This window comes from Lathyrus oleraceus, chromosome 5 (assembly GCF_024323335.1).
Source record: "Lathyrus oleraceus cultivar Zhongwan6 chromosome 5, CAAS_Psat_ZW6_1.0, whole genome shotgun sequence".
In the NCBI taxonomy this organism is placed as follows: Eukaryota; Viridiplantae; Streptophyta; class Magnoliopsida; order Fabales; family Fabaceae; genus Lathyrus; species Lathyrus oleraceus.
Window position 1 is genome coordinate 99,335,718 of NC_066583.1, and position 72,089 is coordinate 99,407,806.

The following is a 72,089-nucleotide window of genomic DNA, read 5'->3' on the forward strand; positions in this document are numbered from 1 at the left end:
AAATTGTCATTGCGTGAGTTTTGAACTTCACTAATATCAATTCCAATCCAAATTAGCATGTGTTTTGGACCTAAACATGCTTAACAACGTCTCCAGGGGTTAATTGACCCTTAAAACACATCATTTGACTAAGTTTGGATGAGTTTTCAAGTTACACTTTTCACACACTCGAATCAAATTCATTTTGCATGAATTTTATATCATTTCACACATATTTGGATCCAATCATATTCCTTATAAATAGAGTAATCTATTGTATTCATTTCCAAGCTTTTGAGAGCCAAGAAATCCCTGCTGCAACTTGAAATTTTTTCAGAAAATTCAATTATCGTGTTTTGAGTTTCCGGTTTTTACAATCCAATTTCTTGATTCCATTATCACCTTCGGCATCCTATGAAACTTTTGCAATAATTCCCAAGCTCTGAGACCTTTTTAAGTGCTCTAACAAGATCGAGCTTCATTAACTTCTGATCATCATTTGAACTTAAACAAGTTACCACAATGTAGTCCTTCACACTCTAATGCTTTTCCCTAACTTAGCTGATGTTGATTGATCGTGTTCATCATTTAATTATATTTTTCATGGCTTGCTTATTTTTGAAGCTTCTCTGAAATTTCCTTTGCTCAGTTCACATAAATGAATTTGGAGCATAAGGTTGAATTCAGGATAAGAAGAGGATCACAATGGTGGTGGTATCATGTCTTGAATTTACCAAACAATGAAACTACGGTGAGAGCTTACTGGAGAAGACGATCAGAGCTTTCTCAGGTTGTCTGAGTTTGATCAGACACGTTGGAAGAATGAAATGTTTTGATTGGTTGGATTTAAATTGGATCATGTGTTTGGCTTGCAGCGCGTTCCATCGTGTTCTCTAACCTTCGGAGTATTGGATCTTCCACGTCAATCGATGAGGCGTGATCCAACGCTCTGTGTTTTTTCTGATTTTAATCATTTTTCTTTAATTATTTTAAATTTCTTTTTCTTTAAAAATTCATAGTAATTCCATTTTCAATCCAAAAATTTCCAAAATAATTTCTAAAATTCTATTTTATTTTTCTTCACTTGATTTTTATTTTTCCACATTTTATTTCCCTAATTTTCTATTTTTTTATGAATTTTCTATTTTCTCCTTTGTTTTAATTAGTTTAAAAATACTTTTCTATATTTTAAAATTCTGAAAAAATATTATATACTTCTTTTTTTATTTTCAACCTTCCATAATTTTCTTGGCCATTTATTTAGTGTTTTGAAGGACTTTATGGATTTTCCATTTTATTTCTATTTTAAAATTCATTTAAAAATACATTTGATGCATTTTTATTGCATTTAATTGCATTTTTATTTTTGGTGACCATTGTCATCTTCTGTTGGCCTTGGGTCATGATGGTTTGGACTTCAAGTCTCAAAAAACTCAATGGATCTTGGGTGTTGATGGGGTGAAAACTCTAATCCACCAAAATGGATGATTGATTTTGATGATGACTTGATCAAACTTTTGGTCCAATTGGGGGGTGACTTCTCTTGTGTATCTCTTCTTTATCTCCTTCTTTTCCCTTTGATCAATTGGATGACTTGTGTCCATCTTGTTCATGATGTATGGATTGGTACTTGATGAACTTTCATCACTTCAAAATTACCTCCTAATTGATCATGGATCATTTAAGGTACTTTGGATTTATGTATAAGTTCATCCTAGGTATCGTGAAGTGCGGATTGAAGTAATGGACCATCCTCCTAACTTTTGTGCTTGATCATCCCCCTTTTTTTGTGGCATATAATTAGGAGAGTGGCTTACATACCATCTCTCTAGCATGTATTAACACAAACATTATTGTTGATTGCCCTCAGATAGTTGTGAATTCTGCATAAGTCCAATTAAGATTGCTTAATATAGCGTTAAATTTGTCCCAAAGAAAACAAAGGAATTTTGATAAGTGAAATTGTAAGTCTCCTATTACTCATGGTATTGTGTGAAAATGTTGCTCTTTTTCCATTTGTGAGAGCTACTGGCATACTTATTGATTTTATCCAAGTTGGAGCCCTTCTCATGAATGGTGTATAAGTTCATATTTTCATGCTTGTGAGTGGATAGTTGAGTGTTCTCCAAAAAGTGACCAAAACATCTTTTTATTGTTTACTAACATCCTTTACTAACACTTTACTTGTATGAACCTTTTACCTCAAAGTCATTTACTTTATGCTCTTCTATTTTATGCAATTTACTTTATACTTTATGTAACATTTCATATCATATTGTTTGTGATTATGTCATTTGTTCTTTGGAATTTACTTTCATATCTTTGTAAAGAAAACATTAACAAAAGAAAAACCTAAAAAGAAACTTGGTTATCCTGATTCATGGACCTGTTGTTACTATCCTTGGCATCATTATTGAGTTATGGACTTAGAATTAGGACATTGGCTTATGCTTTGGACTTGTGATTTGAAATCTTGGGATTCATCTGATACCTTTAACTTTGGACTTCCTCTGGAGACTTGGTTGAGTTAATTTGGTTTCACTTGATGCATGGATTATTATTTGCTTATTGTGGCTTACTTGAGGTTTAATCCAAAGGAGGGAATTCTTGCTTGACTTATATCATAAAGCTTGTTATTTCTTGGTTAGATCTTTTCTCCCTAGCTTTTACATTATTCTTTAGTATAGTCTCTTCTTGTCCTCCCCCCTTCTTTAATTTTCAAAATCTTCTCTCTTTTTAAAACCTTCTTGATTTTTAACTTGAACTACTTTCTCAATAAAGCCTGGCTTTTGTCAAGAGATTTTTAAAACCTTTTTCTTAATAAATGCTAATCCATCTTAAGCATATACAAACCAATTTCAAGAGATTAAAAAATGCATAACTCATCCAAATCATTTTGTGCACTTGTGCACTTTTCCTTTTTAAAACTTTTCCATAGTTGAGATATAATTCTCCGATCCCTATATTATTGATGACAGTTCTTTTCCATCTGTGAGAGCTAGTGGCATACTTATTGATCTGTATCCAAGTTGGAGCCCTTCTCATGATGATGCAAAGTACTCATACTTGTGAGTGACTAGTTGAGTATTCTCCTTAAAATGACAAAATGTATTTTTCTCTAAAATGAATCAAAACAAACTGCTTTTGTTATTTTTACCATGAACTACGAGGTTTTGACCCTCCATTGCACTTTGTTGGTACGTAGGAACGCGATTTCAAAAGTCTTGGCAAACACCAAAATCATAAAATATATTTCTTTTCCCATCTCTCCAATCTTTTTACAAACAACACCTGTTTTTTTCAAACCAAAAGGCACATTTTTAAAGAGCTTCCCGTGGAGTACCATGGATGTTTAGGGTGCTAATATTTCCCCTTTGCATAACTAACTCGTGGACCCTTGTTCTCTTTTAATTAGTTTTATTTTAAAACTTCTTCGGGTTTTGTTCGTACTTTTTCCCTTTTCCTTTGGAAAAAGTAAAAGCGTGATGGCGACTCTTGCTTTATGAGTTAAGATAATCAATAGCTTAATCTCAAAAAAATTACCGCTACACTTATTTCTCTTATTTTCCTTGCTTTTGACATTTTGTAGTGACAATGCCATTTTGGCTCCCTTTAATATCATTTTGAAGCTTTTGTTTTCCTACTGAATATAATTCTTTAGCAATTCGAATTTCTTGTAGCATAGGCTTATACCTCTTAAGTTATTTACCATTTACTCTTAAACATCGTTTATCAACCGCCAATTATTTAATTTCATAAGCATTATTCAAAAATTCTTAAATAACCTGAAATGAACCTTCCCAATTAGGAGACCACTTGCCTAGAGCTCTATATCTTCGATCCATAGGAAATATAACCTTCCAAACGTATTCTCCAATCAAAAACGCTTTCAACTTTACTTTTTTATTATAAGGGATGACTACTCTCTCATTTTGTCTTATTAAGGCATCTAACGTTGTCAACCTTTCTTCATCTAAATCGACCATTTTATCCAACTTTATGCTCCAATAATGATCAGATGGAATTTCTCCATGCCTCTAAATTTGAGCCGAATGTAAATAGATTTCGACCGGAAAGACAGCTTCATGTCCATAAGTCAATCAAAATGGAGTCGTGTTTATTTCCTCTTTGGGAGAGGTTCGATATTTCCCATAAGACCTGATCTAACATTTTATGCCAATTGTTTGGTTTCTTCCTAACATGCTTCTTGATCAAACTAATGGAAATCTCATTAGCTGCTTCGCCCTGACCACTTGCTTGAGCATAATAAGGTGTTGAAGTAAATAACTTAATCCCCATTTCAGAGGCAAATTCCTACATCTTCCGACCAGTGAAGACCGACCGTTGATCTGTCGTAATGGTCTCAAAAATTCCAAACCTATAGACAATATTTCTCTGGATAAATTCTATTATATCATCTTGGTCATTATTGACTAAAGTAACTTCTTCGATCCATTTTTTAAAAAATTTAATGCCTATTAAAATATATTTCTGATCTTTAGAGAACGCTGGTCGAATTTCCCCAATCAAATCCAAAGCATATCCTTTGAATGGTCGTGGCTTTATGGACACGTGTAGTTCACATGCAGGAACATGTTGAATACCTAAATGGGCCTGGAACTCTTGAACCCCCTTAGCAAAGTCGATACAATCTTTAAGCATCGTAGGCCAATAAACACCTTGGCGATACAACAACCGTCTCATCTTGTACCCTACCTGATGAGCACCACATGCCCCACTGTGGACATTCGACATAACCATATATGCCTCGCTTTCACCAAGGAATTTAAATAAAATCCCCTCATGCGTTTTCTTAAACAATTCATTTCCTATGACCACATAGTTCAGAGATCTATATTTAACTTTTTGATCAGTCTAACCAACTAGATTTTCTAAGTAACTGACTATTGGATTTCTCCAATCAATTTCAACCAAATTTTCAATAGTCAGGATCTCAAACTTATCTGGATCTATTGACCCTAACTTGGTCGTTGCTAAATCCGATGGGGATAATCTTGTAGACTTAACTCTCCCTCGAACATCAATCAAATCCTTTAGTTTCTCTTTAGACACTTTATACCCTGAGGCAGCTTACGCCAGTTCATTCGCCTCTTGATTTTCAAGTCTAGGGACATGTTGGATGCCCACAAAATCGAAACACCTAATGAGCCTATTCACTATAACAAAATACATGATTAAGTTTTCCTTAATATATATGTATTCCTTTTTTATTTGCTTCACTACCAATTCAGAGTCTCCTCTTATTTCGACCCGCTTTCCCCTCAAATCTAACAAGATCTCAAGCCTAGCTATCAAAGCCTCATGCTCAACTTCTTTATTTGAGCAAGGTCCCTTAATTTTATATTTTAACTTGGTCGGAATCTTGTTTAGAGAAACAATCAAAATCCCGACACTAGTCCTATTCTTATGACTGGAACCATCGAAGTATATCTTCCAAGGTTCCGTTTAGAAATAGTTCAAATACGTCTCTACTATCGCATCATATCTCCATATTGATATCCCTTGATTCAATGGTGAAGGCGTCGCTCCCACTCCGTGTATCAATTCTCACCCAGGTGCAAAATCTAGCTAGCCCTCGAAGTTATGACCATGCAAACTGTTGTCCGATTTATAGACCCCACGGTTACATCCAATTGTATAACTTTCATAGTTTGACCTGTATTTCCATTGTATTTTGAAAGCACCATGTTATGGGACCTTAAGTCTGTATCAAATTTCCCAATTTTTTCCAACAAGAAGTGGGGCATCAAATTCATAACGGCCCCATCATCCACTAAAATCTTGTTCACCTTAGCCCTTATAAATAGGGGCTTCAAATGGCTCATCATCCCCTCATAAGGCCTCTCAAAAAACATGTTTTTCTTTTCTATACAAATTTTATTCATCAAGAATTAACATATTGGCTTGTATCTCCCCATCTCTTCTTCCTCACAATCTTCAGGCTCAGTAACCTCTGTCACACAATTGTACTCCATAGGAAGCACAGAGACCACATTGCACGGCACATCAAAATCATCTTCCGACCCAGATTCGAAACGGTATGTTACTAATTCGTCCTCTTTCAATGGTACCTTCTCTTTCACCTTTTCTTTCGATTGACTTGTCTTAGGAGAAAAAAATCTCCTCCCTACTAGTTTCTTCATGTTCATTTGTTCGATTTTAATGTTTTTTATTGTGGCTTGATTCTTCCACCATTCGAATTTGATGTTGTTTATTGTTGCTTGATTCTTCTGTCTCTCTCTCAACTTTCTTCTTTGTCTGGAACCTCCTCCATTATGACCTTGACATAGGGTTTTTGCCTTTGTACTTACTAGGCTCATATGAGCGTCTTTCCAACATCTAGATGTTCTCTCGATAAGTCAATGAGGAACCTTGACCCATCTCAAAGTTTCTCCAATTAGAATTTCTAGTCTGCTCCTTGCCAGCATGTTTGTCCACCTTTCTAGGGAAGCCTTAGATGTAGGTACATAAGTGTTAGGTCTAGTTTTCTGCTGAGCAGGGGCTTGTTCCTTATTCTGGGGAACCCCTCTCTTATCGAAATAAAATTAGGGCCTATTATTCCTCCAATTCTCCCTTTTCTTTGCCTGTTGGGCGCTTTTGACCTTAGTTGCAGTTACATATCAAATACAGCATTGCGTCGATGACACAACATCACCTCTGAATCTTCATCTTTTTACCTGTAGAGGAATTCCACAAGCCCTTCACCAGCCTTTGGGTACACAACTTCAATCTGATTTTCACTATCCTTGAGTTCTTCCATTTCTAAACCCTCAGTAATTTTGACCATATTGATCACCACAGGCTCCACATAGATAATGTCTCCGACTTGTAACAGATCAGAGTCGATCTTCATTTGGTTTTTCCCTTGGAAAACTTCAACCCGCCTTCATTAAGTGCATTCTGAACAAGATCCCTAAAAAGAAAGCATTATGAGATTTTAGGCCCTAAAAATTATGGTATTTACAGAAACCTTATTTCTTCCTTTGTTCTAATGGTGGTACTTTTGCGCCCGATGACACTAATACTTGACCATCTATAACCAACAAGTCAAAGATTTCACCGCATTTGGTTACGTCGAAGGTATAGGTCCTCTTGGGGAATTTATCATTTTTCTCAAGCTCAAAAGGGTTTTTCCCATTTGTAGGTGTAAGCATCTTACACATATATGGGGCCCCAGGTTTTAACTTAGCCACTTCAACCTCAATATCTTTGACATGGTTGAATTTGACATTTGATGCCAAGTCAGTTCATTTTTACCCTTGTTCGCTCTGGTTTTCTCAGCCTTCAGTCTTTCGACCTGTCACACCCTATTTACCAACTGGGCCATATCTCTAAGATATTGTGATCTAGCTTCTTCCTAATAGAGTAATCTAATCCCTCAGTGTCCATATCAACTAACTCATGTTCAGGCACTTGGGTAAAGCACCTCGTTTTCAATAGACGGAGTCGATTCAAGTAATCATCGATTGATTCAGTGAACTTTCGTTTCACGCTCGACAACTCCTTAAGACTAATCTTGGATTGCCCCATATAAAATTTCTCATGGAACAACCTTTCTAATCGATTTCAGGCTTTGATTGAATGGGGAAGAAGAGGTGTAAACCATGTAAAGGAATTCTTTGTGAGAGAACTAAGAAATTATCTCATCCTCAAATTCTCATTGTTAGCTATGTCTCCTGCCTCGATCAGATAACTGTAAATAGCTATATCTCTAGCTTTGTTAACTTAGAGACTTTCTCTCATTGGCAATTCAGTATGCAACACGTATTCTGATAGATGAGATGTGTAATTCAGCCTCTGCAGGCCCATGTTGACCCCATTTTAAGCCATTATTCTTTCGACAATGGTTTCTAGGTTATTCTCTCCTAAGAGATTCTCTTGTCGAACCTGATGAACGACCTGCTCAGTTTCCTGGTTTCTATTAACCGCTATGACATATGGACACTCTAATTCCCTAGGTATCTCTTGTTCGACCATTTGGGGAACAACTTGTTGCCCCTGATTTATAGTATTTTCCTCTAAAACCTCCCCTTCGTTTCGAACCTGCCTAACAATTTGGGGTTGTATAATAGGTCGAACTTGCATTGGGGAGTGCTCCAAAAATCATAAATTCGACTCATTTGAGTTTCCAACTGTTGGTAACTCTGATTCATATTTTGAATCAATGGGTTGAGTATCGTACCCATCTATTGGGTAAGAGTAGTTACCATATCATGGTTACTCTCATCCATCAATTGTCTCATTGCTATTACGGAATTCGTCGTGAACGTTGGCATTCCCTGGGAACCAAATCCCATTCCAAACTAAGGTGGCATTATTCAACCGTGGTTACCTATAGCCGATCCAGACGCCAAGATTGATGAATACGTATTTGCAGCATTATCAGCAAATGTCACATGATTAATATGTAGGTTTTCCATCGTTGATGTTGGCATCCCATAAGGTTGTTCACGTCCTAACATGGGAATTGTGAAACTTGTGGCGAAATGCCTAGCCTCTGTCGCCATAATTGGTCTAGGAGTTGTTGGGTGACTCTGAGCTACTAGAGATAAAATTGTTTCTTCTGGTAGAGTTGATAGTGCAACTGTCATCGACGGTATGAATATCGTGCTAGCACTTGAAGGAATTGGTCCAATATACATTGTAGCGATTGTGCCAGCCTCGGTGCTATTAGAGGGTTCTTCTCCATTGTTATTTTTGGGAGTACCCATCCTCCTGGCATATCTCCTTATAGGATTCCCAACTTATGTCTTTGTTATTTTACCACTTCTGAGTCTCATGCACACTCAGAAATGAGAAGTTAATGAAAATGAAGAACTTGTAAATGATATTTTTGTTTTCGGGATAAAATCAACAATTCACACAAAAGTGTCCCACTGGGCGTGCCAATTTGTTTACTGGTAAATTTGGTAAATAAAACAAGTTTCTATTAATACTTAAGGGATCAAACTCGAAAATCTCCCAGAACATATTTGTGTGAATTTAAACCTTTGAACATCATTTTATGATTGAAATCGAAACACAATATGAAGACAACAATGTAAAATTTTGACAAGACTTGGAATGTAAAAGATTTTTAAATAAAGATAAATTGAAATCGGAATGTAAACTGAAGATAAAATGATAAGAATCAAAACGTAATTGAATCAAGAGAAATGATTGAATGTAAAAGTGCTTGAAATTTATAAATGTGGAACGCATACATGCGTTTTCTTCACTCATTTGTCAATTATGCATATACTTTGAGTATGTAGAAACACGAGTCCAAATGCGGACCTCTATAATGTAAACAGGCGCCCCCTTATATACTGATCTAAAATAACCACCTACAAATGGTCGACTAAACAAATCACGACACATTTTACTTCCATGCGGTTGTTATCTTCGACGAGCCTCTGTGTGTCTTCTAGTAATCATCTATTCTAATCCAATTCCCGCTCTTTCAACCAGGTCAAATAACCAACTAAAAAATTTGAAATTTCCACTAAGCCCACAAACTCTACCAACGCTCCTCGACCTTCAGCTGCTTCGACCAGACTTTCTAGATATATAATCTTTCAACATGTTCAAATCATATTAACTCAACTTTGATTTAATACATTTGATTTTTTAGCTTTCATCATGGCACACTTATTCTCACTTTCAATGTATAATCGGATCGAAAAATCTAAGGTAACACCACCCAATCCTAACGAGCTTTTCATGGCCACCCAACAAAAGAAGGATGGTAGTGGGTTAATTGTCTTGCCCAGAAAACTTTCTTGTTTTAAGCACCACTCACTAGTAAAGATATCATATGATAGACCAATTTATATGGTATTTTCCATTTACTTCAAAATTTACAAAGTTAAGCACGTGATTATTTAGTTTTTTCATATATTTTTTAGAAATAGTTTTGAAGGCCTTTTTTTTTGTTGTTTCCTTTCCAATTATAGCATTACTATATCTCTGATGTTAGCTGCTTTTGTTTCTTCACATATATGACAAAGTGTATGAATAATAGAAATGAAATCAAGAAAACATCTTATGCCTACAATTATTTTAAACCCCCTTCATGATGAGTGCTAAATTGTTTCAAGATCTATGTTAGCTTTACATTTAATATATGCAGTTACTAGTGAATTGTCTCTTTGGATTGGCTGCATTTAACAAAATAAAAACATGAAGAAGTATCCAAGTATTTAAGATTGATCTAGTTTTAAAAAGGATACATGATGGGCGTGACGCTCTAACATGTGGGTGTGAATTCTCTCATATGAGAATTTCACTAGATAATATAAAGTTCCAATCTCCATAATTAATATTTCATTTAAATGACTTAATTAATATAAAGTGAAAAAAATAAACGGTCCACATTCCACTGTATTAGAAATTCACGGGAGAGAATCCCTGTCCCTAGCATGTTGGTAAGATATTTTGGCCTTGCTCAACAGGTGCCATAATGTTGTGTTTTGGATGAATCTTTGAAAAAAATTCATTTCTATTTTATTGTTTTTATTTAGTAATATGATTAGGTGATTTGTTTGACAATTGGATTAAGATTAATTCAGATTTAAATGAAAGATATTATCCAAGGAGAAAGGTCCAGAATTATTATGCTATATAAGGAGCTCAAAACCTACATTGAAAGCCAAGCAATACATTGAAGATTTAGAGTACTATGGTTTATTTCGAGTCCTTATTATTGATGTATGTACACCTCTATTTTTTAGTAATTTAGCGTATAAGGTTTGTCTAGAGTCCAGTGGTAGTATTCAACATTGATTATCGAGTTGTAATCTTCAATCACGAGTTCTGTGATTGAGAAGAAAGTGAGTAGGTTCTCATATTTAGGAGGGACTCTAAATAGAAAGTCATTGGACAGTGTTAGGAAGAGACATTGAACAACATAGGGTTTGTTATTTCTTATAAGACTAATTGTATTAAGCTACTAATAATGAATTTACTTTCTTGAGTTATGGATTTCGCTCCCTAGACGTAGATGTGGTTTCACTGAACCGAGTAAACAACTATCGTGTTATTTACTAATTTTCTGATCCATCGTTTAGTATTAGATATTATGTTATTTCTGGTATAACTTGTCGAACTTGTTGGTGAAGTATAACATTTGCCATCTTTCCCTGAGAAACGGAATTTCAATTGGCTGCATGCAGGATAGATTAATTGCGGTGAATTTAGGTATACTTATGAGCACTAGAAGTATATGTAACATAATATTAGTTTTTGAATTGTGTTGAATAAATAAAGAAACAAATAACTATCATATCTTGGTGAATATTTGTTGGTCCATTATTTTCTGGTATAGAAAGGGACTCTTTGTAAATGGAGAACTGAAATTTATACATTTTGAGGTGTTGACTTTGCAATATGTTTTTAGCTAAATTGTTTTGATGAAAACTGTAGCATTCTATATTTTAGGTTCAACTTCTTTGGATTGCTTTGAGAATAAGGAAGCCTTTGAGCCTAAGCATGTGGTGTCATGGTTGCCCCATCCCAGATTCTAAGATATTGGTAACATGGATTGTTGGAGGTTTATATGTGTTATGTTTCCTAAAACAATGATTTGTGCAAGCCTGTGGTGTAAATCCAACCTAGATTACCTTATATTTTCATATTGATATACAAACAAGTGTTTTCCACTTATATATATATATATTTATTTGAATTAAGACATACATGTTTTATTTTTATTTTTGTTTAGTTTCATACAATAATGAATTATTTTTTTAAGTTAGCTCTACTGGAATTGTAACTAGTCATTTGTGATTTTCGTTAACTCTAAAATTAATTATGCCAGCTTAATTTAATTATGTATGTTTTGGGTGAGCTTCTGATTAAAATAACAAATTTGATTATAGTCAGTTCTTCAATAAGAGTCCTACAAATATATTAGAAAATCAATGCAGTTAAACTCAATTCTTCAATTATAGTCACTATTGTGATAAAATTTAGACATTTCAGGATGATCTTATTTATTTATTTAATTGTATTGAGGATTTTGTCGCTAAGATTAGTCTATATTTGGTTGTGTGAGTTTGTTATGGTATACACACTGATTTCTATTTTGTATGGTTGAAATCCTAGAACTGCAACTAATTCTACTCTTTTTTATGCTTAGTGATCTATTTATAACAAGGTCTACATGATTTTTAGATGATATTTTGCATTGTGTTTTGACAGATTTCGCAATGTCGGGTTTTAGTTTTTCAAAATTATTGATTCCTTTAGTCTGTACAAGTTTTGCCTAATTTTTTGTAGCTTTGGAGAATGTTTGGTTGGTTATTCTCTTCTCTAATTTTATGGTTTTATTATTTAATTTAAAGTAGAAGTTGATGCTTTTTCATGCTTTGGGTTTTCGGTTGATTCAGATATGGCTTATGTTATGTAGGATAACGTTGATTTGAGTGTATATGTTATAGAATTGTATATTGAGTTTTGGGTTTGTCAATTGTTTGATATATGTCTTCAAAGAAGTTTAATATGTATAATTATGTTCAATTGAAATAGCTAGGCTTTAGATCTGCCAATTGTTTGATAAATGTCTTGAATAAAGTTTAGTATGTGTAATTGTGTTCAACTAATATAGCTGGGCTTTAGATCTGCCAATTGTTTGATAAATGTCTTTGAAGAAATTTGGTATGTGTAATTGTAGTCAAGTAATTTTTATTGTTCTCTCATATTTGTACATGACTAATTTTAGAAGAATTCTAATACTATCTTTTGAATTATAGATCTGGAGTTAGAGATTGAGATGGAGATGAAAACGAAGACAAAGGGAATTTGTAATTGAAGGAAGAAGATCAACTAAGTGACATTGATCTTTGGTTTGATGGACAAGAATTATCCATCAATTTGACTTTATTTGTACATCCAACCACAGCTTTTGTCATTTTAGTTTATTAGTTTACAATTTGGAACTTTAGTTTTATTGAAGTTGGTATAAGACATAAACTTATATACTATCTTATGCAAATTGTTGTCCATTTGCTCTATGAGTGTCAATTCAGTTGTTTATTTGAAAGACTCCTAATTTCCGTATATTATGTATTGATGATAGAGGTAAAAGTGTGGTTTTTATCATCTAGTATTGTTATTCCATTACGTTTTTGTATGTCCAGAAAAAATTATGAGTAGGTTTAGGTCAGTCCAAAATGCAGGTTTCATCCCAAATAGGTTTAAGTTGGTCCGATAAAAAAATTAAACTTAGTGTCGGCTTAAGTAGACGCTATTGAACACGAGCAAGATAGATAGTGTCACTTAAGACCGACGCTACATGGTTATATTTAGAAAGTTAGCATCGGCTCAATTCGATGATATTGAATGTGAGCAAGATTGATAGTGTCGCCTAAGAGCAACACTACATGGTTATATCTAGAAAGTTAGTGTCACGCTGGGCTGACGTTATGTTAACGAATACAACACGTTAGTGTCGCCCAAGACCGACTATATGTAAATGAATACAATACTCTAGTGTCACTAAGGACCGTCACTACATAATAATATATAGTAACTAGCGATGCAGCTGGCCAACTCTAATTACATACGCACAACACAATAATGTCAATAAAGGTTGACGTTAACACTAACCATGTATGTACTCTAGCGTCGTCTTTTATGTATTAGCATCTCTTAAGTGCTTCGTTGAACTGACTCTAATGTCAGCGTCGAATGAATGCTATGCATTTCTTCCAGTTTTGTGGTGTCTGCCCCGACCTCGACGCTAACACCTTTTGGCGTCGATTTTTTTACCATTTAGCAATGGATTTTGACCGACACTAAAACACATTTTTCTTATAGTGTCTTTAGGTATCTCAATATTCTGATAGTTACTTGAAGAAGGGATTCACTTTAGTATATATAAATACTGACTTAACCTGCATACAGCAAAACTGTTACCACAATGAGAATGATTTAAATACACTACTACAAAGTCTTTATCACCTAAGTTGGATAAAGGGTTTCACCATGATTGGTTGTCTGTGGTAACGAAGGGTGTGATATAAAGTGTGTTACTTTTCACCTGGACTAATGGTCGATGCGAAAACTAGAAAACATGTTACTACTACCCCCACGATTGGGCCTACCAACAATGGCGAAAAGTGATTTAGTCATGGATTTGATTTCCAACAAAATCATTTTGGTATTTTAGCACTTGGACTTTTCCCCGCACTTGTTACGTCTAAACGAGGGATGTGTGTGTGTGTGTGTGTTGGGGGGGGGGGGGGGGGGGGGGGTAACATTTCACCACGTTTGAGAGATCCAACCATGGGGGATTCCTATTTTTTTTTTTTTTTTTTTTACATGTTATTTCATTATAACATGTATTACGTATACCACATTTTTACCAGAACATAATAACACCAAACTATGCACTAAAATGGCACACATCTTGTATCAAAATGTGAAACAAAACTATACATTATTTACATAAAAAACAACATTTCACACATATTACAAAACCAATGTCAACATGGCTTATAAATCTTATGGAAACAAGATACCCAACATGAATAGACGTCTTTTAAGTCTTCTTTGTGAATGGTGTCTTGTCGTTAAACATCTATAAGTTGAACAAAATGTAAGAACACTTAATTAGAAATAATAATAAACTATTATGTGATAAAATGGTAATGTGTAATTTGACATGCTCCAATAATCAACAATGCCGACAAAGACAATGTTCATCATGTGCTTTATGACATACATTCAATCGTGTATCTTTTTGAATGTTTCCTCTTCTACAAATAAAGTTTATATATTGAGTAATAATACACACAAAAATCACTTGTAATTATAAATAAATGAATGTTATAAATAATACACTTACTAAAATGGTATAAAATTTGAGTTTTTTTAAGTCCTTTCAACATATTGGATCCCTACACAAATCTATATATTGAAAACAATTTAAATATTACACGCTAATTACAAAGTTACATAAAATATATATTATTAAATCACATAAAATATGAACTTACGTGACAACCATACGTTTCATCTATGAATCAAGTTGTTTGCCTAAGGTAGATAACACAATTTGTAATGGGTAAAAAAATTAAATACTAAATAAGAAAAAACATAAATGCATATTAATTTTTTTTACATGATCTTCATGAGGACTTGGCATCTCATTTTGGTTATGGGCGGCTGAATCATTTTCTTTTGTGTTTGCACCACTTAAAACAACTTTTTAAGACAACACTACTAGATTTTTATTCGGTTGGACAATTACACTCATCACTGCCAATTTATACATCAAAAAAATAGTAGCAACACACAATAAAATAATGTTATAAGAGAACAAACAAATGCAACAGACAAATCATAATTTTAAGTAGACAAATAACAAAACAAAACTTATACACGCGGCACAGAGCTCGTCCAACTCTTTCTTGCACGAATTCCACTCATGTGCTAATTTTTCTTCTAACTTCTTATCATAGAGTATGCCCATCTCTTTCTTTCATGATTTCTTTTTTTATGCATATTTTTCTTCTAACTTCTTATCAACAAGCTCGTCCATATCTTTCTTGCACAATTCTTCACTCTTTCTTGATGATCTAAAGTATAATCTCAAGTTGATGCCTTATCCAACACCATAAACATGCCCATCGTGCTCCTTTGTTTCAATTGATTCTTTTAATATATCATGTCATACTTGTGGAACAAAGGAACCTTCACTGGCCATTTCAACCAACAAATCCTATAACATAAATTAAAGTTCATAACCAAAGTAACTTAGCCTACAATTATTATTCTTGAAAAGAGAACCTACTTACAATCTTCTGAGCAACCCCTCACTGAATATATAACCTTTCAAATTGAATTATAAAATAATAATATGAAAAATTAATTTATATTATAAAACAACTTACATTGATCAATGTCTTTCGTGTTTTTTGCAACCCATTTTCTGTATCTCGCCCTTTGATGGTTAAAATTTGATTTAATACTTCTAGTACTTCAGTCATCACTTCCTTCCCTACTTGTTATGTCTACAAAGTAATTAATACTTTCCATAATGAAATAGTAGATAAGGAAGTATTGGTTGAAGAATTAGAAGTATTAAAATAAATTATAATCCTTAAAGAGCGAGATACAGATAATGGGTTGTAGAAAGCTCAAAAAAATTGATTAGTGTAACTTGTTCTTGTAATATAGATTAATTTATCATATTATTAATTTCTAAATTAGATTGAAAGATTATATGTTTAGTGAGCAGTTGGTGAAATAAACACTACACGTAGGTTATAATAAACTCAAGTGAACATATCACCACGGTAGGAAGCTATAATTGTGGTGAAATATTGTGCGCTAAGTCTTTCACAATGGTTGGAACTTAAAACCATGGTGAGATGTTGAAAAAGCTCCTAAAATATTGGCGTTGAGTATTGAACACATGACCTCTATCTTTTACTACGGTTGGTTTCTACGACTGTGGTGATATGTTATGCGCTAATGTGTTTTTACCATAGTACCAGCACATAGTGGTAAAGAAGGCACACACTTATGGATGTAAATGGATATCCATGGGGGCGAATAATATGATATTCATGTTCACCCCGTTAGATAAATATGATATCCATATCTCTCACATATCCGTGCAGATATCCTTTAAGTTGGTAATCCGCGGGTTTTAAAATTCTCGCAAATATTTACATATATCCATGGATAAAAAAAATTCTAAAATTAATTTTTGAAAAAAATATATTTTTCAGCTTCTTCTAAATATACAAAAAGATATTATCACATAACTTCCATAGAATTCTCTCCTAATTTAATAACAAATTTCATCACATTAATTTCCTTCTTTTTCACCAAAACTTAAAAACACTCAAACATAAATGAAAGATATTGTGACTGTGAGTTATGGTGGAAGAGTGGACGACGAAGGAGTAGGAAGTAAGGCACTAGTTGGACGATGGAATTGTTGAAGTGATGTATGAAGTATAGAAGAAGCTTAAATATGAAATGACCAAATAAGATTTGTATGGAATGTGAAATGTTTTCTTCAAAGAAAATTTCAAAAAAAGAAATACGAGAATACTGATTTTTAGAAGATAAAAAGATAATGTATAAAAAGAAAATAATATTTAAATGATTTTTATGATTTATTAACAGATACGGATATCCATGGGCACATGTATATTAAACATGCATTTCCATAAAAAAATGGATATTTAAATATCCATTCATTTTATTCGTGAACATTCATTAAGCTACCCTCTCTTTGTCCGTGACAAATTTTATCTGCAGATACCCACGAATACCAGTTTTTTTGTCATCCCTACACATACTACCACACTCTTCGTTACCACAAACCTCCAACCATGGTAATATCCTTCTCCCACTTATGGTAAAATATGCTTTTTGTAGTAGTGTATGTTTCACAGCTGGATGCTCAAAATCAAGTTTGGACTTTGTAATGTAATCATGTGTGAGTTGTAACATAAAGTCCCTCCAATGCTCACCAACATAAGAAATCCATATATTCTTCAACTTATCACTACTTTCTTGAAACTCAAAAATTGACTACACTTACATTAACAAGTAGATATCAGTGTTTAACAAAAAAAACATACTATCAAATTATGTAAATTAATATTAATACCTTAATATTTGTTCATATACTTCCTTTCAAATCATTTAGTACCTAGCATCAATATTCTATCAAAATACTCGCTCTGCTATGACTAAAATATGCCATATAACTCCTAAATAGGGAAGCATTCTTACCATAACAAGTCTCAATATTATGATCAAACTCGATGGGCAACTTAACTCATGTGTTATAGATTTTTATTAACTAGCCATCATTATGGCACCTCTAGTTTTTATTTATCTTTTATTCTAGATAGAAGAATATTCATTTGTATGAGTGGTGTTGAATGAATGGTCCATCTAATTTCAAAACAACAATGGAAAAACATCAATTTGAATCTAAAAACAAAACAACATTAAACCTATAGGGTTTAGGCTCTTTACAATAACAAAAAAATAATAACAACATTTAACCTAACATATCTCAACAAACTCAACAACATTAGTGTTAAAATCATATCAAAATATCATACTTAATCTACATACATTTCCTTAAACCAAGTTAGAAATTAGGTTCAATAGATTTTAAATAGATGGTTTCCATTATGTATATCTAAATTGAACTTTTGATAATATTATATTTTTATAAGCATTCACTACGCCAAAAAGGTTTTTTAACAGCGCTTTTAAAAGAAAGCGCTGTCTAAGGTTAAAATAAAAATAAAACACGGAAAATGTTCTAAAAAAATAATGAAAGCGCTGTCTAAGGGGGGGTCTTAGACAGCGCTTTTAGAAAGCGCTGTCTAAGACCCCCCCTTAGAGAGCGCTTTTAGAAAGCGCTTTTAAATATAGACCTTAGTCAGCACTTTTGAGAAAGCGCTGTTTAAAGTCTTTCAATTAAAAAAATCTGTTCATTTCTTCATTTAGTTGCGGCTGCTTCTTCATTTCGCCGTGTGAAACCCTATTTCCCCTAAAACCTCTCCACAATGCCTCCCAAGCTCGACCCATCCCAAGTCGTCGAAGTTTACGTCCGCGTCACCGGAGGTGAAGTCGGAGCGGCGAGTTCCCTCGCTCCCAAGATCGGTCCCCTCGGTCTCTCCCCGAAAAAGATCGGAAATTGCCTATGGCGGAGGCGGGAGAGCCAAACAATATAAAACCTATATCATTTGTCTTGTTCCAAAGTCCTCTATCCGACTTCACCATCAATTTCATCTAATTCCTAACCAATCAACCAAATCGAGCCTAATGTCACAAGAACCCTAAATCAATCTTCCAGAAATTAAACGCAAGAGAAAGGAAGTTGATGCCAACTCATTTAGGGATTCAATTCCCTAGGCTAAGGTCTACATCTTGGCACAGGTTGAAGATGAACTGAAGGAGAAATGCAAAAGAGCTTATTGGCCGGAGTAGCTCTGACGTCTCTTCAAAGCGATTGACAATAAGCTCGAATATTCAAACTCCTATGTTACTTCAGGTAACTTCTACCAAAAACATCTCTTCAAGATTAAATTAATATCCTTATTCTTCTTCACTATGATCTCTTCTTCTACTATGAACTCTTGTTGTTGCTTTGAGAGGATTGAGAGGCTCTGCTTGAAGGAGATAGAGTGATTGAGAGAGAACTATGAGTTGGGAGAGAACTGTGAGGGATTGAATCTTCGCGTGAATGAATTGGAGAGGGAAGGTGTTTGTGTGTGAGGTTAAGAGGGAAACAAATAAGAGAGGTTGAGAGTATTTCTGGAAAAACGTGAACCCCCTTAAATGTGAAGTGTGAAGATGAATTTAAAGGGCTTTGAATCTGTTACGAAATGATACGTGAATTCAAATGAAATTCCATTTTCAGTTAGAAATGAAATGGTTTGTTAGTCACCAAATTCAAATTCAAATTCAAGTGAAATGTGAACGAAGATACATATACTGTTAGTTTGAAAATGAGTTGTTAAGTGTTAATTACGTTATGATGTTGCCCTGCTATATTCTGTTACAAACTGTTAGTTAACTTTGGATGGGTTCTTGTTAGTTTAGTGTTTTTATGTTGAATGATAGCTCTTTTATGATTGTTACTTCTATGAATAGATGTATTTATTGTTGTTATTGTTTTATCCATGACTGCCAAATGATTCTTGATATTGCACTATTGTTTTCTAATTTGCTCGGTTATGTTGATGCACTGTTGATGAATGGAATGTTGAGCTTGCTGCAATTGTTGAATGATATGGTTGTTGCTTGAGGTGGGACTATTATGATGTATCGATGAATGCTTGATGTTTATTTGCAGGCCCAAAGGGAATTTAACATGGCATGGCAAGTGGATAGGTGGAGCATGGAAGAATCATTAGGTTAAGGCTGCCATTCAAAGCGAGATACCCTTTTTTATCTTTTGATCAAAACCATGTAACCATGTAACCATGTGATGGGATAGGATGTAGCATGGTGCTATGATGTAATAACATTTATGGATGGATTAGTTAATTTATAAATGATCCATGCACCATTAATAACATTGTTTTTCATGGATATGTGTTAATGAAAAACAATGTTTATGGATTTACTTATCTAATATGCGTGTGTCTCGGTTGGATGCACTGTTGATGGAAAGGATCCGAAGGATTTGCAGCAGGAAATCAATGATGGGGAAGAGGTGCAGCTCAAAATATAATTCCAAGTTCTAGCGGTGCTGCAAAGGTAAGAGATGGATGGCCATAAGAGTTTCTGTGCTTACCAATTACATTTATTAAATTAGTTTTGCACTTTGTGAAATTCCAGGCTGTTGGAAAAGTTCTTCCCGAGCTAAATGGAAAACTCACTGGAATGGCCTTTCGTGTTCCTACTCCTAATGTTTCTGTTGTGGACTTAACCTGTCGGCTTCAAAAGAATGCCTCCTATGAAGATGTTAAAGCAGCAATAAAGTATGTCTCTTACTTTTCTGACCCGGCTTATATTCTCTCATGTCGAGTTGTTTTGTACTAACCATTCGTTGGTTTTCTATTACTTTGCTACTGAAAAAAAATGAAGGCACGCTTCAGAGGGACAATTGAAGGGAATTCTTGGATACACAGATGAGGATGTTGTCTCTAATGACTTTGTTGGTGATTCAAGGTAAAGTAAATGTTGCTGTATTTCAAATTTAGATCACTATCAGCATCTTTAAGAGGACAGACTCTTGTGCCTTTTATCTAGTATACATGCTAAAATCTGGTATTATGCACATTTTGAATTTTCATTTACATATGCTCAAAGCAGATTTTTATTTGTCTTAAAACTAAACTTTATTTATCTCGCTCTTTTATGATATTAGTCGCAGTTTTTTCTGTTGTGTTAGGATATGTTTGTTTGCCAAGTAAGCGTTTTAATTTAAATGTATTTCTTATTAACAGGTCGAGTATCTTTGATGCTAAGGCTGGGATTGGGCTTAGTAAGTCCTTTGTGAAGCTGGTCTCGTGGTATGACAATGAGTGGGGTTATAGGTATGTGTATATGTAATTACAACTAAAACTTTTACAGACTTGTGCATACAAATCTTAGTTTTAAATTGCACTCCACAACTATAATTGCGGATGTTGAAGTCTCAGCAACATTAAAACTACAATTTCCACAACTGCAATTTAAAACCATGCATGTAGGACATTTTTCAATACTCAACTTTTTGCTCATTTTTAAATTTTATCCATTGCAGCAACCGAGTGTTGGACCTTGTAGGGCACATGGCATTGGTGGGAGCCCACAATTGAACACCAATAGCGTCTCTTACTGTTGGTGTTGCCATTCTGATATTTCGTTTAGGTTAAAAATTAGTAGCTGCTTAGGTTCTCAGATTTTGATTTTTGATATTCATAAGATTGCAGACATATCTGATGCCCCTCCAACAGAGGAAGAAATAGATGACCATATCGTATGCATTGAGAATATAATAAAGAGGAATTGTCCTGGTTACCTGTTTTGAATTCATCTTCATATATAATTTAATATCTTTTAGAATGCTCGTGTGAGATGTGTCATTGACGTAGACAGTTAGTTATATGCATAACAGCACCTCTGAAGAACAATCCAGTAAAAAAAAAACAATTCAGTTCTTAATTATTTATAAAGTAATTACAGAACGATAGCAACCCCTGCCTTGTTTAGATATGCATGCATGCGATGGTTAGAATTAAATGATATAAACGAGGCAACCACAGCGCATCTAGTTACTGTAACTTTAGTAGTTTTGATTAGAGTTATTTTTGTAGTTTTAATATATTAGTAATTTTTGTATTGGTTTGAATTGGTATATATATATATATTTGTTAGCCAAAAATTGGTAGAAAAAAGGCCAAAATGGCATATATAAAATGTGATAATTGTCTGTCAAAATCTGGTTGAAAACAGGTAGAAATTCTGGTTTATAAACCTGGAAAAAATGTGGTTTAAAACAAAAGCTTCAAAAAATTTCGTATACCTTAGACAGCGCTTTTGTAAAAAGCGCTGTCTAAGGGGGGGATTAGAAAGCGCTTTAGGCAAAAGCGCTGTCTAAGGGGGGGGCTTAGACAGCGCTTTTTGAAAAGCGCTGTCTAAGGTATACCTAAAAAAATTAAAATAGGAAGGTCTTAGAAAGCGCTTTTGGCCAAAGCGCTGTCTAAGGGGTTGGGGCTTAGACAGCGCTTTTCAAAAGCGCTGTCTAAGGTATACCTAAAAAATTTAAAATAAGAGGGTCTTATAGAGCGCTTTTGGCCAAAGCGCTGTCTAGGGGGGGGGGGGGCTTAGACAGCGCTTTTAAGATTTAAAAAAGCGCTGTCTAAACCTTTAGCAGCGGAGGTTTAGACAGCGCTTTAAAGCGCTGTCTAAGGCTAAAAAAAGCGCTGTCTAAGGTCTTGTTTGTTGTAGTGATTAAATCTCTACATTGGTGAATGTTGATTTAGATTATACAATGTATATGAATAATTGAATTTCTGAACTTAATGAAATAAAATAAAATAAAATAGAGGTTGAATTATGTTAAAATATATTTTTAAACACACACAATTTATAAAAACTTTTTATAATCACTACAAAGCTCCAAAAACCTTTTCAAGAAAAATAAATATATAACAAAGTGGAAAAGATATTTGTATGTTAGAGTGCATTCATGCAATGAACGAGTTTTGCTTAAATCTCAATAACAACACTATACCTTCAAACTCAATAACAACAACAATAAAACATTTACTTATCTCAACAAAACAACAAAATAAAACCTTTAATAGCAATCGCAACAACAACAACAACAACAACAACAACAACAACAATAATAATAATAATAATAATAATAATAATAATAATAATAATAATAATAATAATAATAATAATAATAATAGATAGATAGATAGATAGATAGATAGATAGATAGATAGATAGATAGATAAACTTCGATCTCAATCTCAAAACAAAAAAAGACTATCATAAAAGAGGGCCTGTGATAGAATGAGTTTCAAAGCAACAACAAAAATGGATAAATCTTTGGTATTTAGGCTCTTAACAACAATAACAACAACAACAACAACAACAATATTAAATATAACATATCTTAACAACCCCAATAACATTACTCTTAAATGCACCCTAGAGATATTTTACATACCAAAAAAGTTGATGAGAAAGTCAAAGAACTAAATATTATTGAGAGCGTATCAAGTGTGAGTAGTGTGGGTAATAGTCCCACATTGATTGGGAATATGGAGACTTGAGCATTTATAAGTGAGAGAACTCACCCACCTATATCACCTTAAGATTTTGGGTGAATATGTGATGTGCCTCTCACAAAGGTGTTGCTCTAAAAGAAGAAGTCACACAATCTTCAATGCTCCCTAGTGAAAAACTCTCCCAATAAATGGTATCACGAACCTTTGGTTCAAGAAAGGGATCGGCTTACTTGTATCGAAAGTCAACGACGCCAGTGTGGTGAATAAGAAAAGTTCCGTTGAAGAATGTCAACAGTGCCAGTATGGTGAATAAGAAAAGTTTTATGCAGTACAAGAGTTTGTGGAAGTAAAAAAGAGCTTTCACTTAAGGGGGAGCATTGCGGTGTGTCTCTCAAAAAGGTGTTGCTCTAAAAGAAGAAGTCTCAGAATGTTCAATGCTCCCTAGTGAAAAAACTTCCCCAACAAATATCATTTGAGTTTCGTATTTCCTTCTTGCGAGTATTTACAAGTTCTTTTGTTGATTTCAATCTTCATCTTTCCTTGGTTCAAAAAGGTGTTGCTCTAAAAGAAGAAGTCTCAGAATGTTCAATGCTCCCTAGTGAAAAAACTTCCCCAACAAATATCATTTGAGTTTCGTATTTCCTTCTTGCGAGTATTTACAAGTTCTTTTGTTGATTTCAATCTTCATCTTTCCTTGGTTCATAGGAGTTGGAGAATATACAACGGAGTTCGACCTAATTTGCTGAAGAAGGGTTAGAAAAGATAAGATGGTGAAGAAATTAAGATGATACAATACTTTCGAGTTTAGTGTTTTAGTTATCTCTTTGTTAATGGAGATGATAAGTTTTGTTAGGGCTCAAATATGTTATTCATAAAGCCTGCATGTGATATTCGTAAGGAAAACTAAAAATACAAGGTAAAACTCTGTTTCTTGAAAAACGACAAAACATTTCTCTATGGTTGGAACATACAACCATGGTGAAATCCTATTTATTTTATTCTTAGCAAGGGTCAATCTTTTTAACAATTTAATTATTTTTATAAAAAGAGTCTAACATTTCACACTGTTGCAAAATCCAAGAGTGGGAAAAGTGACTTGTTTTTAATTTAAAAATAAAATAAAAAGGAAAGCGCAACTTTAATGGTAAATAAATCACAAAGTTGTTGGCGCTTGGACTAGAACCCATGTCCAGTTCAAGTTTTCCCCACCGTTGAAATTCCATCCGTGGGGAAATATAAATTATTTGTAATTTAAAAATAAAAAAGAAAGGCGCCAGATTTTAAAGTTTTCACAGCGGTCCTTTTTTAAAATGTGGTGAAAGCTTCTTCATAAAATATATTATTTGTTGTAGTGGTACAAAGATCTTACCAATCATGCTTCTGAATATTGTTGGACCGAGAAGAATTTTGTGAGCTTCAATACGTAATTTGTGACTAGGATTCATGGAAATGGATGTGTGTTTTGATTCAAGAAGTCATGCCTTTTGGAGAAGGGTAAGAGCTTACTTGCATTGGCAAAGAAAGATTCATTGGGAGGATTCAGTCATCTGAAAGCTAAGAAAGTACTTTAGGTGCCACAAATATTTAATGTGTGAGTTAGTATCCAAAACCGATTTGATTTTTTGTATTTCTGAAGATACTATAGTCTGCAAGGATAAGATCATCAAAATAGATAAGAATGACAATAAAATAAATATCATTTTTCTTTGTGAAGAGGGAGTTATTATATTTAGACTGATTAAGTCCCAAATCAGATAAAGTTAAGGTTAATTTGGTATTCAAATGTATGTTCACTTGCTTTAAAGCCATATATGGGTTTATTATGTTTGAAAACTAGATTTTTATTTGAAATTTTCAAGCTAGAAGGACACTTCATATAAACTATAAAGTTGGTGTAAATGTCATTTTTTAGAGAATGATATATATAGGAGAAGCCTAATAATTGTCATTTTAATAATAAGGCCCTGATACCATCTTAACATATGACTTTGATCTATCATCTTTCTAATAATGAGAGAAAGGGAAAATAAAATAGGCTTAAATGCATTTTTAGTCCCCCTACTTTGATGTTTTTTAATTTTTAATCCCCCCATTTTTAAAAACTAGTTTTTTGGTCCCCTGAACTTTACATCACTTTGGATTTGGTTGGTCCCCCTTCAATTTTGCATATGCGGTATTGATGATTACGATAAAAAATAATAATTTTAATGAAATGTCAATGATGATTAGACTGATTTATTATTTAATATTTTTTTACATAATTAATTAATAATTAATTAAGCATTTTTAGAAATTAGTTAATTAAAATTTTGAAAAGTACTTTAGACCTTAAGCCCGTATAATTTCAACACTAGCCCAATATCCATGTTTGTAAGTTGTAGTATTAATGAGTTATATAAACACTAACCACATTGATGTCAAGAGAGGAAAGCTGACTTTCAAAGTAAGAGAAGAGGAGATTGAATTTATTCTAGCAAAACTTCTGAAGAGCCCTTCTTTAATGGATTCTTGTTGTTTGGTGGATTTGATAACCAGTTGTATTCAAGAGAGCACACTGAAACCTTCTCCGACCAATAATTTGGAAGATTTCTAACTTGGTAGCCTTAAAGTTGAGAAGGATGATACCAAAGCTAAGGTTTATGGAGAAATTTTGAACGAGAGTACCATCCCCGCTAACAAGGCTTTGAAATACATATTGTGAAAAGTGATGAAACTAAGAACCATATACCCTATTTAGGGTTAAAGAAGAGTAATTCTAAGGATGTAATACCTCGTATTTCCTTAAATGCCTAAATTCCTATTAAGTGAGATCAACTTAGTTCCTATGTGCTCTAAAAGTTGCCAATTGGGATAAATAGAGCAAATAGTGAGTCCAGGTTGACTTAATTAATATTATTGGGAACTGACCTTTTATGAATTGGGACATTTTGGTAACACTAATAATGGGTCAATAGCTCCGGCAGAACAAATATTACAAGTGTGGTGTCACTTGAGATATTTGTTACTACCTGTAACCTTTTCCAACCACATGTTTCTATTAGCCACTTGCATTTGGTCTTTGAATCACTCATCACCACATGTTTCTACCTACCACATGCCACTTCATTTGTTTTATGTATCAGAAAGTATAGAAAGATAGAGAAAGCTCAAGAAAAGAAAGGAAATCAAGTCTAGTGGAGAAGAAGAAGAAGAAGAAGAAGAAGAAGAAGGAAAACTTGGAACCAACACCATCATCTTCATCCTCATCTCATCTTCAACAACTTCTCCTCTTCAATTTCTTGAGGTGGGTTCTAGTTAGAAACTCTAGGTTTCTAGAAAAGTTAGGGTTGTAGAATGTTAGAAAAATCATGATAATCCATGCTATATAATGAATATGTTCTTGCTCTTGTTGACTTCCATGAACATGTACTTTGTTGTGTTCTTATATTAGTTATGATAACATGATTTGTTATGGTTGGGGTGAAATGATTGGTTGTGATTATAATCTTGAAAATCCTTGTGATTGTGAGCTTGAAATCCTTGATTTATATGTGTATGAGAACATGTAATATGATGGGTTGTTGTTGGAAGAAGTAGTGGTAATTGTAGAAATGGTAGAACAGAGGAAAATGGTATTTGTGAGGTGAAATGAGAAAATGTGAATGGATAAATCGATTGGCCTCTGTCAACCAATCGATTGACTGCCTTTGGTTTAGCAGAAAAATGGAATTTTCACAGGACCAATCGATTGACACTGCATGTCAGTCGATTGCACAAACTTGTTGTATATGAACAATGGAAATTTTTAACAGGACCAATCGATTGACACTCAGGATCAATCGATTGACACTCAGCAAATTTTGAAAAAACAGAAATGTGAGAGGAACCAATCGGTTGGGCTTCCCCAACCAATCGATTGACTCAAGTTAAAAACTTCAAAATCCATTTCTTAAGTGTTTTTAAATGCATTCTACCAACCATTAATCAATTATGATGCCATGCTTAAGTTGAATACATGTTAATAGTGAGAATAACATGATGAATATAGTAAGTTAATCTAGGATTGGTATTAGGTCTTGAGTGAGGTTCATGACTTAGATAACATTGAATGATGGTAATCATTCGGACGACGCTTATATGGAGGTCGTGTACGAATTGTTGCCATGATTGATAACAAGACGCATTGTATGGAACATGCCATGTTATTGTTGTGTATTGTGGTGAATGAAGTCACCTATGATTAATGAATTTTTTTATGGTTCGTGGAACCGATGATTGTAGAACCGATCATGTATTCATAATGTGTGTTTTCTGTGATGGTACACATCTCTATTGGTATGCTTAGACGTGTAAGCATTGGGATGTGGGACCAATGATTTGAGCCTCAATTGGGTTTGAGCCCCAACCATGGCAAACATGGGGGAAAGGTGGACACCTATGTGGGTTAGAGTCCCATACGGTGAAAGATACCCTAGGTGGGTTAGAGTCCCATACGGGTGACTGTTAGTTGTAATTTTAAGTGTCGGGTTTTTGTTATCGTATCCACAGGGATTGTAAGATATCACCGCCGTTCGATGGTTGTATTAATCTTAGCTTAAGTAACACAGGGGGTTTTGGTTTTTAATCACGTTATCTTGCATAAAAAGGTAATACAATGCGGTAAAAGTTTGATTTGAATATTTGAGAAATATTGCCAAAGTTAGGGTTCAACGATCACTTTGCATGTATTTGTTTGGTCAACAATCTTATAAACTCCTTTAGATGATAAATTATTTCACAAAGTCCTCCCAATGTGTTTCTCTCGAACACACATTGTGAGTTTTCCCATTTTGATCAATTGTTTATCTCTAACACAACCTATCAAAATGACAACTTTTTGGTTCAACCTTATGGTGAACAAAATCATTCATTACTATCTCTAGCTAACAAACAAGATTGGATGAAAACCTAGGTTAAGAGTTGGTAAACATCTCTCGATCATAAACCAACACAAAGAGTTTTGAATAAGAACAAAGTTTTCATCATATATTCACCATTAAAGAGTTTACACATGAAGATCCTTACATTTACACACAAAGCTAATGATCATCTACATCTAACCTTGACAAATGGAGGACTTAGCTACTCATTTTCATGGTAGCTTGGTCGGCAAGTTTCGGAAGAAGGTTGATCAACATCCGAGTCGAATAATCGAGATTGGATGGGAATCCACCTTCTTTTTGTAAAAGATGGTTAAGAGATGAAGAGAAATGAAATTTAGGGCACAAAAGCTTCTAAGAACAATGCTGTAAAAATATCTAGAAAAAGTGCAAAAGTATGGAAAACTAGGTATGGCTCCAAAAAGTGGCACTTGCTACTTATAGAGCTGTACTGGGCTGTCATGCTCGCTAGGCGAGCAGAATGGCTCGCCTAGCGAGGGTCTAATTGATGCACATGAGGCACCTGCGCCCAGAGAAACAGCCTATCTCAGACTGTCATGTTCGCCTAGCGAACAAAACCTTCGCCTAGCGAAGGGCATGCTTCAACCCTCGCTCCAGCGAGGTTGAGAGGTTTGGCTACTGGAATCCTCGCTGGGATCTCGCTGATGGCTCGCCTAGCGAGTGAGTGCTGGCTGCGCTTTTCACCAAGTCTGGACGCGTTCGCTGCAACGTTCGCTGGAAGCTCGCCTAGCGAGTCCTTCGCTACAGCTCTCGCCTAGCGAGCAAGCAGATGAATGCATCTTCTCTTTGGTTCCTTTGCCAACTTTCTTGTGTCTTCATTTTCAATTATTTCATGCCTTCTTCCTGCACAATAACACAAAATCAAAGGTACCAAGATCGTTTATCAATGTATTGCATTTCATCTAAAACAAAGGTGGTTTTGACAATTTAGCAAGGAAATGGAGTGAAAGATACCCATATTTGATAGCTCAAATAAGCACTTTTGGGTATTTAACAACTCTCCCCAACTAGATTCTTGCTTGTCCTCAAGCAAAGTATGCCTCTTGAAGGACAAGAGGATTTGCTTTAAGAAAATGGTTTCTCCGAAGTTGGATAAAACGGCTCAAACACAAGCGAATCAGCATATACAAGTTTCCAACGGTTCGAATAAAATAATACACAAGAACTAATACTTATTAGCTATGCGAAATATTTATCTATCTACAACAATATTATTCTAAATGAATCGCCCTATCCCTCCTCTTCGAATAAGGAATGAAGAATTTACGCGTTTGCAACCGCGGGAATAATCTCACTCTCTAACAAATAATGAAGAAATCAATTCGATTCATACAATGTCTAACAATTATAAATGGTAATGTGGAAGCACGAAGATCACTAAGGGCTTTTCGGTTGAAGCTTGGTCAGGTTAACAAACAATGGTCATTTCTAATGCCATTGAAAACGAAATTGCCGATGCAAAAGAGACATTCACTGTACACATATTCACACATCTCGACTTCGTTCCATTTGTTTCTTATTTGAAACCTTCACAACTCTTATTTCACAACTCAATTTTTATTTTTCACTATTTTTCTTCCAAGCAAGCATTCATTTTCATTCTTTCTATTTTTGTTCTTTTCTTTCACATCATTTTTACAAAACAGATGTTTCTTTTCTATATTTTTATTTTCAATGCTTGCTCGGTTTTTCATTTTTTTTTTCAAGAGTTGTGGTACTTACCGATTCTCCCCAACTTATTTCTTACTCACCCTAAGTGAATGCTCTTAACTTTTTACGGCAAAAGAACAATAATCAAGATTTTCCGGGTTGTAAAAAAAAGATTTTTGAAATCTCGCTTTATTTCAAGCTGAGATTCAACTGTTTAAGCTCAAAGGGGTTAACGAATACTCTCTCTGCTCACAGGTAAGTTGTTTTTGGATGTAGTTGTGCTCGATAGAAAACAAGTGCCTTGATCATTTCTAATTGCTTCCACATATTCACAATAATAAAAGACAAAGCATGAATCAAATGAATCAACAAAACTTATTATAATCCAACATTTAAGTGTACAATGGAGGTTTCCTCACAATTTGTGGTTTTAAGTTCTAGATGAAACATTCATTCAATTATGTTGCAAAAAGACAATATTCAATTTACCAAAAAGAGTAAAGTTCTTAATGCATTCTAAAATTCTAGCCGGAGGTAACCATGTACCTTAGCCTTATTCACTTGTTTATTCTTATCATTGCCATCCAAGCTCGGATGCGCCTTCATTGGGTACTTCTTTGAGGAGCAACCAATCTAGAGGGTTTGCCACTCAATCAACCAAAAATTTATTAAAACAACAAAATTTAAAACAGAAATAATAATATAAACTTCAAAATTTAAATTTGTTCGTGGGGGACAAAACACCCCAAAAGTACAAAACCAAAGTCAAAATACAGAATCCGAAAATACAATAGAAATAAACATAAAAACTGAAAAATACAATAACTTAACCCTCCAAGGGCTCAGAATCCTCCTCGCTACCGGCCTCAGAACCGGTAGCCTCATCATCATCATCATCAGCTGCACCACCAGAAGACGCACCAGCGCCCGCCCCCTCACCATACACAGGCCTGTCCACAGGCCAGTTGGCGTTAAGCAGAAACTGCTCACGCGTCATCAAGGCATGAGCACCACTTCCCTGCAGCTGTAACCGCTGCATAGAGTCGTGCATATCTATCATGGCACGCTGGGTTGCCGCCATCCATTCAAAACTGTAATCGCACATAGCTTGCAGGTAGGGATCTGGTCCAGGAGTAGAAGTACCAGGACCATCAGAAGCCCGGGTACTCTCTGCAGTTGCACTGCCTCTAACATTCTTGGCCCTGCAATATTTGGCCACATACCGGTCATCGATAGGCGACGGGATCCTTACCTGACCCCGAGACGGTAGTTTCACCTTTGCCTGAATGCACAAACTCATGATCAAACACGGGAGAGCTAGGGGACAATTCACACGAGCCCCCGACTTTAGCCCGCTCTCAATCACGGACTTAAGCTCATTAGCGATGATCCTCGCCACATCGATCTGGACGTTGGAGAGGATACTGTGAACCAAATGTGCCACTGGGATCGGCACTGTAGAAGTGTGGGACTTTGGTTGGATGTTTGTCAGCACCATCAGCAGAATCAGTTGAGCCAAGGGAGTCATGTCCTCCCTATGATACCTCATGGGAACCCCAGATGGGTTCAGCTCAACAGATTTCCCTCTTAATAGCAGGGCGGCAGAAATGGCTTCAACATCCCGGTGAAGCCGTAAATCAGTGTGGTATGTGTCTCTCTCCTCAGCTCCCAGCTGGAGCGGCTCACCAAGGACTCGGTTAATGGCATCCCTATCAAATGCAAATGGACGGCCGGCCACTCTAGATATCCAAGTAAAGGGCTCGTCGTCATCAGGCAGTGCGTTTGCATAAAACTCACGCACCGTTGCTATGTCATAGTGCTCGAGTGGGGAAATTAACTGATCCCACTTCTTTGTGTCAATCAACCCGGCAAATGCTCTGTTTGTGCCTTGGGGGTTGATGAGGAATCGCTTCTCCGGAAGAATTTTCCGTTTCTCCAAAGCAATGTATCTGGCGGCCTGCTTCGGGCCGACAAACTTGTCGTTATCAAATTGGATCGTTACTGGACGGGAAGTGCTCGTTCCCTTTCTCTTCTTTGAATTTCCAGACCTTGATTCCATCTGCAAAATATAAAAGGAAACAACACACACCAAATAGATTAGACAGCAAAACCAAAATTTAAAGAACTGTCATGCTCGCTGCTGCTTCGCCTAGCGAAGTGGCAGCGAACGCTCGCCCCTGGTTCGCCTAGCGAGTGCTAGCGAACCTTACGGGTTTTTGGGTTCTGCAGCATTTTCAGAGAAATCTTCCCAAAACCCGCATTCTAATGGTTTCAATTTCAGAACCTAATGATTTATCAATTAAACGAACGTTCTATGCTATTGGGGATTACACATTTACATGCAAAACCTAAAATCCCCAATTGCAAAACCTAAAATCCCCAATTGCAAAACCTAAAATCCCACATGCAAACCTAAAGTTTCCCATACCACAACTCATCCTAATTGACATCCAATTCGGAAATAACAGAGTTCAAACATACAGAAAATGTAGTAGGGCAAACCTTAGTTACACGGATTGATTGAAATGTGAAGTGGAGTAGGGTTTGCAATCTTCCAAATAGGGGGTAGAGTGTTAGTGAGAGAGATGAAAATGAGAGAGTGTGGAGAGTGCTCGGTTAAAATTTTCCTCAGCAGAGTTGAAAAACAGAAAAGTTGTGTTTGGGCCAAAATGAGTGCCCTGCTGAGATTTTTAATAAGTGCTGTCATGCAGCGCTCGCTGCTACTTCGCCTAGCGAGCAGCTAGCGAATCAGCTCGCTACTGCCTCGCCTAGCGAGCAGCAAGCGAGCATGACAGCAATTGCCTTTTCAAAGGCAGCAGTTCAGGTTCATTCAGCAAGGTGCTAGCACTTCGAATCCCATCACAACACACAGAAAAAGCAGTAAATACTTACAATGTTGGGGTGCCTCCCAACAAGCGCTTGTTTAACGTCGGCTAAGCTCGACGGTGTGATGCTCACAGAGGAGCATCCAACGGAATTGCACAGCTCTCGCGATCCACATGACCACCGAGATAAACTTTCAATCGTTGGCCATTCACGGTCCAGATATGGATTTGAGTCAGTTCATCAAATCCATGCCCTTTACATTTCCGAAGCATGGACTTGAATCTTTCCCACGCTTCATTTAAGGATTCATTGATTCCTTGTGCAAACACCGAGATGGCCGTCTTTGATTCCATGAACCGGTTATGGGAGAAGAATCTTTCGATAAACTTTTCTTCTAACACGTTCCAGTCTGTCATTACGGCAGGTGTTTGGTCTAAGTACCAATCTTTTGCTTTGTCGAGCAAAGTGTGGGGAAATAATCTTCTGAACAACGGGAGCTCCTGAGCCTGATCCACTCCGGCCGCCAATGCTATCTCATAAAATTTTGTGAGAAAAGCAAAGGGATCTTCATGGTCCATTCCGGTGAATGGACTTCCATATAATAAATTGAGAGTTCCCGTTTTCATCTCAGCTTGCCTTCCCGTGTGGTTGGCAAATTGAGCGGTGTTTCTTGGACTGTTTATGCATGGAGTAGAAATAGGTGGTGGTGGTGGCTCCATGTTAGGTATGATTGGTGGTGGATTTGTGGTAGAAGAACTTTCTCCTTGCTCTTGACGTTGTCTAGCCTGTTGCCTCCTACGTCTCGTTTTGCTATTGTTCCTCCTTGTGGTTCTTTCGATCTCGGGATCAAAAAGAAGTTCGTCCACAGGGATTTGCCCTCGCATAAAACGTAAGCTGCACACTAAACCAAACAGATTACAAGCACAAGTCAAAAATTCGAAAGCTAAAAATTAAGCAACCATTGCGATGCTCGCAATATCAATTTACAATCCCCGGTAACGGCGCCATTTTGTTAGTTGTAATTTTAAGTGTCGGGTTTTTGTTATCGTATCCACAGGGATTGTAAGATATCACTGTCGTTCGATGGTTGTATTAATCTTAGCTTAAGTAACACAGGGGGTTTTGGTTTTTAATCACGTTATCTTGCATAAAAAGGTAATACAATGCGGTAAAAGTTGGATTTGAATATTTGAGAAATATTGCCAAAGTTAGGGTTCAACGATCACTTTGCATGTATTTGTTTGGTCAACAATCTTATAAACTCCTTTAGATGATAAATTATTTCACAAAGTCCTCCCAATGTGTTTCTCTCGAACACATATTGTGAGTTTTCCCATTTTGATCAATTGTTTATCTCTAACACAACCTATCAAAATGACAACTTTTTGGTTCAACCTTATGGTGAACAAAATCATTCATTACTATCTCTAGCTAACAAACAAGATTGGATGAAAACCTAGGTTAAGAGTTGGTAAACATCTCTCGATCATAAACCAACACAAAGAGTTTTGAATAAGAACAAAGTTTTCATCATATATTCACCATTAAAGAGTTTACACATGAAGATCCTTACATTTACACACAAAGCTAATGATCATCTACATCTAACCTTGACAAATGGAGGACTTAGCTACTCATTTTCATGGTAGCTTGGTCGGCAAGTTTCGGAAGAAGGTTGATCAACATCCGAGTCGAATAATCGAGATTGGATGGGAATCCACCTTCTTTTTGTAAAAGATGGTTAAGAGATGAAGAGAAATGAAATTTAGGGCACAAAAGCTTCTAAGAACAATGCTGTAAAAATATCTAGAAAAAGTGCAAAAGTATGGAAAACTAGGTATGGCTCCAAAAAGTGGCACTTGCTACTTATAGAGCTGTACTGGGCTGTCATGCTCGCTAGGCGAGCAGAATGGCTCGCCTAGCGAGGGTCTAATTGATGCACATGAGGCACCTGCGCCCAGAGAAACAGCCTATCTCAGACTGTCATGTTCGCCTAGCGAACAAAACCTTCGCCTAGCGAAGGGCATGCTTCAACCCTCGCTCCAGCGAGGTTGAGAGGTTTGGCTACTGGAATCCTCGCTGGGATCTCGCTGATGGCTCGCCTAGCGAGTGAGTGCTGGCTGCGCTTTTCACCAAGTCTGGACGCGTTCGCTGCAACGTTCGCTGGAAGCTCGCCTAGCGAGTCCTTCGCTACAGCTCTCGCCTAGCGAGCAAGCAGATGAATGCATCTTCTCTTTGGTTCCTTTGCCAACTTTCTTGTGTCTTCATTTTCAATTATTTCATGCCTTCTTCCTGCACAATAACACACAAATCAAAGGTACCAAGATCGTTTATCAATGTATTGCATTTCATCTAAAACAAAGGTGGTTTTGACAATTTAGCAAGGAAATGGAGTGAAAGATACCCATATTTGATAGCTCAAATAAGCACTTTTGGGTATCTAACAGTGACGGTCGCTTGAACTGGGGATTAAGCCTCATAGAGGACCCGATATCCACCGTGAAAGTCGAATCATACGAGCATGCGTGAACCGGGCCTGGCTTAGATGTAAGTCCGTTCGGGAATTGATGCGTCGTGATCTGAATAGTGATCGTGGTTGAGTTATGAGAACTCAAATACATGTTGCCATACAATTGCGAGTTAGTTCCCCATCACTCAAGTCTTCGTTCCCTTGTTGACTTGAGTTAGATATGAGTTGAAAATTGATTAGAAAACCCTATAGAACCGAGTGGACCCATAAGATAGGGAACCCACTGAGATTATTATCTCACCCCAAGTTGTTGATTATTTTTCAGGTGGTTCTGAGCAGGATAAGGGTAAGGGCAAGATAGAGTCATGTCTTGCTTACCTGAAGACTGGTGGCTTTTCTTCCACTGTGTAGATATTTTTGAGATCATTGTCTAATGATCTAGATCAGTAGTTTTATTTTGGGCACTCTTATGTACATTTATGCCATATTGTGTTATTTTGGGCATGTATTTGTATATGTACACGGTGCTGCTAGGCACTTATGTATTTCAGTACCAGTTTTACACTATGTATAATATGTATTCTAGACATATATTATATGTGGGTGTTATAGTTGGTATCAGAGTAGGTCGTATCCTCAACCTAGCCATGAAATATTATAAGTATTCCTTTCTGCCTCATATATGGGTTGTCATCATTGTCCTTGGTGTTATATTCATAGTATTGAGCCTGGTCAACTCAATCCTATTTGTATGACATTCAGGATCATGGCTGACAGACGCAAAGGTCGTGGTACACCCAGAACACAGAATTCGGACTCTGAACCGCCAAGTGGTAGTGAAGGTTTTCAATGGCCTTAGTTTATGCAACAAATGCAACAACAACAGAATCAATTCATGCAACAGATGATGCAGCAGTGGAATGGTGGTTTGCATCCTCAAGGAGTTCCACAGGTAGCTGCAGGTGGTAGTTTCCAAGATTTCTTCCACATGAATCCTCCGGAATTCCATGGTGGGCTGAATCCTATGAAGGCTCAAGAGTGGATAACCAGCATGGAAAGGACTTTTCGGATAGTGCATTGTAGTGAAGAAAATAAGGTTGTGTTTTCTTCTCACATGATGAAGGGTTCAGCTGTGAGATGGTGGGAGAGTGCTTCGACTCTTATGACCAATCAAGGAATACCTAGAGATTGGGAGCATTTTAAGACTATTTTCTTGGATAAGTATTTTCTTAATTCCTTGAGGACTCAGAAAGAGTTTGAATTTCAACAGCTCAGGCAGGGAACTATGTCAGTAGCTGCGTATGCTGAGAAGTTCGAAGATATGGCTGTGTATTCTAGACAAGCCGCGTACACGCCTGATGAGAGGTGGAAGATTGATCAGTTTCTTTTTGGTCTGAGGGGTGAAATTTCTCATAGTGTTTCTCAAAGGGAATTCACTTCTTATGCTGAACTATTAAGACAATGTTATGTGGCTGAGAACAGTTTTAAGAAAGTTCAAGAAGAAAGGGATCAATACAGGAGTGGGCAGAGAGACCAAGGAAGGCCAGGAAGGCCTAGATCACAGGCTTTCAAGGGAAACAAGGTGCAACATGCAAGACCTAACCAACCTCCTCAATGTCAAGCATGTAAGAAGTATCATTTTGGAAGATGTGTTGTAAGTGGAATTAGGTGTTTTACTTGCCAGAGGGAGGGACACTTGTCTAGGGAATGCCCTCAGAATAAGAATCAGATGCAGGGGAGGAGTACCGGTCGAGTTTATACCTTGGATGCAGGGAAGGCTAACAGCAACAATGCCTTAATTGCTGGTATGTGTCTCGTCAATAATCATCCTTGTTTTGTATTATTTGATTGTGGGGCGACACACTTTTTTATATCAATTCGGTGCATGAAGCGTCTTGGCTTGAAAGCAATTCCCTTGTCTCCTCCTATGGTGGTTACTACTGCCATGGATGATGTGGTTGAGACACCGTTGATTTATGAAAATTGTTCGCTCTTGGTGAATGGTAGAATTTTTCAGGTTGATCTTATTTGTTTAGCACTTAAGAAGGTTGATGTGGTTTTGGGGATGGATTGGCTTTCCGCCAACTCGGTGTTTATTGGTTGTGAAGAGAAGTTGATTATCATTCCATCTAGTGAAGCTACTCCAAAGGATGTGCTAACTACTATCTTGGAAGGTACGGTTGACATGGTTAATTTCTTATTTGAGAATGAAAAGTCAGTTCTTTTGGTTCTTACCAAGGAATCTAGCGATAATCTGAGTGTTACACAAATCCCTGTTGTTTGTGAATTTCCGGAAGTTTTTCTTAAGGATGTCTCCTCTCTTCCTCCTGAAAGGGAAGTGAAATTCTCTATTAATCTGATACCTGGGACGGCTCCAATCTCCGTCTCTCCGTATCGCATGGCGCCACTAGAGTTGAGAAAGTTAAAGAATCAATTGGAAGACTTGTTGACCAAGCATTTTATCCGACCTAGTCTCTCACCATGGGGAGCTCCAGTGTTATTAGTAAAGAAGAAGGATGGTAGTATGCGGTTGTGTATTGATTATCGCCAGTTGAATAAAGTTACCATCAAGAACAAGTACCCTTTGTCGCGGATAGACGATTTGTTAGATCAGTTGAAAGGAGCCTTCGTGTTCTCAAAGATTGATCTACGGTCGGGCTATCATCAAATAAGAGTTAAGAGTTCGGATGTACCAAAGACCGCATTTAGAACCAGATATGGCCATTATGAGTTCCTTGTAATGTCGTTTGGTGTAACGAATGCCCCAGCTATTTTCATGGACTATATGAATCGGATATTCCAACCCTACTTGGACCAGTTCGTGGTGATCTTTATTGATGACATTCTTATTTATTCTCGTACTTCTCAAGAGCATGGAGAACACCTAAGGATTCTTCTATCAGTACTGCAAGAGAAACAACTTTTTGCCAAGTTAAGTAAGTGTGAATTTTGGATGAACAAAGTCAGGTTTCTTGGTCATGTAATATCACAAGGAGGAGTATCGGTGGATCCATCTAAAGTTGAAGAAGTTATTAATTAGGAAAGTCCGAAGAATGCTTCCGAAGTCAGAAGTTTCTTAGGTTTGGCAGGTTACTATAGAAGGTTTATAAAGGGATTTTCGCAGATAGCGTTACCAATGACTAGGCTTACCCGAAAGGAAATTTCTTTCAAATGGGATTCGAAATGTGAGAAGAGTTTTATGAGTTTGAAGGAGAAGCTAACGACTGCTCCTGTTTTAATCATCCCTGATCCTAGTAAGTCCTATGAAGTATTTTGTGATGCCTCTAAGAAAGGATTAGGAGGGGTGTTAATGCATAGTGGTCAAGTTGTAGCATATGCCTCTCGTCAGTTGAAGCCTCATGAAGAGAACTACCCGACTCGTGATCTTGAACTGGCTGCTGTTGTCTTTGCATTGAAAATTTGGAGACATTACTTGTATGGGGTGCATTTTGAGATGTTTAGTGATCACAAGGGCTTAAAATACTTATTTGATTAGAAAGAGTTAAATATGAGACAGAGGAGACGGATGGAGTATTTGAAGGACTTTGATTTTAAGCTTAAGTATCACCCGGGGAAGGCGAACAAGGTTGCGGATGCCTTAAGTCAGAAAGAGATTCATAAAGCGGAGCTGATGATGTTAGAGTACGCATTGTTGGAAAAGTTATGAGATCTTAATCTTCAGTTTAGTTGGACGCAGGATGGTGTGATAATGGGAAATTTGAATGTTACTTATAACCTAAGGGAAGCAATCCGACAAAGACAAATGATAGATGAGAAATTGCAAGAGATGTCGACTCAACCAGGTTTCACTCAGTCACCAGATAGAGTCATTCTGTTTAATCAAAGGATTTGTGTTCCGGATGATGTCGAGCTGAAAAGGAAAGTTTTGGAGGAAGCTCACAAAGGGGCGTTTACTATACATCCAGGTTCATCGAAGATGTATCAAGACTTGAAGAAGGACTATTGGTGGCCTGGGATGAAAAGGGATATCGCAGAGTATGTGTCAGAACGCATTGTATGCCAACAGGTAAAGATTGAACATCAGAAGCCAGGTGGTTTATTGCGGCCTTTAGAGATTCCGGTTTGGAAATGGGATACTATTTCAATGGATTTTGCGGTAGGGTTACCTCGGACCCAAGGTGATTATGATTCAATTTGGGTGATTGTGCATCGGTTGACTAAGTCCGCGCATGTCTTGGCCGTGAACACTACTTACAAGGCAAGTCATCTTGCACGGTTGTTCATTTCATAAATTGTTAGGTTGCTCGGTGTTCCTACTAGCATTATGTCCGATAGAGACCCAAAGTTTACTTCAAGGTTTTGGAGAGCATTCCAACAAGCTATGGGATCGAGATTGTGTTTGAGTACCTCTAATCATCCTCAGACAGATGGTCAGACCGAACAGACAATACATACACTGGAAGATATGTTAAGAGCTTGTGCACTTGAAAGTGGAGGGAATTGGAAGGAGCTTTTACCATTGATTGAATTCGTATATAACAATAGTTATCATGCAAGTATTGGGATGGCTCCTTATGAAGCTTTGTATGGACGGCAATGAAGAACACCTTTATATTGGAAAGAAGTTGGCAAAGAAAGGATCTTAGGACCGAAGATTATTCAAGAGACAATGGAAAAGATAAGGATGTTCCGTGATAAGATAAAGAAAGCACAAGATCGCCAAAAGAGCTATGCGGATCACAGGAGAAGACCATTGGAATTTGATGAAGGTGACCATGTATTTTTGAAGGTAACTCTGAGGTTGAGACTGAAAGGACCGTTTAAATCACAGAAGCTAAGTCCGAGATACATAGGGCCATACCAGATTATAGAGAGAATTGGAGAAGTAGCCTACAGATTAGCCTTACCACCTTCTCTATCAGAAGTGCATGATGTTTTTCACGTATCTCAACTCTGGAAGTTCATTCCAGATTCTCTTCAGCCTTTTCTTCCAGATTCAGTAGAAGTAGAAGCAGATCTGACTTTCAAACCTCTACCAAGTCGTATTATAGGACGAGAAGTTAAGGTGTTAAGGAATAAGGAGATTCCTCTTATTAAGGTTCAGTGGGATGAATCACACCCAGGCGACGCCACCTGGGAACTAGGGTCAAAAATGCGAGAAGCTTACACTCATCTCTTCCAGGTAATATTTAAATTCGAGGACGAATTTTATTTAAGGGGGGAGGATGTAATACCCCGTATTTCCTTAAATGCCTAAATTCCTATTAATTGAGATCAACTGAGTTCCTATGTGCTCTAAAAGTTGCCAATTGGGATAAATAGAGCAAATAGTGAGTCCAGGTTGACTTAATTAATATTATTGGGAACTGACCTTTTATGAATTGGGACATTTTGGTAACACTAATAATGGGTCAATAGCTCCTGCAGAACAAATATTACAAGTGTGGTGTCACTTGAGATATTTGTTACTACTTGTAACCTTTTCCAACCACATGTTTCTATTAGCCACTTGCATTTGGCCTTTGAATCACTCATCACCACATGTTTCTACCTACCACATGCCACTTCATTTGTTTTATATATCAGAAAGTATAGAAAGATAGAGGAAGCTCAAGAAAAGAAAGGAAAGCAAGTCTAGTGGAGAAGAAGAAGAAGAAGAAGAAGGAAAACTTGGAACCAACACCATCATCTTCATCCTCATCTCATCTTCAACAACTTCTCCTCTTCAATTTCTTGAGGTGGGTTCTAGTTAGAAACTCTAGGTTTCTAGAAATGTTAGGGTTGTAGAATGTTAGACAAATCATGATAATCCATGCTATATAATGAATATGTTCTTGCTCTTGTTGACTTCCATGAACATGTGCTTTGTTGTGTTCTTATATTGGTTATGATAACAAGATTTGTTATGGTTAGGGTGAAATGATTGGTTGTGATTATGATCTTGAAAATCCTTGTGATTGTGAGCTTGAAATCCTTGATTTATATGTGTATGAGAACATGTAATATGATGGGTTGTTGTTGAAAGAAGTAGTGGTAATTGTAGAAATGGTAGAACAGAGGAAAATGGTGTATGTGAGGTGAAATGAGAAAATGTGAGTGGATCAATCGATTGGCCTTTATCAACCAATCGATTGACAACCATTGGTTTAGCAGAAAAATGGAATTTTCACAGGACCAATCGATTGACACTGCATGTCAATCGATTGCACGGACTTGTTGTATATGAATAGTGGAAATTTTTAACAGGACCAATCGATTGACACTCAGGATCAATCGATTGACACTCAGCAAATTTTAAAAAAACAGAAATGTGAGAGGAACCAATCGATTGATTCAAGTTAAAAACTTCAAAATCCATTTCTTAAGTGTTTTTAAATGCATTCTTCCAACCATTAATCAATTATGATGCCATGCTTAAGTTGAATACATGTTAATAGTGAGAATAACATGATGAATATAGTAAGTTAACCTAGGATTGGTATTAGGTCTTGAGTGAGGTTCATGACTTAGATAACATTGAATGACGGTAATCATTCGTACGACACTTATATGGAGGTCGTGTACGAATTGTTGCCATGATTGATAACAAGACGCATTGTATGGAACATGCCATGTTATTGTTGTGTATTGTGGTGAATGAAGTCACCTATGATTGATGAATTTTGTTATGGTTCGTGGAATCGATGACTGTAGAACCGATCATGTATTCAGAATGTGTGTTTTCTGTGATGGTACACATCTCTATTGGTATGCTTAGACGTGTAAGCATTGGGATGTGGGACCAATGATTTGAGCCTCAATTGGGTTTGATCCCCAACCATGGCGGACATAGGGGAAAGGTGGACACCTATGTGGGTTAGAGTTCCATACGGTGAAAGATACCCTAGGTGGGTTAGAGTCCCATACGGGTGACGGTCGCTTGAACTGGGGATTAAGCCTCATAGAGGACCCGATATCCACCGCGAAAGTCGAATCATACGAGCATGCATGAACCGGGCCTGGCTTAGACGTAAGTCCGTTCGGGAATTGATGCGTCGTGATCTGAATAATGATCGTGGTTGAGTTATAAGGACTCAGATGCATGTTGCCATACAATTACGAGTTAGTTCCCCATCGCTCAAGTCTTCGTTCCCTTGTTGACTTGAGTTGGATATGAGTTGAAAATTAATTAGAAAACCCTGTAGAGCCGAGTGGACCCATAAGCTAGGGAACCCACTGAGATTATTATCTCACCCCATGTTGTTGATTTTTTTTCAGGTGGTTCTGAGCAGGATAAGGGTAAGGGCAACATAGAGTGATGTCTTGCTTACCTGAAGACTGGTGGCTTTTCTTCCGCTGTGTAGATATTTTTGAGATCATTGTCTAATTTTATTTTGGGCACTCTTATGTACATTTATGCAATATTGTGTTATTTTGGGCATGTAGTTGTATATGTACACGGTGCTGCTAGGCACTTATGTATTTCAGTACCAGTTTTACACTATGTATAATATGTATTCTAGACATATATTATTTGTGGGTGTTACAAAGGAGAAGAACATAGTAAAAGAGAAAGTCCGTGAAAAACTGGACCAAAAGTATTATCCTCCACATTGGAGGAAGAAAAAGGAATAGGGATGCATGGCATGGATGATTAGAGTTAGTTGGGTCCTCATAATAACTAGGGGATATACTAGGGATTCTAGGTGGAAGGAAGCACCCTCTTGAGTTAAGGGTGTAGGTGGTCGAAGTAAACGACCTTAATCAAAGCACTACGTTGGAGGAAACACATGCTTTCTCCCACTAGTTTGTTTTCTTATTGATTCATTTCTTTCTCAGTTAATAAAAAGCTCACAGGGACAAAGAAATATAAGTGTGAACATTGAGATATGTTGGGAAAAATCATTCAAGGAACCGTGCCCATAAAGATACCATAAAAACACCATAAAAACACATAGAACAAAAATTTCCCATTTAAAAAAGCCATTCCCATATTGGAACTAGCGCCCTGCTATAGGTCGTAGCAGGTGTTACGGGTCGTAGCAAAGCCAACGGATAAGGGATCAAATTTTTTTCAAATTGAGAAATTTTTGGGAGCCCCACCCACCTCCCTCTCATATAATCATCACCAATAACACTTCTTTAAAACACCAAAATCTTATTTTTAATCCTCATTACTATAAACCATTCTCTCCAAATCATATCATCTCCTTCAAATTCTCCCAATTTCTTCCATATTTTCTCCAAAACCTCCATTGTTTTCAAAGATAAAGCTCTCACTGTTAACCACCTATCAACACTAACCCCTAAACCACTTTCACAAAAACTTCATTATCCATCACCCGAATCATACTTACGGGAACGAAAACTTCAAAACTCTCACTTTGAAGTTCTTAACTCCAACCATCAATGGCACCCAAGAGGAGCGATAAGAGAAAGCAAGTAGTAGAATCATCAAAGCCTCGGAAGAGAGAAAGAACTCGAGTCTCTAACCCAAACAAAAATTATCTTTGAGGAAAATTCTTAAGCTAAGCAGTACTCCACTCTCATCAATGGGAAGATCACTCTGTCAAGGTACATGTGCAAAAACACTCTCACTACCCTTGGTCTTAATGCCGAAGTAGATAAAATGTTCGACTCTATAGGGTTTCTTGATTTTATGCAAAGGGAAGCACCAAACTATGAGCGCATAACCCTTGGATTTTTAAGTACATTGGATTTTAAATTGCAAAAGAAGTGTATTGACGGAACGAGGTACTACTATGGTACTCTCAAGTTTCGTATCTTTAACCAAAACTAAGAATTAAGTGTGGAAGAGTTGGGGCACATCCTCCAATTCAACATCTATAGGCTGGGAGATGTCCTAAAAGATTTTGATGTTAAGATCTTTCTGCATGCTATTGTTGGCGACCGCTTTTCTACATACCCTTTAGATTGCCTCATCAGGATTATTTCATCTAGATTTCCATACGAGAAAGCAGTCTTCACATCCACTTGTTCCCGAACTAGGTCAAAATGTGTCACCATGGAAAGTAACATTCGAATGGGCATGTTCTTCACAACATGAGAGAACACATCATTGAAGTCGACACCTTCTTTCTGAGTGAAACCCCTTGCGACCAATCTTTCCTTGTATCTATTCGATGTCATTCCTTTGATTCCTTCCTTAACTTTGAAAACCCACTTACAACTGACTAACCTGGATCCGACAGGTTTCTTGATCAGTTCCTAAGTGTGGTTATCATGGATAGACTTCATCTCATCATCCATGGCCTTCATCCATTCAGTCTTATTTCGACTCCTCTTAACTTCCTTATAGGCTCTAGGCTCTTCATCTAAAACCTTACTTACAGATATTAAGGCATAAGCTATGAGATATTCATACCCAAGTCTTTTAGGGGTCTTGATGACTCTTCTCAGCCTATCTCTTGCCAACAGGTAGTCATCGATAGTTTCCTCAACTTCCTCAGTATCTTCAGCATCTTGTGCTTCTTCCTCTACTTGATCTGGGATACGCAATTCATCATCGAAATGTTCCACATCAATAAGAATCTCTTCATTCTCCAGCTCTTCTTCAAATATTTATGCATTTCGATTAACATCATCAATTTTCTTGAAAGTCATCTCAGCTTCATTGAAAACAAAATCTCGACTGGTGATACACCTCCTGTGACCTGGCTCTAGGCACCATAGCCTATAAGCTTTGACTCTTTTGGGGTATCCCATGAACATGCATCTCAGAGCTCTAGGTTCGACCTTGTCTTTCCTAATGTAAGCATAGGTTATGCAGCTAAATACTCTAAGTTTTCGCGATCTGGTGGGTGTCCCAACCAAACTTCTTCAGGTGTTATCATATCTAACATAGTTGAAGGACATCTATTTATCATATATGTTGTTGTCTAATCATCTTCTACCCAAAATACCTTCTTTAACCCAACACTAGTCAACATCCATTTAAATCTTTCCAAAATGGTTCAATTAAACCTTTCATCCAAACCATTTTGTTGGGGAGTACCTGCAGTAGTTTTGTGCCTTGCAATACCAGAGTATGCATAAAAATTGTCGAACGCCTCATTGCAAAATTCAAGGCCATTGTCGGTTCTCAACCTTTTCACCTTTCTGCTAGTCTGATTGTCGGTTCTCGACCTTCTCACATTTTTTCCATGCTCACCGCACGAATTTGTTGTGAAAATGATACCGGAACAACAAAGTATAATTGGTTTCTTGATCGGCAAAAAGAACACAACAATTTGGTCATAAACTTCTATTCTTTACTTTCTCTTTGAAAAAAGATTCGAAGTGTTACATAATAGAAAATAACCTCTCTCACCCTAATTAGTATTTGTGTTATACAATGATGAGAGACTAGTATGCTATTTATAAGAAAACTAACACACTAAACTAATGAGATTTTACACACAGACCCATTACACAAGCTAACTTAGAGAACAAGCTAACTTAAACAATTGGGCATAACAAATAGGCCTCATTTGACATGCTAACATTCCTAGCATACTTCGACTAAAACATGTGAGCAGACTTCGACGGTATGCTAATAATCTTGTCGGATTGTCGAACCAAGAAGCTACCCTTCGACCATGCTAGAGTTCGATCCAATATCTCACACATTTCTTGTTATTGAGTGAAAAACTACTTTACCTGAAATGCTTACCTTGTGAGGGTGTGAATCCTTTAACAAGCCCTTTTGAGCCTTATGATAAAAACTTTTATTTTTTCAAATGTTACAACCCTTAGCTGATTAAAAGAAAAATAATGTTCTCCATCTTATCTTGAGGATAGTAGAGCACATAAAAGCAAGGGTAATTCAAAATCAAAAGTTAGGGAGAAAATGGAAAAGGACATTTTTTGAAAAATAAAATTCAAGTAGTACTAGTGTAATGAAAAATAAAATGCTTTGACATAAAAAATTCAAAAATAAATATTCATGCATACAAAAGAGAAAGTACCAAAATAAAGTGATTGTAAGAAAGTGGACATAAAGAAAGAGAATTTTGAGAAGAAATAATTTATGCTCTCTTATCTTTAGGATTTGGAATACAAATAAAAACCAATATTTTTTGTAAGACCAACCACTTTGCAACCAAAATCAATATCTTAGTGATTCATGACTGATGATATATCTCGTGATAATATTTAGATGAAATTAAAAGTGTTTCTATAGTTCATGTATTATCCGAGTTTGAGGAAAACACTAATCGTTAAGAGATACTCAATGAGAGCATGATTTTGATGATTAATTAACTATTCATTTAGACGTGTTTTAAAATCCTACTTTGGTCAAGCAAATGATTAATTTTTATGCTATGGTTTGTGGATAGTCATGAAAATGATTATGAACTTACATTTGAAAGAATATCATACCATAAAAATAATTTCAAAAATTATTGATCTGAGTCAGTCAACCTTTAAGTAAAACATGCATTCAAAATATTTTTGAACCATTTGAAATAATTTTGTTTAAGGACAAACAAAAAATGAGCCAGGGAGAGTTGTTAAGTTCCAAATTTACATAAAATACGTAAGCACTTATTGACATTTTTTAGAACCAATCAATATAAAAACCCCTAATTTGTATATGAAAAGTGATAGAACACCTACTTAGACTTTTCTTACTTGTATTAACTAAAAATAGGTAAAAAAGGCTCAAAACCATAGTTTAGCATGCCAAGACCAAGACAGAGAAAAACCCTATAAAGCAAGGCTCGTTATGCCATGATCATAGGTACACCTAGAAAGACCATGATGGATGATGGCATATCAAGGCTAAATTACTTCATGGTGAAGCAAAGGTTTAGGCGCTAAGCGTGGGGAGTGCTCGGAAAAGAAAGGCGGCTAGGGTAACCTGTTAAATAGCTAGCATTACGTAATCCAGAAAAAAGCCAGTTTGTTAGGGCATATGGGTAGTGCGCATTGCGAGTGTCGCGACGGGAAAAATATTTAGATTAAGCTATTGATTAACTTAACTCAGAAAAATAAGAGTCGCCACCGAACTTTATTGTTTCCAAAGGGAATGGGAAAAAGGTCGAACAAAACCCATAAAAGGTAAAACAAAAGAGAAATTTGGATACGGAGGTTGGTTATGCAAGGGGAGCGTATTAGAAGCCCTCACATCTATGGTACTCCATAGGAACCACTTGCAAATTTGTGTTTATAAAAAAGTTGGGTTGTTTGTTGATTGATTTTAATTTGAAAAGACATTTTGTCGTATTTGAGTGGAAAACTCAGCTTACTATCCTTAAGTATGAGGAAATGAGCATTTGCATCATCTTGATATGGAGAACTTTTACTTTGACTTTCTCACAAGCACGTCTCAACATTCAAGTAGAAAATGTCAATCATTTCTCAATATATTATAGAAGTATAGTGGTTTGCATCACTACAAGAATAGACCAATATCCAATCTTTTAAAAAAATGATCTTAAAGGAAAGTGCAAAAAGGCACAAAAAGAAGTTTGATGAGGTTTGTCTTTTTTATAAGTTTGAAAAAAAAAGAGTTTAAGTATACTATTCTGTTTTAGCATTTATTGAGAAAAAGATTTTCTAGATCACTTGACAAAGTCAAGGTTTATTAATAATATGTGTATAGTTTGAAAACAAGAGGTTTTTGAAATAGGGGGAAGTTTTGAAAATTGAAGAAGTGGGAAGGAGATGAATAGAATGTCCTAAAGTATAAAGTAAAAGACATGAAATAAAAGGTCTCATTGTAAGGCAGCCCAAGAGAAAGCCTTTGTGTGTGCAAGTGTACTAACCACAAGATGGAGCAAGCATTTGACATTGGTCAAAATAAGCATTCATTTTCCTTTGGATTGAGCCACAAGATGAAAAAGCACATAAGCATATGAATATCAAAAGATCCAGATGAACAACAAAGCCACAAAGCGAGAAAGAAACATCCAAGTCTTGAATTGAAGATCAAAGGGTCCAAAGGGATCACAAGATCTTAGATACCACTCCAAGCAAGGGAAAGCACTAAGTCCTATGGTCCAAATTGTTAGACGGTGTGGCTAGTGATCGAGAGGGGGGGGGGTGAATAGATCACCTCTTTGTAATTTAACGGATTTAAAGTTTTATCAGAGTTTTTAAAATTGGCGGAAAAATTTAGTCCCGAATCGACTTCCGTCTATTCTGAACCGCTACTAGAAAACCGGACACACGAGCTTAATGCTGGATTTGAATAAGAATGACAGGAACAATCCACACCAGAATTTTAGCTAATTGAATGCACTTATCATTAAAGTCTATTTCCAATGAATAAAACCTAGCTAACAATTTTGTCAAACAGTTGGTGTGTATGTGATCAATGATGAACAGCAGTAGTGTTTAATTGAAATTGTTTTCTTGCCACTGCTGTCTTGCAAAAGGAACAATCACAACACACACTAACTGAAATTGCGAAAACTGTTTTAAACGTAAAAAGGAGTAAGGTAAGAATACGATACGCAGAGATTTGGTAAGGAAGTTCCCCACGTCGTCCTCGCGTGTGGGTACGTCTCCCTCTCAATTTCAAATGAAATTGAGAACTTTGATTATCAATTATTGCCGAATCCGTTGATACAAGGTTATGATACAAAGACAGAATTCTAAATTCCAAGAACTTCTTCTTGTATGAACCTTCACTTGATCTGAGCACGATCAAGAATTTTCCTGCACGAAATTGCAAACAATTCACTGGTTCCACGACCTGCTTGCGAAATCCCCCGATCTCCAAACGCAACGCTGCGGCTGAATCTGTTCTGCAAACGTGACTCCCAAACCCTCAAGAACACTCCAGTTCTTGAAGGATAAACCAGTAGGTTTTTCCTAGAAACCCCCTTCAATCTTCAACTCAGCTAGATCCTCGATCGTTCCGCTGAAAACCACAGCTAGATCCTTGATCGTACCACTGAACGTTATCTCGATAATCCTTTAATCCAAAGAACAAGAATTATTATGTGTTGATGTTCTTGAAGAAAAGTGATTGAGAAGATGAAGAAGATGAAGTCTCTTTCAGGTTTCTATGTGCTCTCAAACAATTGCTCCAACACTGCTTTTGATCTTGTGTTCAATTGTTTTCCCTCTAAGAATCCGTCATTTTTCACTGCTGTCATAACATGTCTTATATATGCAGCAACAACAGAAACTGTTAGAGAGCAAAAACAGCTTTATGCATTGATACATGAGAGTATGCATCGATGCATACTGTAAGATAAGTGAATTTTTGGTGAAATTGATTAATCATGTATCGATGCATAATTCGTATGTATTGATGCATGTGATTTTTCCACTAGCATGTATCGATGCCTAATGCGTATGCATTGATACATGTGATTTTTCCACTAGCATGTATCGATGCCTAATGCGTATGCATTGATACACAGGTTGTTTCAATTGGTCATGTATCGATGCAGGGATCGTATGGATCGATGCATAAAACCTTTTGCCTTTCATGTATTGATGCATGACTCGTATGCATCGATGCATACTGAACAAAAGGAGTTTTGTGATATACCACATGCAGTATGTATCGATGCATAGGCTTATGTGTTGATGCATACTGACACAAAATGGATTTTATGTGTTATTTTAAGAGATGTGTCAATGTAGGTCTTTATGTAAAGTTATGCAGCAATAAAATGGGATAAAACCACAATAAAAACACAAATGTATCATGTAATGTAATGCACAGCTAACGTATGGATGATGATCACACAATTTGCTATCATTCAAAATTAATTCAAACTAAAGAATTTTCTCACACAAATTCCAAAATACTCCTCAAGTAAGGGATAATAACACAAAGTCCATAAGATCAGATTAAATCTTTTTAGGGTTTTAGCCATTTTATAATGTTTTTGTTCTTTTGAAATAAGAAAGTAAAAAAGGCAAAAAGTAAAAGGCAAGAATGTAAATGACATGAATGTAAATGACATAAATGTAAATATTAGATGTTAGCATAATTAATATGTCAATGTTAGTATTAATGAGGATTCAACCGAGTCGGGAAAATTTAGTGCTATGTTAAGCAATCGTAATTGGATTTATGTAGAAGCCACACCTATTTGATGTCGATAAATAACAATTTATGTGGCATACATGTTAGAGAAATAATACAAAAATCATTTGTGAGCAAATTCTTTACTTTGAATAAGTTTTGAATGATAGCAAATTGTGTGATCATTGTCTAGTTGTTGGTTGTGCATTATTTTACATGCTTCATTTGTGTTTTTAGCCTATACTATTGTTTCGTGTCTATACATAAAGATCCACATTGATACATTTCTTAAAAGAACTCATAAAAAATGTTTTGTGACAGTATGTATCGATACATTTTCATCTGCATCGATACATAAATTTGTTTTAAATCACAAAACGTTTTTGCTTCAGTATGTATCGATACATACGAGCTTTGTATTGATACATGCTTAGTTAAAATGTTCTATGTATCGATACATACGAGCTTTGTATCAATACATGCTTAGTTAAAATGTTCTATGTATCGATACATACGAGCTTTGTATCGATACATGCTTGTATTAATTCTCTAAAATTAATCAAAGCTACAGTATGTATCGATGCATAATCTTTTGTATCAATACATAATTCTGTATTGTCTGCTAACAGCTTCTGTCTTTCACATATAAGAAGTATTTTGACAACTCAGTTAAGTGACACGAATTCAGAAGTGAAAAACAGTTGAACACAAATCAAAGGAGTGTGTAGCAGCAATTGTTTTGAGCAGTTAGAAACCTGAAAGAGACTTCATCTTTTTCATCTTCTCAATCTCTTTTCTTCAAGAACATCAACACATAATCATTTTTGTTCTTTGGATTAAAGGATCAACGAGATAACGTTCAGTGGAACGATCAAGGATCTAGCTGAGGTGTTCAGTGGAACGATCGAGGATCTAGCTGAGTTGAAGGTTGAAGGGGGTTTCGAGGAAAAACCAAATGGTTTGTCCTTCAAGAACTGGAGTGTTCTTGCGGGTTTGTTAGTCACGTTTTCAGAACAAATTCAGCCTTAGCGTAGGGTTTGGAAATTGGGTAATTTCGCAAACAGGTCGTGGAACCGGTGAATTGTTTGCAATTTCTTGCAGGAAATTCTTGATCGAGCTCAGATCAAGTGGAGGTTTATACAAGAAGAAGATCTTGGGATTTAGATTTCTGTCTTTGTATTGAAACCTTGTATCAACGAATTCGGCATTATTGATAATTACAGTTCTCAATTTCATTTGAAATTGAGAGGGAGACGTACCCACACGCTAGGACGACAATGGGGAACTTCCTTACCAAATCTCTGCGTATCGTATTCTTTCCTTATCTATCTTTATGTTTTCAACAGTTTTGTGATTTCAGTTGGTGTATTGTGGCTGTACATTTCGTGATACAATAGTGGCAAGAAAACTTCTTTATCTAAACTCCACCATTGTTCATCATTGATCACATACACACCAAATGTTTGACAAAACTGTCAGCTGAGTTTTATTCATTGGAAGTAGAATTTAGTGATAAGTGCATTTGATTTGATAAGATTCTGGTGTTAATAATCTATATCGTTCTAATTCAAATCCAGCAATAAATTCGCGTGTCCGGTTTTCTAGTAGCGGTTCAGAATAGACGGAAGTCGATTCGGGACTATAATTTTCCACTAAGTTTCAATAACTCTGATAAGAATTTTTAAATCCGTTTATTTTAAAAGAGGTGATCTATTCACCCCCCCCCCCTCTCGATCACTAGCCACACCGTCTAACAAGTGGTATCAGAGCACCGGTTCGCTGGTGTTCTGTGGCTGCCTGTAACGATATGGATTCTGAACCAAAGGGGGCGTATAATAGAGCGCCGATTTTCAATGGTGAAAATTACGTCTACTAGAAAGACTGCATGCGAATTCATATAAATTCTGTTGATAGGCTAGTATGGGCTGCCATTGAAAATGGTCCTTTTCAAATTACTATGACAAATGCGACTGGCGCCATAGTTCCTAAACCAGAAGGTGATTGGAATGAGAAAGATGAGAAAAAGTGGTCGAGTGATTGGAGAGCTCGAAATATGCTAATTTCAGCACTTGGTGTTGATGAGTATTATCGAGTATCCCATTGCACGACAGCTAAACAAATGTGGGATGCTTTAGAAGTTGCCCATGAGGGTACTACTGAAGTAAAACAGTCCCGCATTAACACACTCAATCAAGAGTTTGAGCTCTTTCGGATGAAACAAGGAGAATCTATCTCCGACATGCAAAAGAGATTTACTCATCTCACTAATCGGTTGAATGCACTTGGAAAACCTGTTTCCAATGAAATAGCTACTAATAAAATTCTGAGATGTCTTAGCAGGGAATGGCAACCTAAAGTAACAGCTATTAAGGAAGCCAACGATCTAACGACACTTACGATTACAACTCTGTTTGGAAAGCTGGAAGAACATCAGCAAGCATTAGAAAGTCTTGAAAAGTTTGAGAACAAAAGTAAGAAGGAAAAGGAGAAGAAGAGAGACAAAGAGGGAGAGAAGAAGCCAATAGCTCTTGTGGCCTCTAGCTCTAAGTCCTCACAAAAAGAGCAAAGTGACAATGATTCTAGTAGTGACAAAGATTCGGATGATGAGGAATGGGACTTTTTGTAAGGAGATATAATAGATTCATTCGAAAGAATGGAGTCAAGCATTCCGACAAAAACCTCATGAAGTTTCGAAGACAATCTACAGATTCAAAACAGGAAGAGAATAAGAAGAGTAGAGGAAAAGGATCTTGTTTTAATTATGGTAAATCTGGACATTATAAAACAGATTGTCCTATGAAGTATAAGGATCAAGGAAAAGCTCCACCAAAAGGGTACAGCAAACAAAGAAGAGCTTACATTGCATGGGAAAGTGATAGTGATTCATCAAGCACACAAAGTTCAAGTGATAGTGATGAAACCGCAAATCTGTGCCTTATGGCTCACACCAAAAATCTGTCCTACCACAAGAAGAAAATCAATGATAAAAAGGTAAAACAAGCCTATTATAATAATTTCTCTTCTATGTCTTTTTCTGAACTGAAAATAGCTTTTGAAAAACTGCATAATGAAGCTGTAGATGCTTTTAAAAGATTATCTTCCGATAAACAAATTTTTTCATTTCTGGAAGGTAAAGTATACAAAGCTGAAAAAGATTTAGAATGGTTAAAAGCTAGTATTGCAGAAAATTCAAAAAATATTAACATTGATGGATGTAGTAAAGTTGGGTATTGTGAAGCTTGTCATATTTGGCAACAAGAGGTAAACACACTCAAGGTCAAATTGGAAAAAGCTTTACAACCTAAGGTTACTTATGCCGTTGACTCTAGGTTGTTTAAGAAGTCATTAAATCCACCATATGCAAAATACTCTTTTATTCCAAAGGATTTAATGAACAAGAATAAACAAATACATCATCATGGTTTATGTCATTATTGTTGTCGTGCTGGCCATACCATTGAGAAATGCAAGTTTAGGAGATTTCTTGTTCCTAAAGGTATTTATCAATGGAAGCCAAAAGGCAACCATGTTAGCACTTACCCACTTGGACCCAATGAAAATTGGGTACCAACTTCTCTCTTTTGATATTGTAGGATGAGTGCCTTGCTTCCGTAGATAGGAGATGGTTTCTTGACAGCGGTTGCTCAAGGCACATGACCGGTGACATATCGCTTTTTATAGACTTCAAAGCAAAGAAGAAGGGATATGTTACTTATGGAGACAATAACAAAGGAGCTATACTTGGCAAAGGTAGTGTAGGTAATCCCTCTACCACTACTATTTCTGATGTCCATTTAGTAGAGGGGCTTAAACACAATTTGTTAAGCATAAGTCAATTATGTGACAAGGGTTATAAAGTTTCTTTCACAAAAACTTGCTGCATAATTGAACATGCTGAACAAAACGTTGTGTTTAAGGGTGTAAGAGTAAACAATATCTATATGCTTGACCTTTTTGATGTATCTTTAACAAGTACTAAATGTCTAGTTACCTTGAATGATGATTCTTGGCTTTGGCATAGACGTTTAGCACATGTTAATTTCGATTTGCTTAATAAGGTTGTATCTAAGGATCTAGTAGTCGGTCTTCCAAAAATAAAATTTTCAAAAGACCACCTATGTGACGCGTGCCAAATGGGAAAACAAACGAGGGTCTCTTTTAAATATAAAAATGTAATTTCAACTTCACGGCCCCTTGAGCTTCTCCATATAGATCTCTTTGGACCTTATAGGACAAAGAGCTTAGGTGGAAATTATTATGGTTTTGTAATCGTTGATGACTATTCTAGATTTACTTGGACTATATTCCTTCATAGCAAAGATGAAACTTTTTCTGCTTTTAAGAATTTTGCAAATCTGTCCCAAAACAAAATGAATTCCAAAATAGTTACAATTCGTAGCGATCATGGTGGTGAATTTCAAAACTATCACTTTGATAAGTACTGTGACAAGTATGGTATTGAGCATAACTTTTCAGCTCCTCGAACTCCACAACAAAATGGCGTTATGGAGCGTAAAAATCGTGTTTTAGAGGAGTTGGCAAGAACAATGCTAAATGAGGGTGGATTACCAAAATATTTTTGGGCTGATGCAGTTAGCACAGCTTGTTATGTTTTAAACAGGATCTTAATTCGTCCTATTTTAAATAAAACTCCTTATGAGCTTTTAAAAGGAAGAAAGCCAAACTTGTCACATCTTCACGTATTCGGTTGTAAGTGTTTTGTTTTGAATAATGGTAAGGAAAATATTGGGAAGTTTGATGCAAAAGCGGATGAAGGTATTTTTCTTGGATACTCACAATCAAGTAAAGCATATAGAGTATATAATAAGCGTTTACTTACTGTTGAAGAATCTGTCCATGTTTCTTTTGATGAATCTTATCCGAAAAGTGTCGGAAAAGGTATTACTTTTGATGACGCAGGTGTATCTACATAAGACATACTCAAGGAAGCTGTTACGGAAACTGATCAGTCCAGAACAGTTGCCCATGAGAAGGAGGAAGATACTAGTCATGAAGAAGATGAGGAAGAAAGGACAGCTGAAGTGAATGACCTTCCACCAGCTTGGAAATCTTCAAAAGACCATCCTATTGACAACATCTTGGGAGATATTTCAAAGGGAGTAATGACTCGTTCTAAGATAAGTAATTTTTGTTCTCACTTCGCTTTTGTTTCACAAGTAGAACCTAAAAATGCCAAAGAGGCCTTGATTGATGAATGTTGGATAATGGCCATGCAAGAAGAGCTTAATCAATTTAAAAGAAATGACGTTTGGGAACTTGTACCTCGTCCGCGAGATCATCATATCATAGGTACTAAATGGGTTTTTAGAAATAAGCTTGATGAAAACGGAGTGATAACTAGGAACAAGGCACGTTTAGTAGCACAAGGGTATAACCAAGAGGAGGGCATAGACTATGAGGAAACTTATGCTCCAGTTGCTCGCCTTGAAGCTATACGTCTCTTGCTTGCCTATGCGTGTTCTAATAATTTTAAGCTTTACCAAATGGACGTAAAGAGTGAGTTTCTAAATGGTGTCATAAATGAAGAGGTATATGTCTCATAACCTCCTGGTTTTGAGAATGCTGAAAATCCAGATTATGTTTACAAATTAAAATGAGCTTTGTATGGTCTTAAACAAGCCCCTCGGGTTTGGTATGAAAGGCTTAGAAAATTTCTAATTGATCATGGATATTCAAGAGGTAAAGTGGATAATACTCTCTTTATTAAACAAAAGGGAAAGCACATTCTTTTAGTTCAAGTTTATGTAGACAATATAATTTTTGGTTCAACTAACACACACTTGGTCGAAGAATTTTCTAAGGTTATGCAGGGTGAATTTGAGATGAGTCTTATGGAGGAGCTGAATTACTTCCTAGGTCTTCAGATAAAGCAACTTGATGAGGGTACAACAGTATGTCAAACAAAGTACTGCAGAGAACTACTCAAGCACTTTGGAATGAACGACTCAAAATCAATTGACACCCCTATGCCTACCAACGGAAATCTAGATAAAGATGAGCATGGTAAGAGTGTAGATGTCAAAAAGTTTAGAGGTATGATTGGGTCTCTTCTGTATCTTTCTGCTTCTAGACCTGACATCATGTTTAGCGTTTGTATGTGTGCACGATATCAATCAAATCCTAAGGAATCACACCTGAAAGTTGTTAAGCGTATATTTAGATATCTTCATGGAACATCTAAATATGGGCTTTGGTATTCCAAAGGAAGTGATTGTAGATTAGTAGGTTACTCCGATTCTGATTTTGCTGGCTGCAAATCAGATAGGAAAAGCACGAGTGGTACATGTCACTTGTTTTCAAACTCCTTGGTAAGTTGGCATAGCAAAAAGCAGGTATCTGTGGCTTTGTCAACTGCAGAGGCTGAGTACGTTGCAACCGGTAGTTGTTGCGCTCAGATTTTGTGGCTAAAGCAACAACTACAAGACTTTAACATTCAACTCAAACGTATTCCAATAAAATGTGACAACACTAGTGCCATAAACCTTACTAAAAATCCTGTTTTACACTCACGCACTAAACACATAGAGATTAGACATCACTTTCTTCGCGATCATGTTGAAAAAGAAGACGTTGTATTTGAGCATGTTGATACTAAAAACCAGCTTGCTGACACTTTCACTAAACCTTTGGCAACGGAACCGTTCTTCAACATTCGTCGTGAATTAGGGATCTTAGATCTCTCTCCATTGTTGTCTTAAGCATGTTTGTTATTATTTATATTATGCCTCACCTTGGTTGATGAGATTTGTTTTAGATTTCATGTATACCTCACAAGGTTACATCAACAGAGGTAATATCACTCCTTTCTATATCTCTTTTAGAACTATGTGATTGTGTATGTTAGAACAAAATTCCTTATTTTCGTTTATGTGAATTTCTTTGCATATATTGTTTGAACATTAATATCTGATTTGTGAATTATACTTGGGCATCATTATCATGACATACTTCATAATGCATAACCATACTGCATAACAATTAATTAAAATTTGGTTTGGCATCAGTATGTATCGATTCAAAGATGTATGTATCGATTCATGTCTTCTTCATTTCACATCTGTCAAAATTGGTTCAGTATGTATCGATTCATTCGTCGTTTGTATCGATACATAGACCCTTTAAAAACAAAAATATGTGACATGGATCGATCCATTCCCATATGCATCGACACATACTGATTGTTATTTGGATTAAATGCATTTTATTTCACTCATGGATCGACACATGAAGAGGCACGGTCTTGGCATGTACAATAAAGTGAGTGGCATAAGGAGCATCGTGAGTGGCATGACGATCATACACGGATGTACCATAACCAACACTCTTGGCACACGGACTTGGTTAAGTGGCACCAAGTCTTCTACAATGAAATGTATGGTTTTATGGACGACTGCCGTGCCAATCCTGGTATTATGGACAGATTCAGAAGTGTTGAAGTTCAGGACCGGTTCAGGCACTACACCTTCATGGGCCACAATCCAGATGCAATGCCTCCTCCTCCGCTTCCGCCAAGCTTCAGAGATCCTGATAGAGATGACGAGGAGTCCTGTGGTGGCTATAATCCACATTAAACCATCATCATTTCATTTCACTGCATTTCATTGCATGTTGCTTGAGTTTTTTTTTACAGATTAGTTGCACCTTATATGTCTTGGCTTATGTAATTTTTAAATACTTTCTACTAGTTAAATGCTTATTTCCTTCTGCTTACTTCTAGTGTTATTTCCCTTATTTGTCATTCTTTGTGAGTGATTCTTTACTTTTTAAGCTTCCTTCTTTGTGATTGTTAGCTTCTTTATCATTTTTGTTGTGTCCTGCTACAACATGTTGCCTTGATAAAACTGTTTTTTTTCTTCTTTTTGATGTTGACAAAGGGGGAGAAATGCAGATGTTGACAGATATGCACAAACTCAGGGGGAGTATCACACATCGTGCAAAAAAATTTGCCATCATCAAAAAGGGGGAGTTTGTGAGCAAATTCTTTACTTTGAATAAGTTTTGAATGATAGCAAATTGTGTGATCATTGTCTAATTGTTGGTTGTGCATTATTTTACATGCTTCATTTGTGTTTTTAGCCTATACTATTGTTTCGTGTCTATACATAAAGATCCACATTGATACATTTCTTAAAAGAACTCATAAAAACTGTTTTGTGTCAGTATGTATCGATACATGTTCATCTGCATCGATACATAAATTTGTTTTAAATCACAAAACGTTTTTGCTTCAGTATGTATCGATACATACGAGCTTTGTATCGATACATGCTTAGTTAAAATGTTCTATGTATCGATACATACGAGCTTTGTATCAATACATGCTTAGTTAAAATGTTCTATGTATCGATACATACGAGCTTTGTATCGATACATGCTTGTATTATTCTCTAAAATTAATCAAAGCTATAGTATGTATCGATGCATAATTTTTTGTATCAATACATAATTCTGTTTTGTCTGCTAACAGCTTCTGTCTTTCACATATAAGAAGTATTTTGACAGCTCAGTTAAGTGACACGAATTCAGAAGTGAAAAACAGTTGAACACAAATCAAAGGAGTGTGTAGCAGCAATTGTTTTGAGCAATTAGAAACCTGAAAGAGACTTCATCTTCTTCATCTTCTCAATCTCTTTTCTTCAAGAACATCAACACATAATCATTCTTGTTCTTTGGATTAAAGGATCAATGAGATAACGTTCAGTGGAACGATCAAGGATCTAGCTGAGGTGTTCAGTGGAACGATCGAGGATCTAGCTGAGTTGAAGGTTGAAGGGGGTTTCGAGGAAAAACCAAATGGTTTGTCCTTCAAGAACTGGAGTGTTCTTGCAGGTTTGTTAGTCACGTTTGCAGAACAGATTCAGCCTTAGCGTAGGGTTTGAAAATTGGGTAATTTTGCAAACAGGTCGTGGAACCGGTGAATTGTTTGCAATTTCTTGCAGGAAATTCTTGATCGAGCTCAGATCAAGTGGAGGTTTATACAAGAAGAAGATCTTCGGATTTAGATTTCTATCTTTGTATTGAAACCTTGTATCAACGAATTCGGCATTATTGATAATTACAGTTCTCAATTTCATTTGAAATTGAGAGGGAGACGTACCCACACGCGAGGACGACAGTGGGGAACTTCCTTACCAAATCTCTGCGTATCGTATTCTTTCCTTATCTATCTTTATGTTTTCAACAGTTTTGTGATTTCAGTTGGTGTATTGTGGCTGTACATTTCGTGATACAATAGTGGCAAGAAAACTTCTTTATCTAAACTCCACCATTGTTCATCATTGATCACATACACACCAAATGTTTGACAAAACTGTCAGCTGAGTTTTATTCATTGGAAGTAGAATTTAGTGATAAGTGCATTTGATTTGATAAGATTCTGGTGTTAATAATCTATATCGTTCTAATTCAAATCCAGCAATAAATTCGTGTGTCCGGTTTTCTAGTAGCGGTTCAGAATAGACGGAAGTCGATTTGGGACTGTAATTTTCCGCTAAGTTTCAATAACTCTGATAAGAATTTTTAAATCCGTTTATTTTAAAAGAGGTGATCTATTCACCCCCCTCTCGATCACTAGCCACACCGTCTAACATCATTCTCCTAAAACAATTTAATACAATAGTTAAAATAGAAGAAGAGAGACGGAAAAGAAGAGAAGTTTGGGGCATCATGTAGGGATAACCTATCTCTGATGCAAAGTGCCAACAATGATCAGATGATCACTCATAAGCATGTTTGAACCAGAGAAGGTTGAATCAACCAAATGACCAATTCTCAAGGGTTTGAAAATTGGAGAACATGATCAATCAAGCAATCAAGAGCCAAAATCAAGCCAAATAAGAATTTGTATAAAACTAAAACAAAAAAAGATTTTTAAATTTGATTAAAAATGGAAATTAAATGAAAAATCCAAAAGAAATTCATGTAAAAGAAATGGTTGATAAAATTAAGATAAGTCAAGAAAAATATGAATAATTGGATCTCAAAACTTGGATGCAAAAATGTCAAAATGAAAATTGAAAATGAAAAATAAGAGAAAATCTCAAATAAATGCAAAAATAATTTTAAAAATCATGAAAAATATATATGTAATGAAAAATATTTTTAAAGCTTTTGTGTAAAAAATTAAAGTCAAAAAGCATTAAAAAGTATTTAAAATAAAATCATAAAAAGAAAAGGAAAATAATATGAAAAATAAAATAAAAGCAAAAAGCAAAAAAAGGAGCCAACGGCTAGAAAATTTGAAAAAAATGCGTTGGCATGCTGCTATTGGATGAGGGATTTAAATTTTCCAGGAACACGCACGAACTGACTTCGTCTTCAACCTCCATTCAATTTCTGCAACATCATGAACTCGTGTTTTTAGCATGAATCAAACATGGATTCAGCTACCAAACACTTTATCATTCATGTCTCTTTGAATCAGAGTCATTGATTGACTCTGAGCAAAGAGAATTTTCCCAAGAACACGAAGAACCCTAGTTCTTAAAAGTAAAATTAAATGACTAATACGCAATATAAATTCAAGGTAGTTGGGGGATTTTGATTAGTGAATCAAGACGAACATAATGGTGGAAATGGTAAGCTTGATTCAAGAAGCTTCAGAGCACGAGAACGGTTCAGTCAACTTCAAATAATGTCGATGAGTGATTATGGGCGAAGAAACGAAGCTAAAAGAGCTTGAATCAAAGAAATGGTTAACTGATTTTTTGAGAGGTATCAGGTTCAAATGGTTTCAGAGTTTATTTGGCTATCCAAGCTTGGAAATAAAGGAAAATTATTCCTCTATTTATAGGAAATGAAGTGAGGTCATGATACGTGTGAAATGCAAATTCATGTGAATTAGGGTTGAGTTTTGGTGTTTTGCAATCCGTGTGAAATGAACCATGAAATGTGTGAGTTTGTGACGAAACCAAGTCATTTTGCACTTGTTCAAACGTGTTTCAACATAACAAACAAGTTTTCACATGTACTTGTGGTCCCAGTTGAAGATTTGAATGATTTTGCACTTTTGTGCTTTCGTGAAATGTAGAGTTTGAGGTACCATGTTGGAGCTTAGGCCAAATGAAATTCACTCGTACGTTTTGAGATGTTCCTTGTAGCTAATGATCTCTTCATGATGAAGAATCATATTAAAAAAGAATCACATCAAAAGGATGCTTGAGTTGAAAATGGAATGGATGAAAAGTTTTAGTCATGACCTGAAATTTTGGGCCAGGCATTAGGTCGACCAGGTCTTGGGCCTACTTTTGTGCAGACATAGGCATCTTAGCAAATTCTAAAATTGATGGACTAGGGGGAAAATTGTTGTTTGACCCTTTAAGCAAAGTTGTAGAGGAGTTCAAATGTGACATTTGGCTCAAAGTAGATTCCTAAAATGTTGATAAATGAGATAATTATAGTGTTTGGACCAAGTGACATGCCATACTTGATTTTAGGTCAACCAAACATGTACCAACTTGTGATTTCTTGCCATTTCTTGCATCCAAAGGCCCAATGATGACCACTTGAATACCAAATGAAGGAAACATGATTGTCCCTTGAATAATATTGATAATTTCTTGAAAATTGGATGGAGATGGCATGGAAATAAACATATGAACCATACTTGAATTAACTTTGAAATTAGGAACCAAACTTGAACTTCTCTTGATCAAATGATGTTGAATAAAGCTTGACGTGAATGTGACCTAAGAATATAGGTTATGCCTTGAAGTAAAAGCTCTTGTTGACCAAACTTTGACCTTGGGAATCAAAACCCTAATTTAGAAACCAAGTTTGATCCTTTGATTGCAAGTCCCTACCTTGTACAATAAGAAAAAGGAAACAACACAATTTTTTGTATTTTGAATAAGGTTAGCAAAGTTAGAATGCAAGTAAGCAAAAAGGTAAAAAGAAAACACAAAGGGTGCCTGATGATCTCCCACAAAGGAAAACAAAAAGAGGTAAAGGTTAAGAGGATATCATGCTTGTAATCTTGGTTGAAATGCAAATGATGTGATAAGTGGAATCTTAGGGGTAAAATTAGGGTATGACAGCGAGGGTCCTGAATTCCTACCGATAAATAAGAGCTTCAAGTTCAATTCAAATAGAGTTTTAGTGAAGTGAGGTAGTAAAAAATTTGAGTAGGTTCACCTTGGTATACAATATGAGAATAAGGGAGGGAGCCTAAAGGCAGATACACTGTTTAAGTAATAGAGAAAATAAACTTCTAAGCTCAGCATTGCGGGATTACTAATACAACTATGATGAGTATGAGTAGCTAAAAATATCTTTGTTGGGGGTTAGATGTAGTCATTATATTCGTGAATTAAATAGGTCATGGTGTTTTATATAAGTCTCAAACCTTAATATAAATAGATGAATAGAGGAGCATATTACTAACCTATGGTTATGCATGATAAATATGCAACGAATAAATCTACCCCTAGTAAGCTTTATTAATATTAAGACTGAAATCTCCATTTTACTTTCTGTCATTTATTTTCCTTTCATTTATTTTCATGCATCAAAACAACTTTAAAACCCTTATCTACTTAGAATTTTAAAAATTGTTGAAAGGTATTTGAAATAACAGGTCTCTGTGGATATGATAATTATAAAACTTACTTTTATGCTTGCAATAGTATAAACAAGTCAAAGAATACCATAACTAACTAAATAAGCAAAATCACCAACAAAAATTATAAGTTAAGGTGGGAAGCTATTGCAAGCAACACCAGGAAGCAAACCAAAAATTTCACCTATCATTAACAACATAAAGGAGAGTGATTTTGGTTTGCTTCCTGGTGTCGCTTGATAGGCTCATGTTTAAGAAAAATCAGTTAATGCAAAAAAGTCATTGTCAACCCGGAGGAGATCTCCCATGTTCTTGTGTGGGGACTTGACAAAGTCATCCTCTCATATGTTTTTACATGTAGTTTATTCTCTATTATCTGGTATATGATTTTTAGTTGGTTATGGGTGCATTCAGCTCTTTCTAGGGGGCTTATAAGCGTTTTTTAGTTTTATTTTCTCTAAGAGCTAAGGCTAAGTTGGGACGTAGTTTTATTACGAATTGACATGTTGTGGTTTGGTCCATTTGATCTGTTTGTAACAATAATTTTTTTGGGGGTTCAATAATAAATGTGAAAGAGGTGGAGGATAAGAGCATATTTTTGGCTTGGAATTGGTTTCTTTACAAGTATCCCTTGAACTCATATTTTTTCTATGATTGGATTTTGATGACACCTGTCATTACGTAAAATTTGCGAGTAAAATCGATGGCATCAAAAGAATAATGAGCAAAAGACAAGCTAAAATGTGGAAGAAATGAGCAAAAATTACAGAGAGGAAGAAAATTGTTACTTAGAGAAATTTTGAAGAAAAAGGAAGGAAAAAAAGCCACATTTTCTCTAGAATTCACGCGGTCGCGATGCTGGCATCGTGGGAACGATGATGTCACAATGCGGTTGCGATGCAAGGTAACGCGGACGCGATGTTGTGTAGGTTTGACAAGCATTGATTGCTATAAATATGACTTTTTACAGAGTTCTGGATTTTGATCGAGAAAGTGACGACTTGTAGTTCTAAAATAATGATTTTGAGGGTTTGGGAAGTCATTTAAGACCTTTATTATCATTGAGTTTCATGTACTCTTCATCTAAACTCATGGAAATTATTACATGAATTATGAGTAGCTAGATTTCTTATATTAGGTCTTTAGAGACAAACATGTTTATACCTTGTTGGATCATATGGTTGTTTGAGATTAATTCAATTCTTTTAGCCTATTGTCCTTATTTAATTATTCTTGATTAATGTATAAATTGATATTAGATAAGTATGTATTATTCACCGTAAGTCTACCGATCCTATCTAGGAAAATTATTCAACTTTGTAATTAACTATGGATAGGTAATTTGAAGTTGTGACTTTTGAATTAACACACTTAAAACACATAGTTTAACTCTGAATTGGTCTAAAAAATTAGGAAATTATTGTATAAATTAGTGAGATGTATACTAAGGAATTGGGTTCGGTTACCTTGTTAATTTGTCGTATGACTTTAACATATTAATAATTAAGTTAATACATATTTTATCAAAAGATATATGCAGGGGAGTCAAAATAAAGATCTAATCGCCTTTAATCACTGAATTTATTCTATAAAATTGCTTGTTCTTATTCTTACCAAAGTAACCTTAAACATCCCGATGTGTTATTTTCTTTAATTTACACCATCGGTACTTTGTTAAAATTTGCATTTCATGTAGAAACAAATTATATTTATTACTCTACGATACTAATACATTTGATAGAATTATCCAGCTCCAGAATCATATATTGTGTTTGAAACAATAGTAGATCAAGAGTTATGACTTGTTCCGTAAATAATAAGTGACTTTTTGATCTTGTCTTAATGATGGATCGGGAGGTCCGAGCTCTAGCCAAACTTTTGTTAGTGGTGCTTCGCAGATTAGATGCTCTTACGATTTTTAACTCCTTGTTTTGGTGCCTCCGTTCTTATTTTTTTTTTCTTTCTATTTGGTTCGTTTTTGTTTGTATGTTTTATTTTTGTTTCATTGTCATACCTAGTGCTTTTTTAATTCCTCTCTTCTTTTATTGTATTGGATTTTTCTTTTCTACTCTTTTTTATATATAATTTTAAACATCAAACTTCTAATCTGAACATCTACCCTATCATAGCTGTTTTGACTAGCTAAGAAAGAAACCGACTACATCAAAACAAACACCAACAGACAACGAAGATAACAAAAACAAACCGATCTGAAAAACAAAAACAGTAGGAAAAGAACACAGAGTTGCACAGTATCAAACATACTTGAGCAATGACAAAAAGTGGTAGATACAAATACATCATCAAACCGTTTGCAAGATGGGCCGACATAACTCCATCTCTAAAACATGATAAGTATATAAAGACACATTTGTCTATCTCTATTCTTACTCGATAAATTTGTTATTTTGTTTTTCGTGGCATTACTTCTCATATGAAGATGGGCTCAGCAACATTATTATTGAAGCCTAGTCTAGGATTTGTAGTATTTATTTTTGCTTCATTCTTTCCCTTTCTTTTTTATTAAAAAAAGATAACATGACTAATCTCTTTTATCTAATTTGCAACATTGTTGATTTTAGATTAAGCAATTTAAAATTTCAACAATAACAATAGCTATAAATATTGTATATAGCATTTCAAAAGCAATGCAGATAAATTAAAAGGTACTTTTATTTTTTAGACTTTTAAATTTTTTTAATGGACAAATGAATATAATTAAAGATGGAGTAAAAAATAGCTAAAACGGTCAAAATAAACTAATTCATATGTGTCGATCCACCACGTCCGAAAAATCATAAGGTTTAGATCTTAAAATTAGAGTTCATATTTTTTAAGACTTTTTTAGTCTAATCCTAAGAAAACGTGCTACCCATTTAGGCCTAATCCATATGCATCGTGGGTAGCATAGTAAAAATATATACTTTTTTACTCCAAAATAAAACATTGATTTTGCTCACCTCACTATGTTATCTCTATTCTATTAAACATTTCTCTTTTAAATCTTATACATTAATATAATAAACACTCTTTCCTCATATTATGTTAGTTTCTCTTATATTTCCGTATTATTTTATACAATTTAGACATGCGTTGTATTTATAAACACATTATAGTATTTATAAAAGATACTATAGTACTTAAAAATATATTATGTTTAAAATAATATATTTTTTAATTTATTTATAATACATATTATGAAGTTTTTATTTTAATTTTTTATTAAAAAAAATCCATTTAGGATCGGGTAGCCCGAAGCCCATCTAGGGCCAGACTCTAGCCCATATTACAACAGGATTTTTTTAACCTAGCCTTAAAATGCTTGAGGCCCGCCAAGGCCTACCCGTTTAGGGTTGGGTAGTCCATTTTGACAACTGTATTTATAACCATGAAAATTGTCCTAATTAATTTACGTTGATTGAGAGTTTGATTAATTTGGCTCGTAGGCTTTTATTTAAGTTGTTATTATTATTTGTTTCACGCTTTAAAGTTAAACATGGGATGATCCAGGGTGTTGCACTAGAGTTAATTATGGGATGTTCAAAAAAAATTATGGTACATGTTGTCGCAGCGAGAAAATTATTCGGGCGTAAGGAACGCTCGAAATATAAACAAAACAAATTTGTCACCTAACTTTATTTATTCCCTAATGGGGAAAGAGAAAATATCGATAAAACCTACGAAAAACAAAAAGAAATGGTTATCGCAACCAAATCGGGTTCATGAGGCAGTTATGCAAGGGGAAGCTATTAACACCCCTCACATATGTTGTACTCAACGGGATCAATTTAGTTAGTTTCATGTAAGAGTGTTAGCGTGATATTGTTTGCGATCTTCGACTTATCGAGTGAGAAAAGAGAAAAGGAAAACTTTTTTATTAAATGAGTATTTTTTAACATTAATGTGTCTGACAAGATTTCTCAATCCTGCTCCTACGTATCTTCAGGCTCTATGGAGAACTCAAGGCTGCTTAGTTCTACTAAAAAAGAACGACTGGTTTGATTGCTTTTAGAGAGTGATGCTTAGATCGCATTTGAGCGGTTAAACCTTTACTTGTTGTTCGCTCTTGGAGGTTGAAGTCTTTGTTTGTTTCGCGTCAAAATGAATGTAGCATACTCGTTTATGGAAAGGTTTTCGGGGTCGCGCAAGGGCGGACAAACAAGTTTGATTGGTTTGAATTGATTTTAAGTGGAGACAGACATCCAACAGGGAGCTCTACTGCAGGGCTCAAATGAGGCCTAACATGTTTCACTCTCTTTTCATCCAAAAGCTTATTTATGAAAAAATGTGTGGTGTATTAAGTCAAAGTTCATTAACGGAAGACGATTATTCACATAGGGAGCTTTTCGCAGTGCCTAAATAATCATGAAAGAGAAGGTCGATACCCAATCAACCTTTTTCTTTTATAAAAATGACTTAATTCAGATAATTATTGTATTTTAATATGGAAGTCGAATGTTCGAACATTGAGCTCTACAACAATATCCTAACATTCAAGAAAGAGAAAATTTAAACCTAATCAGATTTTTTCATTTTTATTTTGAAAAGCTTTACAAATAGGGGGACGGCTTGACGTTGGATCAAGTGTCTAAAGTTGACTTATGAAAAGAATTTGAATGTGGCGGGGGGTGATATTCGACTTTATATTCAATTTGGATTTGATTTGGGAAAAGGACTCGACGTTGGATCGAGTGTTTGTTTTTGTTCTTTTTTCTAAAAAGAGTTTATTTTAATCTTTGAATAATAACAAGGAAAGCGGTAAGCTTATTACACATTACGGGAATTGGGGTACAATTTGTTAAATGGGGATACAATACAACAATTACAAATGCAAAGATTAACAAAATCTCGTTGTAAGAAGGCCCAAGAGAAAGCCAGGGGATCCGAAATAAAAATAAAAAATTTGAACTACATAATTTAGCGCTATGTTAAGCAATCGTAAATAGATTCATGTAGAAATCACCCTATCTGAGACTTGTTAACAAAACTCTATGCGTTTAAGCAATTTCTAAAATTAAATTAAATTTTTTAACTTAAAATTGCATCACATCTGTGAAAAACGGATGATTTAAAAGAGAAAAAGAAACAAAAATTAAACTAAAATAATTTAGCGCTATGTTAAACAATCATATAGAAATTCATGTAGGAATCACCCTATTTGAGGTCAGTTAATAAGACTTTATGCGTTTAAGCAGTTTGTAAAGTTAAATTGAATTTTTAACTCTGAAACTGAATGCATCTGTGAAAAACTAATGTGACACATAAAGCGATTTTTTTGTTTAACAATTTAATTAAATAAATAAATAATAAAAAATAATATAAATAATAATAATAAATTGACAATGATAATAAACTAATAATAGTCATAATAATGAATAATAATAATAATAAATAATAATAATAAAAATAATAATTTATCAATAATTAAATAATAACAATAATAATTATAATGACAATAATAATTAATAATAATAATCAAAATAGTAAAATTAACAATAATAATTAGTAATAATAACCAACAATAATTATAATTAAACAATAATCAACAACGATAGTAAATAATAATGACAAAAATATAATAATTAATCAAAAAATATTAATAATAATAATAATTAGAAATAACAATAATTAATAATAATTAACAATTATAATAAAATCAATAATAATATTATTATTAATAATAATAATAATGAATAAAAATAAATATAACTAAAATAAACAAAAAAGATAGAATAAAATAAATATATAATAAAAACAATGAGAAAATGGGAAGGGGAGGTTTATCACAAGAGAGAGAGAGAGAAAAGTTGAATTCAAAATTTAAAAACAACACCCACCAATCCAAAATTGACACGTGGTGGTGGAGCCTGATGTCAAAACAAAGAAAGTGCATCCTCTTCTTCTCTTACGCATTCAGAATCAACAACTCCTTGCTTCCCCTTTTTTTCAATAAATTTTAAATAAAAAAAAACTCTTTCGGATAAGTTTTTAGTCAAATAAGAGTCCTAGTTTTTAGGATAGTTTATTGAATTGATTTAGTCAAGTTTGTTTCCTTATTTCTAGCTTGAAGTGGATTTTAGTTTGTTACTGCACGTTCATTTTGTTCCCTATTTATTTTACAGTATTTGTTAGTTGTTTACTATTGAATTCTTATTGCATCTAACAATCTGGTACTAGAGCGTGACTTGAGAAAGATGGGTTCAGAAGCAAACTTTGTTTCAGCGTCCATTCCAAAGTTTGACGGTGACTACGATCATTGGAGCATGGTCATGGAGAATCTTCTTCGATCCAAGGAGTATTGGGTTGTTGTCGAATAGGGCTATAACCAGCCTACGAGTATGGATGGGATGACACCGACGCAAAAACAGAACCTAGAGGAGATGAAGCTGAAGGATTTGAAAGCTAAGAATTACTTGTTTCAGTCACTTGACAAGTCAATTCTGAAGACGATTACGCAGAAGGAGACATCCAAACAGCTATGAGATTCCATGAAGATGAAGTGTCAAGGTAATGTTCGAGTGAAGAGAGCTCAGCTCAATCGTCTACGTCGGGACTTTGAGGTTCTGGCAATTAGGCAAGGAGAATCGATAAATGATTACTTTGGTCGAGTAACGACGGTTGCAAATGACATGAGGAATTATGGGGAAGATGTGAGTGATGTCAAGATCGTTGAGAAGATTTTGAGAAAACTTACTGATAAATGGAACTACATTGTTTTTTCCCTTGAGGAAGCCAAGGATATAGGTCAACTCTCTATGGATGCCTTGCAAAGTTCTCTGCTCGTTCATGAGAAAAAATTCAAAGGAGATGGAGGAGAAGAACATGCTTTGAAAGTGGCTCATGAAGGCTATGGTGGAAGAGGACGAGGAAAAGCTACTTTTAGAGGAGGCCGAGGATAAGGTAGAGGCAGGGGCCGCCTAAACTAGAACAAAGATACGGTTGAGTGTTATAAATGTCATAAGCTTGGACACTTTCAGTATGAGTGCCAAGCAAATTATGCAAATTTGGATGAATTGGAAGAGATGGTGCTAATGGCATATACTGATATGCTTGGAGGTGATCGAGACGACATATGGTGATTCATCTCTCTTCTGTGATTTAGAAAAAGGGTTCAACAAGGTGGTAAGATTGGAGAATTATGCAAGCATGAATGTTGTTGGAAAGGGAAGTGTTCGATTGACCGTAAAAGGAGTGAATCACCTTGTACGGGATGTGTATTATGTACCGGGGTTGAAGAATAATCTTCTCAGTGTCGGGCAGCTGCAAGAAAGGGGTTTCGTTGTATTGATGCAGTCAAATATGTGTCGGATTTATCACCACACAAAGGGATTGATTTTCAAAACCACCATGGCTGCCAATCGAATGTTTGTATTGCTATCGAACACTCAATCAGTCAAACAGGAAAGAGATGAAGAGTGTCTCCAAGTAATCACTCAAGACGTGGCTCATTTATGGCATCGAAGATTCGGTCATCTCAACTACAAAGGATTAAAGACTTTGCAAACAAAGGGCATGGTGAGAGGCTTGCCAAGTTTTTCCGAGGGTGAGATTATGTGCAGTGATTTTTTGAAAGGGAAGCAACATAGAGATGTAATCCCAAAGAAAAGTACATGGAGAGCATCATCAAAGTTGGAGCTCGTTCACGCTGATATTTGTGGCCCAATATCTCGAGTTTCAGAGGGCAATAAGAGGTATTTTATTTGCTTCATTGATGACTATAGTAGGAAGGCATGGGTGTATTTTCTTGCTTCTAAGTTGGATGCATTCACTTACTTTAAGTTATTTAAAGCTCTTGTAAAAAAAGAATCTGGTTTGCCCATTAAATGTCTCAGAACATATCGTGGGGGTGAATTCACATCAAATGAGTTCAAAGAATATTGTGAAACGAATGGGATTAAGAGGCAATTAATTGCTGCATATACACCACAGCAGAATGGAGTTGTTGAGCGGAAAAACAGAATCGTGATGAATATGGTGAGAAGCTTATTGGTCGAGAAGAATGTTCCAAGAAAGCTCTGGGCAGAAGCAGTGAATTGGGCATTTTATGTTCTTCATAGATGCCCGTCATCATCGGTGAAAGAAATGACGCCATAAGAAGCTTGGTGTGGGGTGAAACCTTCAGTCGAGCACTTGAGAGTCTTTGGTTGTATAGCACATGCTCATGTACCGGATGCTCGGAGAACAAAGCTTGAGGATAAGAGGCATTATTGTGTTCTTTTAGGGTTAAGTGAAGAATCAAAGGCATATCGGCTATATAATCCTATCTCTAAGAGGATTATAATTAGTCGGGATGTCATCCACTACTAGAATAAGTCATTTTAGCCTCCTAGTTTAGAGTCGGCCACCGACACGGACACTATTAGTGTCGGCTAAGCCTACACTAACGGACTCTATCTACGTACATCATTTAAGACAAGTTATTTTTTTTATCAGTGTCGGCAAAACCGACACTACTTGTTATGTTACCTTTGAAGAATGTTTGATTAATTTATTTAGAGTCGGTGTGACCGACTCTATCTAGTAGCATTATTTTTTAATTAGTATTTATTTACTTAGAGTCCGCGTAGCCGACGCTATTATTATAACATATAATTTTTCCATTTATTTATCTATAATATGTATATATATTTAAGGTTTAAGTATTTTATTTATTAATTAGAGTCCGCTTGGCGGACGCTAAGGAATTTTCTATTTCTGACCAAAAATTGCGCGACAACTTATTTCCCTCTTTCCTTTTCCCTCGTCATTTTTCACTCTCCCTCCATTTCATTTCACAACACGAAAACCCTAATTCCATGCTAAATCGTGAATCCGTTTTTTCCCAATTTCGTGAACCGATTCGTGAATCCCTAATCCGTGAATCCATTGAAGAATCCCTAATTCAAAATCCCTCGTTAAAGGGTTTCTGAATCATCAAAGGTAATGCATATTCATCTCAAGTGATTTCCATGGAGTTTTGGTTTAATGAGTATGAGATAGTCATATGTTTTATGTTTTCTGAATGTAGGTTTTCCAGAACTATCGGCTTTGTGGATGCTGGAATCAACTTTTCTTTGCAAGTTTAGTATTGTTTCCAAATATGTTTAAAGTCTCCTTTAAGTCTGAAACTACAAAAATCAAATTATTTGCTAATCGGTTTTCTGAATGTAGGTTTTCAAGAATGCTCATCTTACTTAGTGGAGGCAGTAAGCAGTTGTTGAATGCAAGTTAATTTGGAACCGAAGCACTATATCATCCGGGATTTTGCAAAGACAACTCTTTCTCAAGGTTAGTCATCCCTATGTTAATTCGGAACCAGACTGAACTGTTAGTGTTTGCATCAGTTAGTATTTCTCAAGGTTGAGAATTATTTATGAATTGATTTTGTGGTTATGAGGAGGCTATGGAATTTCCTAAGTTCTGCTTAATTATTTCTTATGGGGTCAAACTAAAAGAGCTGAAAAAGTTTGTGCTGGTTTAGATTTGTTTTTGTGGAACCAAGGTTTCTGGTATGTTGATGATATTGATGCATGTTTTC

At 35.7% G+C, this 72,089-nt stretch overlaps 4 protein-coding genes across 4 annotated transcripts; all 4 read left to right on the forward strand.

Annotated features, from left to right (window-relative positions):
• The first annotated feature begins 20,290 nt into the window (after positions 1-20,290).
• Positions 20,291-21,485, forward strand: LOC127087914 (glyceraldehyde-3-phosphate dehydrogenase GAPCP1, chloroplastic). The gene is made up of 4 exons (XM_051028832.1): positions 20,291-20,450; positions 20,557-20,640; positions 20,919-21,008; positions 21,218-21,485. The coding sequence occupies exons 1-4, from the start codon at positions 20,353-20,355 to the stop codon at positions 21,270-21,272; spliced, it is 327 nt and encodes a 108-aa protein (XP_050884789.1). The 5' UTR covers positions 20,291-20,352; the 3' UTR covers positions 21,273-21,485.
• Positions 21,486-35,934: 14,449 nt separating this feature from the next.
• LOC127078985 (uncharacterized) lies at positions 35,935-38,103 on the forward strand. Its single transcript, XM_051019403.1, has one exon. The coding sequence runs from the start codon at positions 35,935-35,937 to the stop codon at positions 38,101-38,103; it is 2,169 nt and encodes a 722-aa protein (XP_050875360.1).
• A 1,590-nt stretch (positions 38,104-39,693) lies between these two features.
• On the forward strand, positions 39,694-41,027 carry LOC127078986 (uncharacterized). The gene is made up of 2 exons (XM_051019404.1): positions 39,694-40,206; positions 40,938-41,027. The coding sequence occupies exons 1-2, from the start codon at positions 39,694-39,696 to the stop codon at positions 41,025-41,027; spliced, it is 603 nt and encodes a 200-aa protein (XP_050875361.1).
• Positions 41,028-69,060: 28,033 nt separating this feature from the next.
• Positions 69,061-69,471, forward strand: LOC127078987 (uncharacterized). Its single transcript, XM_051019405.1, has one exon. The coding sequence runs from the start codon at positions 69,061-69,063 to the stop codon at positions 69,469-69,471; it is 411 nt and encodes a 136-aa protein (XP_050875362.1).
• Positions 69,472-72,089: the final 2,618 nt, after the last annotated feature.

Excerpts from the sequence above, each read along its gene's own strand:
- LOC127087914 (XM_051028832.1), top strand. The coding sequence starts at position 20,353 with ATGGCCTTTCGTGTTCCTACTCCTAATGTTTCTGTTGTGGACTTAACC. Across the intron at positions 20,641-20,918 it reads GACTTTGTTGGTGATTCAAG|GTCGAGTATCTTTGATGCTA; the intron begins GTAAAGTAAATG and ends TCTTATTAACAG. Across the intron at positions 21,009-21,217 it reads GACAATGAGTGGGGTTATAG|CAACCGAGTGTTGGACCTTG; the intron begins GTATGTGTATAT and ends TATCCATTGCAG.
- LOC127078987 (XM_051019405.1), top strand. The coding sequence starts at position 69,061 with ATGAAGATGAAGTGTCAAGGTAATGTTCGAGTGAAGAGAGCTCAGCTC.
- LOC127078986 (XM_051019404.1), top strand. The coding sequence starts at position 39,694 with ATGGAAAAGATAAGGATGTTCCGTGATAAGATAAAGAAAGCACAAGAT. Across the intron at positions 40,207-40,937 it reads CTTACACTCATCTCTTCCAG|GGTGAAATGATTGGTTGTGA; the intron begins GTAATATTTAAA and ends TGTTATGGTTAG.
- LOC127078985 (XM_051019403.1), top strand. The coding sequence starts at position 35,935 with ATGCAACAACAACAGAATCAATTCATGCAACAGATGATGCAGCAGTGG.